At 51.7% G+C, this 68,574-nt stretch overlaps 1 protein-coding gene and 1 pseudogene across 1 annotated transcript; one reads left to right on the top strand and one right to left on the bottom strand.

Annotated features, from left to right (window-relative positions):
* The first annotated feature begins 8,545 nt into the window (after positions 1 to 8,545).
* LOC119958014 (G-protein coupled receptor 4-like) lies at positions 8,546 to 52,830 on the top strand. The gene is made up of 2 exons (XM_038786273.1): positions 8,546 to 8,629; positions 51,268 to 52,830. The coding sequence occupies exon 2, from the start codon at positions 51,546 to 51,548 to the stop codon at positions 52,605 to 52,607; it is 1,062 nt and encodes a 353-aa protein (XP_038642201.1). The 5' UTR covers positions 8,546 to 8,629; positions 51,268 to 51,545; the 3' UTR covers positions 52,608 to 52,830.
* Positions 15,022 to 15,107, bottom strand: LOC119958027 (annotated as a pseudogene).
* Positions 52,831 to 68,574: the final 15,744 nt, after the last annotated feature.

Here is a 68,574-nt window from a genome sequence, read left to right as displayed (position 1 = left end):
CCGGGAGCGGGGTCGATCCGGGGAGCGGGGTCGATCCCGGGAGCGGGGTCGATCCCGGGAGCGGGGTCGATCCGGGGAGCGGGGTCGATCCCGGGAGCGGGTTCGATCCGGGGAGCGGGGTCGATCCGGGGAGCGGGGTCGATCCCGGGAGGGGGGTCGATCCCAGGAGCGGGGTCGATCCCGGGAGCGGGGTCGATCCGGGGAGCGGGGTCGATCCCGGGAGCGGGATCTCCCATCTTTTATCGGCCACACTGTGCCACGGCGAGCTGACTTTCAGGCGCGGCAATTGGATGGCAGCCCACACGTCACAGCTGTTTTTGGGATCTTGCAGTGCACCGGTTGGCTGCCACCCTTTTCCTGCATTGCAACAGCGAATACAAGCTGATCCAGAATCTACCTGGCTCTGCCTGAAAAGCTCGGCATCCACTGCCTTTTGAGAAAGGGAGCCACTGCTCTCTGAGAGAAAACGGATTCTCCTCAACCCTGCCCGAAATGGGCGACCCATTATTGTTAAACAGGACTACCCTCAGTTCTAGATTCTCCCACAAGAGGAAACATCTTCTCCAGATGTCTCCAGAAACATCCTCTCCTGTCCCCTCAGGATCGGAAAGGTTTCGATCAAGCCGTCTCTTACTGTTCCAAACTCCAGCAGATCCAAGCCAAACCTTTCCTCATAAGAGGGCCCGCCCATTCCAGGTATGAGTCTGGTAAATCTTCTCTGGACTTCTTCCAACATATTTACATCCTTCCTTAAATAAGGAGACCGAGGGCAGCACGGTGGCACAGTGGGTTAGTCCTGCTGCCTCACGGTGCCGAGGTCCCAGGTTCGATCCCGGCTCTGGGTCACTGTCCATGTGGCGTTTACACATTCTCCCCGTGTTTGCATTGGTCTCGCTCCCACAACCCAAAGATGTACAGGCTAGGTGGATTGGCCACGCTAAATTGCTGCTTAATTGGAAAAAATGAATTGGGTACTCTAAATTTTAAAAAAAAATAAGGAGACCGATAGAGTGCACAATGCTCCAGATGTGGTCACACCCATCCCTGGTACCACTGGAATCTTAACCTCCCTACTTGATGCACTATCGATTACCACAAAGACGAGAGTAGTGGAATAATCGAGGCTTTATTGAGCAAAGATGTTGTAGCTGGAACCAGAATGGCTGCAGCTCGGTAAGCGCACACATTTATACTCCGTCTACTGGGCGGAGCCAGCAGGCAGGGATTTACCCATGTATCTCTACTATACGGGCCTTACCGTAATACATGTACTACTACTTAGTGGTGACTACCACACTACTTTTGTAGACAAGTTTTATTTTTCAAAACAAATTCTTCTATTTTTTTAATGGTACTTCCTGAATGTGAAGGTTGGACGGTTGAACTCACCGTGATCTTGTGGGAAGCCCCCTAACAGGCCATTTAATCTGCGCTAAATCCGTTCCGGCAAGTTTGTGGGCTGCCCTGTGGTGTTCAATCGATTGCCTGCGCAGCAGTTCCAGTGCAAGGTGCCCGGGGAACATTCTCAACTTTGCAGGAGCCTACCCTGAGAATTTTCCCCAGCTTCCGACATTTAAATGATAAATAACAAACCCCGCGAGGGTTTTGGATGTCTCCAAACTGACCAAGCAGCTCAACGTGATTGGAGACCTCCGTAAAAACAAAAAATTAACATCTGGGCAGCACGGTAGCATGGTGGTTAGCATAAATGCTTCACAGCTCCAGGGTCCCAGGTTCGATTCCCGGCTGGGTCACTGTCTGTGTGGAGTCTGCACGTCCTCCCCGTGTGTGCGTGGGTTTCCTCCGGGTGCTCCGGTTTCCCTCCCACAGTCCAAAGATGTGCGGGTTAGGTAGATTGGCCATGCTAAATTGCCCGTAGTGTCCTAAAAAAAAAGTACGGTTAAGGGGGGTTGGGTTACGGGTATAGGGTGGATCCGTGGGTTTGAGTAGGGTGATCATGGCTCGGCACAACATCGAGGGCCGAAGGGCCTGTTCTGTGCTGTACTGTTCTATGTTCTATGTTCTAACAGGTACTTTTGGTAACTGAGGGTGCGAGCGGTAGTGGAACAGGGATTTATTTTAAATGGCAGAAGCTCTCCACAATTCAGTCCCCATTGGGACAACTCACAACTGCGGGCCCTTCTGGGGCCGGTCTTGTTGTGTTATGCTTCTTCATGTAGCATAAGCTGCTTCCTTGATGTATGCTCTGACAAAGGAAGGTTCAGACTTGGAGATAGGTTTAACACATTTATTGAACAGTTAACAATTCTCCTACTTGAGTTCGACTCTCCTGCTAATCTTACTGTAGAAACTCAATCTAACTAACCAGTCTGCTCTAAGCCATGCGATGGGTGTGATGCTTCTGATCTGCCCCTGTCCTTCTCTCTGAGTGACGCCTGTGGAAAGAGACAGAGCATGTGTGCCCTGTCCTTTTATATGGGTTGCCCCCTTATGGTAGTGTCACCTCTGGGTGTCTTGACTGCCCATTGGTCGTGTCCTATTCTGTGTTCATTAGCTGTATGTCTGCATGTCATGATGTCTCTGGTGCTCCCTCTAGTGTTTACTTAGTGTATTTACATTAACCCCCTGTGTATTTACAGTGATGCATATCACCGCAGGCCCGCACAGCGAGCTCCAGCTGGGTAGGCCTCTGCCCCCTATCCCGGAAGCTCGTACTTCGCGAGTTCCCACGGGGAGATCCACACTGGTTTCCCCGTGGTCCGCATTGGGGGTTATGACAGGGGCGACAGTTTTTGTCACAGGTTAGCAAAGATGGATTCCAAGTTCCCCAAAGGATTTGACAATTTCTTTGATCCCTGGAAGTTTGTGACTGAACAGGCGACCCAAACGCGATCTAACAGAGACGGCAACTACTTCTAGAGAAATGCCCAGTGTTTATTCATTTAGCTTTGCAATAGTTATCAAAATTGAGCTCCAGCTTCAGTAAAGAGAGAAGCCAAATGTTGTGGTTAGTCACACAGTGGCATTTTACTCCTCGCTGGTATCATTCATGTTCAGAAGCTGGGGTCTGTTTAGCTCACATCGGCTAAATCGCTGGCTTTTAAAGCAGGCCAGGTTCGATTCCTGTACCAGCCTCCCCGGACAGGCGCCGGAATGTGGCGACTAGGGGGCTTTTCACAGCAACTTAATTGAAGCCTACTCGTGACAATAAGCGATTTTTATTTTCATTTCATTACTCACCAGTTGTGCAATCAGAGAACGGCTGCTGTGCAGAAGGAGGCCATTCGGCCCCTTGGAGTCCGTGCTGGTTCACAGTTTAACGTGTCCCACATTGACCCTCGGCCATTCCCTGTTGTCCGGCACGTTTACTGAACCCCCCCCCCCCCCACAAATTCAGCTGTTCATTAAATCTCCTCTTGAATCTGCCTCCCCTTCAGACTGTCCATCCCAGGGAACTGGGTTGTAAAAACAAAGTATCTCCTCGGAGCGAAGGAGGCCATTGGATCCTTTATCTCCCTGCCAGCACTTTGCAGGAGGAACTTCCTTCTATTATTCTTTCACGGGATGTGGGCGTCGCTGGCTAGGCCAGTTATTGCCCATCCCTAAATGCCCCTCGTAAAAGTGGTGGGGAGCCGCCTTCTTGAACCGCCACAGTCCCTGTACCAATCCCACAATCCCCCCCCCCCCCCCCCCCCCCCCCCCCCCACTGTTTCTCATGGAGTTTTACAGCACAGAGAGAGGCCCATCGGGTCGGCCATCAAACCCCTAAATATTCTAATCCCATTTCCCAGCATTTGGTCCGTAGCCTTGTGCGCTGGGGCGTTTCCAAAGCGCTTCTTAAATGTTGTGAGGGTTGCCGACTCCACCACCCTCTCAGGCAGCGAGTTCCACACTCTCACCTCATCTGAAAAAGCTTTTCCTCAAAGCCCTCTCCCGCCCCTTACCTTCAATCCATGCCCACAGGTTATTGACCCCTTGACTAAGGGGACAAATTCCTTCCTATATACCGTATCTGCGTCCCTCATACTTCTTTCATCTCAATCAGGTTCCCCCCCGCCCCCCCCCCCCCCCTCCCCCCCCCCCCCCCCCTCAGCCTTCCCTGCTCCAAGGAAAACAACCCCAGCCTCTCTCCAGCCCAGGCAACATCCTGGCGAACCTCCTTTGCCATTTCTCCCGTAGGATGGCACAGTGGGTTAGCACTGCTGCCTCACAGCGCCAGGGACCCGGGTTCGATTCCGGCCTCGGGTCACTGTCTGTGCGGCGTCTGCACGCTCTCCCCGTGTCTGCGTGGGAGGCTGCGTGGGTTTCCTCCGGGCGCTCCGGTTTCCTCCCACAGTCCAAAGATGTGCGGGTTTGGTGGGGTTACGGGGACGGGGAGGGGGAGCGGGCTCAGGTAGGGTGCTCTTTCAGACTCGCAAAGGGCGGCCCCCTCCCCCCCCCCGCCCCCTCTGCCCCTGAAGACAGTGACTCCGTGTGCATTGTGGCCACTCTCTGCTTGGCTGGCCAAAGCCAATGTCTAAACGGGCTGATCGAGCTACGGAGGCATCGCAGCCGAGCAGTCACCCCGCCCTCAGTCGCACGTCCGCCTCTTAATCAGTGGTCATGGGACAGTGGCTGGGAGCTGCATGCCCAGTTGTCTCTTTTCTCCTCATCCCACAGCCGGCCTTTGCTCTGTTATTCTGTGATCCTCTGGCATCGCTGGCAAAGCTGGCAGGCGGTGGTGACGGGCTGCCTTCTCGAACCACAGCAGTCCGGGTGGGTGAAGAAGCTGACGCCGCGCCGTCAGGGAGGCAGTTCCAACCTTTGACTCCGTGACGAGCAAAGGTCAGGGCGTTTTGGGGCCCAGATCGGGATGGTGTGTGAATCTGAAGTGGACCCAGAGGTCGGCAGGGGCAGAATTTAATGCCCCTCCACCCAAAAGTGTGTTTGATAGTGGTGGTAATTTAATTGGGCGGGTTGATAACCCCTGGAGATCCCACCCCCTCGCGGCCTCTGTCCTGATTAAGTTAGGGAGCCAGTCCATGAGCCAACTGAGGCCTACTTAAGGGCCTCGTCCTGCCAGCGTTGTATTCAACCTGCAGTGGCCAACCCCCCCCCCCCCTTGGTGGCGCTATCGAACAATGCACAGACGCTGGCCTCTGATTGGGAGATCTCGGGGGGGGGGGGGGAATTGCACCATGTGGGTCCTTGACCTGAGTGAAGGGCGGCCACTGACTGCCCGAGAGACACATTACTCAACGGGTTTTCTGACAATGAGGAGATGTAGGTATCGCTGGCCCTTCACTCGATGGTCGAGACCCCTGTCACCTCCATTACACTCTGCCCAATGTTCCCATGTACCTGGTGCGCTTGTTCTTGTTCTTGTTCCTGTAGACGGAATAGCTCCGTGCAGATCGGGAATTTAATTCCGATCTGAATGATCTGTTGAGCTGCTCGCAGAAAAATACTTTTCACTGTACCTCGGTACACGTGACAAGAAACAAATCCAATCCAATCCAATTTTGATATTTATTCGCTAGATTTACCGAGCAAAGGCCACCCACAGATTTGAACAGTACTTTAAGTACTGCTCCTGATTGTAACAGGGGCAGAGAGCCAGGTCTAACAGGACTTGGAAAGATGGTTTTATAATGTTGAGCGTTTAATGCAGACAGCCATACTGTGTATTTGGGATACTGCAGCTTTTTGATCGTTCAAGAGCAGAATATGGTCTGAAGAATCTTCACACAGACCAAAATTAATATTAAACTTATCTCGTGTCACCATTAATCCTAATCTTGTTTTGTGGCTGATATTTTCCCTATTTTTTGATCTGTGAAGTGACTTGTATAGTCTTAAAAACTGGATCAATTTTCCAGTTTTGATACTGTTCGATACAGAGTAAAGCTCCCTCTACACTGTCCCCATAAAACACTCTCAGGACAGGTACAGCACGGGGTTAGATACAGAGTAAAGCTCCCTCTACACTGTCCCCATCAAACACTCCCAGGACAGGGACAGCACGGGGTTAGATACAGAGTAAAGCTCCCTCTACCCTGTCCCCATAAAACACTCCCAGGACAGGTACAGCACGGGGTTAGATACAGAGTAAAGCTCCCTCTACACTGTCCCCATAAAACACTCCCAGGACAGGTACAGCACGGGGTTAGATACAGAGTAAAGCTCCCTCTACACTGTCCCCATAAAACACTCCCAGGACAGGTACAGCACGGGGTTAGATACAGAGTAAAGCTCCCTCTACACTGTCCCCATCAAACACCCCCAGGACAGGGACAGCACAGGGTTAGATACAGAGTAAAACTCCCTCTACACTGTCCCCATAAAACACTCCCAGGACAGGTACAGCACGGGGTTAGATACAGAGTAAAGCTCCCTCTACACTGTCCCCATCAAACACCCCCAGGACAGGTACAGCACAGGGTTAGATACAGAGTAAAACTCCCTCTACACTGTCCCCAGCAAACACTCCCAGGACAGGTACAGCACGGGGTTAGATACAGAGTAAAGCTCCCTCTACACTGTCCCCATCAAACACTCCCAGGACAGGTACAGCACGGGGTTAGATACAGAGTAAAGCTCCCTCTATACTGTCCCCATCAAACACCCCCAGGACAGGGACAGCACGGGGTTAGATACAGAGTAAAGCTCCCTCTACACTGTCCCCATCAAACACTCCCAGGACAGGTACAGCACGGGGTTAGATACAGAGTAAAGCTCCCTCTACACTGTCCCCATCAAACACTCCCAGGACAGGTACAGCACGGGGTTAGATACAGAGTAAAGCTCCCTCTACACTGTCCCCATCAAACACTCCCAGGACAGGTACAGCACGGGGTTAGATACAGAGTAAAGCTCCCTCTATACTGTCCCCATCAAACACCCCCAGGACAGGGACAGCACGGGGTTAGATACAGAGTAAAGCTCCCTCTACACTGTCCCCATCAAACACTCCCAGGACAGGTACAGCACTGGTTAGATACAGAGTAACGCTCCCTCTACACTGTCCCCATCAAACATTCCCAGGACAGGTACAGCACGGGGTTAGATACAGAGTAAAGCTCCCTCTACACTGTCCCCATCAAACACTCCCAGGACAGGTACAGCACGGGGTTAGATACAGAGTAAAGCTCCCTCTACACTGTCCCCATCAAACACTCCCAGGACAGACACAGAGGAAAGCTCCCACTACACTGTCGCCATCAAACACTCCCAGGACAGGTACAGCACGGTGTTAGATACAGAGTAAAGCTCCCTCTACACTGTCCCCATCAAACACTCCCAGGACAGGTACAGCACGGGGTTAGATACAGAGTAAAGCTCCCTCTACACTGTCCCCATCAAACACTCCCAGGACAGGTACAGCACGGGGTTAGATACAGAGTAAAGCTCCCTCTACACTGTCCCCATCAAACACTCCCAGGACAGGTACAGCACGGGGTTAGATAGAGTAAAGCTCCCTCTACACTGTCCCCATCAAACACTCCCAGGACAGGTACAGCACGGGGTTAGATACAGAGTAAAGCTCCCTCTACACTGTACCATCCAATAATGCTAACTGAGTAGCCCCAGGTGTGACGATGATGACATTGCTTCAACCTCTTGAACTAATTTTAGTTAGAATACGCCTTACACACACACACACACACAGACACAGGGAACCGTGTTTATCTGGTGTGTATTTACTGAACAAACCTCTACCACACAAGTCAGCAACCAAGCAAATACAGCACTTTGACGATCATTTAGGTACTCGCTGTTTTCTCCTTCACATTTCACGGAGATTCAGTTAAAGTTTATACGTGAGCACTGTGTTAGATTAAGTATTGGGATCACTGGGCCAACGAGGGTTACTGTTTCCCAGTGTAATGCCTTGCCAACCATTTCTGGACTAGATTCTTGATGTCTGCTCTGCGTGGGTTTTTCTTCCAGTTAGTTTTGCCTTTCTTTGAACCCTAAATGGTGGATGATTTTGTCAAAAATAAATAAATAAATAGGCTCAATCGATTGAAAGCAGTAAGACCTGGGGCAGAGCCAACTCTCCCTCTGTGTTCCCGCATGGCAGCAGAATCCGAGTGCCAAATACCCACCTTTCAAAATGTTCTCTCTAGTCCCGACGGGTCAAAGGTCATCGAGCGGCCAGTGGCAATGTTTGAAAGATACCCTGACAGGCTACTCGAAGAAGACTGGCTTTGACCTCAACACTGCTCTGGACCGCCCCGCAACGCAACCTCTCATTGACCGCACACTGACCCAACCTGACAAATGTTTTCTTTTTTCTTTGTCAGCGTTATTTATCCTTTTCAACTTCGCGCCGACCTCTCCATCCTCTCTCTCTCTCTCTCTCTCTTTCTCTATCTCCTTCTCTCTCTCTCTTTCGTTGGCTATCTCCCTCTTCCTGCTTCAGGATCGCATGCCAGGGGTCTGCCCCGCCCTTGAGGGATCACCAGTGTAATGTTGAGGGCGGGTTGAGATTGGATACAGGTCTCTGGGCATCATGCCCACGTCTCGCACTCCCTATTCAGCCAGAGCTTCAGTATGACGGCCCACCGATATCCCCAACATCGCAACAACAGATGATCTGGTCTTTGCCACATTGTTGTTTTCTACATTACAACAGTGATTACACTGCAAAAATGTACTTCATTTGGATGACCAGAGGTTGTAAAAGGTATGCAAGGTGTTTTTTTTAGCCCTAGTTTCACTGTGCATCTGTACAGAGTGACTGTTTATTCAGCAGGGTGAGGATCACTCACTGTGTAACTGTACAGAGTCACTGTTTATTCAGCAGGGTGAGGGTCACTCACTGTGTAACTGTACAGAGTCACTGTTTATTCAGCAGGGTGAGGATCACTCACTGTGTAACTGTACAGAGTCACTGTTTATTCAGCAGGGTGAGGATCACTCACTGTGTAACTGTACAGAGTCACTGTTTATTCAGGGTGCGGATCACTCACTGTGTAACTGTACAGAGTGAGTGTTTATTCAGCAGGGTGATGATCACTCACTGTGTAACTGTACAGAGTGACTGTTTATTCAGGGTGAGGATCACTCACTGTGTAACTGTACAGAGTGACTGTTTATTCAGCAGGGTGAGGATCACACTGTATCACTGTACAGGAGATCTGTTTTTGAGCAGGGTGAGGATCACTCACTGTGTAACTGTACAGAGTGACTGTTTATTCAGCAGGGTGAGGATCACTCACTGTGTAACTGTACAGAGTGGCTGTTTATTCAGCAGGGTGAGGATCACTCACTGTGTAACTGTACAGAGTCACTGTTTATTCAGCAGGGTGAGGATCACTCACTGTGTAACTGTACAGAGTCACTGTTTATTCAGCAGGGTGAGGATCACTCACTGTGTAACGGTACAGAGTCAGTGTTTATTCAGCAGGGTGAGGATCACTCACTGTGTAACTGTACAGAGTCACTGTTTATTCAGCAGGGTGAGGATCACACTGTATCACTGTACAGGAGATCTGTTTATTCAGCAGGGTGAGGATCACTTACTGTGTAACTGTACAGAGTGACTGTTTATTCAGCAGGGTGAGGATCACTCACTGTGTAACTGTACAGAGTGACTGTTTATTCAGCAGGGTGAGGATCACTCACTGTAACTGTACAGAGTCTCTGTTTATTCAGCAGGGTGAGAATCACTCACTGTAACTGTACAGAGTCACTGTTTATTCAGCAGGGTGAGGATCACTCACTGTGTAACTATACAGAGTCACTGTTTATTCAGCAGGGTGAGGATCACTCACTGTGTAACTGTACAGAGTGACTGTTTATTCAGCAGGGTGAGGATCATTCCCTATGTAACTGTACAGAGTGACTGTTTATTCAGCAGTGCGAGGATCACTCACTGTGTAACTGTACAGAGTCACTTTATTCAGCAGGGTGAGGATCACTCACTGTGTAACTGTACAGAGTCACTGTTTATTCAGGGTGAGGATCACTCACTGTGTAACTGTACAGAGTGACTGTTTATTCAGCAGGGTGAGGATCACTCACTGTGTAACTGTACAGAGTGACTGTTTATTCAGCAGGGTGAGGATCACTCACTGTGTAACTGGACAGAGTCACTGTTTATTCAGCAGGGTGAGGATCACTCACTGTGTAACTGGACAGAGTCACTGTTTATTCAGCAGGGTGAGGATCACTCACTGTGTAACGGTACAGAGTCACTGTTTATTCAGCAGGGTATGTGTTAACATAATTGTCATTCAAAAAGAAGCTGAATATTTTATCTTGCATCCTTTTTGTCTAACTATTAATATACTTTGCTGCTCCTGACTGGGCAGCACCTCAGAACAATAGCCTGCAGCGCCCAGGAGAGCCATCAAACCGTCAGTTTCCAGTGATTTGCGTGAACTTTGCCCGAGTGCAGAAAAAGGGTGATCACGATCGTCAATGGGAGAGGATGAAACAGTGTTAGCAATGTGGCCGAATGCCACTTTATTGTCTTGAGACTGGAATCAAAGTCAGGTCCTGAGGCACTCTGAGAATAGCAGAACTGTACCGTCAGCAAGCAATTGTCTGATCGTTGCCGCAGCGACACATTAAGACGATCTTTGCCGGCATTGCGGCTACCCCACGCCCCCTCCCCCAAAGCCAAAGGAAATTCACCAAACGGATGAAGACATTGTGCACCCCCTCACCATCCCGACGGCCATTCTGACTGGAGCACCCACCAGCCATAAAGTGCAATTTATCATGTCCACTCCACCTAACCTGCACCTCTTTGGACTGTGGGAGGAAACCGGAGCACCCGGAGGAAACCCCACGCAGACACGGGGAGAACGTGCAGACTCCGCACAGACAGTGACCCAAGCCGGGAATCGAAGCTGGGAGGACCCTGGAGCTGCGAAGCAATTGTGCTAACCACTATGCTACCGTGCCGACCTAGGCCCACACCCCCACCCTATCTCCGTGACCCTGCGCATTGATCCACACAGTCACTCAGGGCCAAAATCGAACCCAGGTGCCTGGCGCTGTGAGGCAGCAGTGCTAACCACCGTTAATCAACAGCTCATAACACTGATGATCTGGTCGTTATTGCATTGCGGGATAGCAATCACACATGATTAGAGATGGCGATGAGAGAAATAGGTGATTATTGGGTTTATAACCAGCACCCCTGGAGACCCCCCCCCCCCCCCCTCCCCTTCCCCATCTCTGTCCCAGGAACCTCTTCTGACAAACTGACCCTCGGTTCTCACAGTTTAAATGGCTGCAGCTGCACATTCTACGTGTTTCAAACTGATTCGATCCCGTTCTCTGGCATTCTTTGGAAGCACGGATGCAGAAAATTCCTATTCTGTTTAATAAAATATTTTATATGAAGTTTCCAGGCAACACAGTCCATCCTGTGTTGACGTCTCCAGAGGATGATTGGAAGGAATTTGTTTGGCCTCCCAGAAATGCTGGCAGCCTTGGGAACTTCCCAGATAAATCTTTTCCTTCTCCGTCCATATTTTAGTTTGCATTCATATAGCGCCTTTCACCCCCCCCCCCCCCCCCCGGGCATGGGCCCAAGGTACGTCTTACCCAAAGCGTGGGAGCCGGCAGTGTTGTGGTAATGTCACTGGACTGGTCAGCCCAAGGCCCAGGCCCTGCGGGGGAGGGGACTTGGATTCAAATTTCACCACCTGGTAGAATTTATATTCAGTGAATAAAAGCCGGGATTGAAAGCTGGTCTCAGTAACAGTGACCGTGACAACGATCATCGATTGTCATAAAAACCCACCTGGGTCACTAATGCCCCCTCTGGGGAAGGAAATCTGCCGTCCTTACCCGGTCCGGCCTACACGTGACTCCAGACCCCACAGCGATGGGGTTGACCTTTACTGAAGAATGGTACAGGATTTTCCGCTAATTCTTCATCTGTGGATCCACTTAATGTCTCCATCCTTGCATTCTTTGCTGCTGACGTCCCGCACTGTTCAGCCCAACCTGGCAAGCGCATGCAACTTAAAATGTCTCTTTGAGAAAATGCAATAGGAGTCGCAGTAGCGTGCAGTTCTACAAGAATCAGAGAATCTACAGTGCAGAAGGAGGCCACTCAGCCCATCGAGTCTGCACCGGCCCCCACAGAGAGCACCCCACTCAAGCAGCATCCCCCCCCCCCCCCACCCCGTCCCCACAACCCAGCAACCCCACCCAACCTTTTGGACACTAAGGGCAATTTAGCGTGGCCAATCCACCTAACCTGCTCATGTTTGGACTGTGGGAGGAAACTTGAACACCCGGAGGAGACCCACGCAGACACGGGGAGAACATGCAGACTCCGCACAGTCACCGGAGGCCGGGATCGAACCCCGGGACCCTGGCGCTGTGAGGCAGCAGTGCTAACCACTGCCCCACCGTGCTGCCAGCGTGCCTGACCAGAACTCCACTCCAGGGCCGGCTCAAGGCACCGGCAACTCGGGCAGTCGCCCGGGGCGCCATGTGCTCGGGGGCGCCAGAGACTCGGGTCCCGCGCATGCGCAGTTGGGCCGGTGCCAACCAGCGCATGCGCGGTGGCCGCCCGCCCCCAGGGCGGCCCCCCGGCTCGGTCCGCCCCCCCCCCGGTCCCCTCGGTTCCGCCCCCCTCGGGTCCGCCCCTCCCCTCGCCCCCCATCAATGTTCCATTGCACTTTTAAACCTTTCCTCAACTGGGGCTGGAACAGATTCGTGGGGTGTAATTGGGGATTAGAGGGAATGGGCATGGCACAACACAGGAGCAGGAGGCCATTCAGCCCCTCGGGTCTAGCGTTGGATTCAGTTACCTTATTTGTTTTATTCTTTCATGGGAATGGGTGTTGCTGGGCATTTGTTGCCCATCCCTAATTGCCCCTTGAACTGAGTGTCTCGCTCGGCCATTTCAGAGGGCTGCTGTGGGGTCTGGCGCCACATGTAGGCCAGACCGAGGGAGGACGGCAGATTTCCCTTCCCTAAAGGAGGGCATTAGTGATCCAGGTGGCTTTTTACACGAACCATTCCAGATTTTAATTGAATTCAAATTCCAGCATCTGCCAGGGTGGGATTTGAACCCATTACCCTGGCTCTCTGGATTACTAGTCCAGTGACAATACCACTATGCCACCGCCTCCCCATGATCTGCATCTCAACTCCATTTGCCCACCTTTCATTCAGAGCTCCTCATTTCTTCACCAACAAAACATCCTGTCAATCCCGACCTTGAGAACGATCAGCCCCAACACCCCATCACCAACACCCCCAACACCGACAATGTTGTTTTTTTTGGGAAGCGATTTCCACATTCCCAACGTGTGAAGAACTGCTCCATGATTCACTCCTGGACGGCCTTGCTCTCCTTTTAAGATGGACGCCCTTCTGGTTGCACTGCCAGAAGAAGCAGTTTTGATGTGTCAGTTCAATAAACCCTTGTCATCGTTTTGGACACGGTCGCGCTCGGTCCCCTAAGTTCGAGGAACGCAGGTCAGGTTTGTGAAAGCCATCGTCATTTAGCATTTTAATAGAAACAGGAGGCTTCCATTCAGCCCCTTTGCGTCTGTCCAGCTGTACAATGAGATCCTGCGACCTACTTGCGGTAGTATGACTAGGGGTATTACGGTACATGGAAGTGAGCTGCTATTGGTGCAGAGGACTCGCTGCCCATTGGCCCGGGTAAGTCATGCGCCTCTCAGCCAATTGCTGAGAGGTAGGTAGCTCCGCCTACGAGGCGGGTTATAAGAACCCGTGCTTCCCGGCAGTCGGCCTTTCTTCTGTACGTCTGCTGCCGGGCACACACCTTGTGCATTAAAGCCTATCATTCGGATCTCACCTACGTTTCGTGTCCATTGATTGTGCATCACTACTCCTAGCGAATTATTCCTTCACACCCTTGGGTAACAAAGCATCTATCAATCACGGTTTTAAAATTAACAATTGAAGGGAGTTCTAAACTCCTACTGTGTGCAGAAGTGTCTCCTAATCTCAATCCAGAAAAGTCTGGAACTATATTCTAGACACTGCCCAGCCAGGTCAAATAGTTTCTCTCAACCTATCAGCTCTGTTCGCATTAATAACTTGCAAACTTCATTCAAATCACCCCTTAACCTTGTTAACCTTAAATGTATAAAAAAAGGAAATTCAAAACAAGCCACTGCTGACCAAAGGTGCTTGGCCGAAAATTAACCTTTCCTCATGACCTCACCAAGACGTCAACCAAAGAGGAACCTTCACTCTGGCAGTTAAGAATCTCAGTGCGAGAGCCAGAAACGAAGGCCCCAGGTTAATTGGGTGCATTGACCCTTTGCAGGAAACACATGAACAGAGCTGACTCGAGTTGGGCTGGGCCCCAGGACGTAACCCAAGGACTGGGACAAATCAAGCCAGCCAAATGGCGATGATGGTGATGGATATTTTGCGAATGACAGCAATGGGCTATTAACCCCATCACCTTGTGCTCGAGAGAGAGAGAGAGAGAGAGAGAGAGAGAGCAAGCAGGGCGGCGGCCCATCCACGGCTGCCGTGGTGATGGTGAGAGCGACCATAGTTCACAGAATTTACAGTGCAGAAGGAGGCCATTCGGCCCATCGAGTCTGCACCGGCTCTTGGAAAGAGCACCCTACCCAAGGTCCACACCTCCACCCTATCCCCATAACCCAGTAACCCTACCCAACACTAAAGGGCAATTTTGGACACTAAGGGCAATTTAGCGCGGCCAATCCACCTAACCTGCACATCTTTGGACTGTGGGAGGAAACCGGAGCACCCGGAGGAAACCCACGCACACACGGGGAGGACGTGCAGACTCTGCACGGACAGTGACCCAAGCCGGGAATCGAACCTTGGACCCTAGAGCTGTGAAGCGATTGTGCTATCCACAATGCTACCGTGCTGCCCACAAAATTGTGAGCTGAACCAGCCCACAGGGGCTAGTTCAGCTCACAAGGCTAAATCGCTGGCTTATAAAGCAGACCAAGCAGGCCAGCAGCACGGTTCGATTCCCGTACCAGCCTCCCCGGACAGGCGCCGGAATATGGCGACTAGGGGCTTTTCACAGTAACTTCATTGAAGCCTACTCGTGACAATAAGCGATTTTCATTTTTCATTTTCAAAATAATTCTTCACGAATTTGCGTGTCATCCTTGCTAATCTTCTCTGTATCGTTCCAATTTTAGTACATGTGCTGCCGTGAGCCCCCAGCGGTGTACCGACGGGCTAGAGAATTTGAAAATGAATCTCCTGAGCACCCACAGGCGAGAAAAACTCTAGCTGCGTTTTTTTTTTCCTTCAGCGGTTGATGGCATTTTTGAACGTTTAAGGCGTAGCAGAGTGAGGTGACGCATTTCGGCAGGAAGGATAGGAGAGGCAATGTTGACTAAATGGCGCAGTTCGAGTGGGAAGAATCTTGTGCCCTCCCCCCTGACAGGTTTGGTGGTGGTGGGGGGGGGCATCTATTTGAACGGGAGGCTGGTAGGTAGGGTCCCAGCGGAAGAATGAATGAAAGATTGATCAAGTTCCGCTACGCAGCAAACACTGCAGACCGGGAAAAGGCGTAAAAAGAGACGGGCACAAGAATCAGAGCGGAGATGGGAAGACGAGGGGCGCTGAAGCTCGCGAACACGCGGCTGCCCCCCCCCCCGCGCCCACATCACGTCCTCCAATGTGGGTTGTCAACCTCTTCCGTCCTCTTGGCTCAGGGTTTGTTCGTCACCAGGCCGAGTTCCACCGGGGCCCAGCCCATGTCCCAAACACCAACCCTGCCCTCTTCCCGCTGTAACATCCAGCCATTTCCCAGATGTCTCACCCACCCTTCCTGCCCCTCTTCCCAGCTGTTTATCGGATCACTTCCTGCCTTCTGTTCTCAACGTGACCTTCACGGTTCCAAAGACTTTGCCTCTTTCCAATCTCTCCTTCCTTCCGTTCAGGTTGAACTGGCCTTCCTGTAGGCCTGAAATTTTTTCCAGCGCTTTGCGAGGGTGAAGGATTGCGATTTAATGAGAAATATTTTTCAAATATGGCAAAGTTACTGAGAATTGAGTGGACGAGGCCCGGCAGGCAAGGCTTACTCTCAAACACCGGAGGGAAAACACAAGCAGAGAACTGCATTTATGTACCGCCTGTCACAACCCCAGAGCTCACCAAAGCTAAGTTATCACCTTTGCAGTGTAGTCACTGGCAGTATGAGGCTATGACCCCTGGTTCTAGATTCCCCCCCCCCAGTCAGAGGAAACATCCCCGTATCAAGTCTGTCTGGCCCCGTCAGAATTTCCTCTCTGCGTGGTGAGTGACTTGGAGGGGAACCTCCAGGTGGTGGGGCTCCCAGGTGTCTGCTGCCCTTGTCCATTTAGATGGCAGAAGTCCCTGCTTTGGAAAGTGCTGCTCAAGGAGCCTTGGTGAGTTGCTGCAGTGCGTCTTGTAGATGGTACACACGGCTGCCACTGTGTGTCGGTGGTGGAGGGAGTGGATGTTTGTGGAAGGGGGCGCCAATCAAGCAGGGCTGCTTTGTCCTGGATGGTGTCGAGCTTCTTGAGTGTTGTTGGAGCTGCGCTCACCCAGGCAAGTGGAGCGTCCATCACACTCCTGACTTGTGCCTTGTAGATGATGGACAGAGGGGGGGGGGGGGGGGGGGGGGGGGGGGGGGTTCAGGAGGTGAGTTACTCTCCGCAGGATTCCCAGCCTCTGACCTGCTCTGGTAGCCACAGTGTTTATATGGCTGGGTCCAATTCAGTTTCCGATCAATGATAACTTCCAGGATATTGGTGCCATGGTGTGGTCATTCACTGAACCATAAGCCAATCAGGCAGTGGCAGCGCGGGGCTCTCCTGCCAACAGGCAGACCACCTCCCCTACCTCACCAAGATTCTGCCCCGAGAGTGGGACTCAAACCCAGAGCTTGTGGCTCAGAGACAGGAACACAACCCACCCCCACCACAAGGCCTCAAACTCTGGTCTTTCCAGAGCGACTCCTCCCTTAGACCCACTGTCCCGCTGTATACGCCCCGCCTTATGGAGTTCCCTCCCGAAAACCCCTCCGCCTCCCCACTCCTCTCCTGTAAGACCCTCCATGACACACAGCCCTTGGATCAGGTTTTATGTTAACCTCCCCACTGGCCCTTCCCCGGCTCTCCTCTGACACACGCTGTGGGACGTGCGTCTCCATCAAAGATGCTCTTAGAAATGCCGGCCATTATCTATCAGAGACAATTTAATCGACGCAATCTTGGCTCTCCCTCTCTTTAAACGGGATTCTGTTGAGAGGTGACCCACTCTAATGGGGGACCATTGCAAGACTTTTTATCAAGATCAGGATTCTGATGATCTGCCTCCCTCTTTTTAAAAAGAAAGGCTCGCGTTTAAATAACACTTTTCTTCACCGCCAGATGTCTCAATGCGCTTTACTGCCGATTAAATCCTCTTTTGATAGGAAGGGAGACAGCAGTTAGTTTGTGCTGAGTAAACTCCCACACAGAAGCAATGTAATAATGGCCCAGTTAATCTGCTCTTTATGATGTTGATTGAGGGATAAATATTGGCCAGCGCAAAGGGGATAAAGTTTCACTGCTTCACTTCGGAATCGTGGCCGTGAATCTTTTATGTCCACTGCAGCAGGGAGATGGGGGTCTCAAATTAATGTCTCATAGAGACAGCACCTTGGACAGTGCAGTGTTCCCTCAGTATGTGCTGGAGTGTAATGAATGTTCCCTCAGTATGTGCTGGAGTGTAATGAATGTTCCCTCAGTATGTACTGGAGTGTAATGAATGCTCCCTCGGTTTTGTGCTGGAATGTAATGAATGCTCCCTCGGTTTTGTGCTGGAGTGTAATGAATGCTCCCTCAGTACTGTGCTGGAGTGTAATGAATGCTCCCTCCGTATTGTACTTGAGTGTAATGAATGCTCCCTCAGTACTGCGCTGGAGTGTAATGAATGCTCCCTCAGTACTGCACTGGAGTGTAATGAATGCTCCCTCGGTATTGTGCTGGAGTGTAATGAATGCTCCCTCAATATGTGCTGGAGTGTAATGAATGCTCTCTCAGTACTGTGCTGGAGTGTAATGAATGCTCCCTCAGTACTGCACTGGAGTGTAATGAATGCTCCCTCAATATGTGCTGGAGTGTAATGAATGCTCTCTCAGTACTGTGCTGGAGTGTAATGAATGCTCTCTCAGTACTGTGCTGGAGTGTAATGAATGCTCCCTCAGTACTGTGCTGGAGTGTAATGAATGCTCCCTCAGTACTGTGCTGGAGTGTAATGAATGCTCCCTCAGTACTGCACTGGAATGTAATGAATGCTCCCTCAGTACTGCACCGGAGTGTAATGAATGCTCCCTCAGTACTGCACTGGAGTGTAATGAATGCTCTCTCAGTACTGTGCTGGAGTGTAATGAATGCGCTCTCAGTATGTGCTGGAGTGTAATGAATGCTCCCTCAGTATGTGCTGGAGTGTAATGAATGCGCTCTCAGTATGTGCTGGAGTGTAATGAATGCTCCCTCAGTACTGCACTGGAGTGTAATGAATGCTCCCTCAGTATGTGCTGGAGTGTAATGAATGCGCTCTCAGTATGTGCTGGAGTGTAATGAATGCTCCCTCAGTACTGTGCTGGAGTGTAATGAATGCTCCCTCGGTATTGTGCTGGAGTGTAATGAATGCTCCCTCCGTATAGTACTGGAGTGTAATGAATGCTCCCTCCGTATAGTACTGGAGTGTAATGAATGCTCCCTTGGTACTGTGCTGGAGTGTAATGAATGCTCCCTCAGTACTGTGCTGGAGTGTAATGAATGCTCCCTCGGTACTGTGCTGGAGTGTAATGAATGCTCCCTCAGTACTGTGCTGGAGTGTAATGAATGCTCCCTCAGTACTGCACTGGAGTGTAATGAATGCTCCCTCAGTACTGTGCTGGAGTGTAATGAATGCTCCCTCAGTACTGTGCTGGAGTGTAATGAATGCTCCCTCGGTACTGTACTGGAGTGTAATGAATGCTCCCTCAGTACTGCGCTGGAGTGTAATGAATGCTCCCTCGGTATTGTGCTGGAGTGTAATGAATGCTCCCTCCGTATAGTACTGGAGTGTAATGAATGCTCCCTCAGTACTGTGCTGGAGTGTAATGAATGCTCCCTCAGTACTGTGCTGGAGTGTAATGAATGCTCCCTCAGTACTGTGCTGGAGTGTAATGAATACTCCCTCAGTACTGTGCTGGAGTGTAATGAATGCTCCCTCCATATTGTACTGGGGTGTAATGAATGCTCCCTCAGTACTGTGCTGGAGTGTAATGAATGCTCCCTCAGTACTGTGCTGGAGTGTAATGAATGCTCTCTCAGTACTGCGCTGGAGTGTAATGAATGCTCCCTCAGTACTGTGCTGGAGTGTAATGAATGCTCTCTCAGTACTGTGCTGGAGTGTAATGAATGCTCTCTCAGTACTGTGCTGGAGTGTAATGAATGCTCCCTCAGTACTGTGCTGGAGTGTAATGAATGCTCCCTCAGTACTGTGCTGGAGTGTAATGAATGCTCCCTCAATATGTGCTGGAGTGTAATGAATGCTCTCTCAGTACTGTGCTGGAGTGTAATGAATGCTCTCTCAGTACTGTGCTGGAGTGTAATGAATGCTCCCTCAGTACTGTGCTGGAGTGTAATGAATGCTCCCTCAGTACTGCACTGGAATGTAATGAATGCTCCCTCAGTACTGCACTGGAGTGTAATGAATGCTCCCTCGGTATTGTACTGGAGTGTAATGAATGCTCCCTCAGTACTGTGCTGGAGTGTAATGAATGCTCCCTCAGTACTGCACTGGAGTGTAATGAATGCTCCCTCAGTACTGTGCTGGAGTGTAATGAATGCTCCCTCAGTATTGCACTGGAGTGTAATGAATGCTCCCTTGGTACTGTGCTGGAGTGTAATGAATGCTCCCTCAGTACTGTGCTGGAGTGTAATGAATGCTCCCTCAGTACTGCACTGGAGTGTAATGAATGCTCCCTCAGTACTGTGCTGGAGTGTAATGAATGCTCCCTCAGTACTGCACTGGAGTGTAATGAATGCTCCCTTGGTACTGTGCTGGAGTGTAATGAATGCTCCCTCAGTACTGCACTGGAGTGTAATGAATGCTCCCTCAGTACTGTGCTGGAGTGTAATGAATGCTCCCTCAGTACTGTGCTGGAGTGTAATGAATGCTCCCTTGGTACTGTGCTGGAGTGTAATGAATGCTCCCTCAGTACTGTGCTGGAGTGTAATGAATGCTCCCTCAGTACTGTGCTGGAGTGTAATGAATGCTCCCTCAGTATGTGCTGGAGTGTAATGAATGCTCCCTCAGTACTGCACTGGAGTGTAATGAATGCTCCCTCAGTATGTGCTGGAGTGTAATGAATGCTCCCTCAGTACTGTACTGGAGTGTAATGAATGCTCCCTCAGTACTGCACTGGAGTGTAATGAATGCTCCCTCAGTACTGTGCTGGAGTGTAATGAATGCTCCCTCAGTACTGCACTGGAGTGTAATGAATGCTCCCTTGGTACTGTGCTGGAGTGTAATGAATGCTCCCTCAGTACTGTGCTGGAGTGTAATGAATGCTCCCTCAGTACTGTGCTGGAGTGTAATGAATGCTCTCTCAGTACTGTGCTGGAGTGTAATGAATGCTCCCTCAGTACTGTGCTGGAGTGTAATGAATGCTCCCTCAGTACTGTGCTGGAGTGTAATGAATGCTCTCTCAGTACTGTGCTGGAGTGTAATGAATGCTCCCTCAGTACTGCACTGGAGTGTAATGAATGCTCTCTCAGTACTGTGCTGGAGTGTAATGAATGCTCCCTCAGTACTGCACTGGAGTGTAATGAATGCTCTCTCAGTACTGTGCTGGAGTGTAATGAATGCTCCCTCAGTACTGTGCTGGAGTGTAATGAATGCTCCCTCAGTACTGCACTGGAGTGTAATGAATGCTCTCTCAGTACTGTGCTGGAGTGTAATGAATGCTCCCTCAGTACTGCACTGGAGTGTAATGAATGCTCTCTCAGTACTGCACTGGAGTGTAATGAATGCTCCCTCAGTACTGCACTGGAGTGTCGGCCTTGCTTTTTCTGCTCAAGCCCTGTGACCATGTGGGTCAACAGCGAGAGTGTCACCAACTGAGCAACGGCTGATACACATACCGATTTCAAAGAGATTCTGGTAGCCAGACTTCCCTCTGGAAAAGGAATCGAATAGCGAGATCCCTCTACAGCAGGGATTCTGACGTCAGGCTCACTATAATAGGGATTGCGATTGGGAAGCTCCCTGCTTCCTGCTGTGGGATTGTACAGCTGGAAAGTTCGAGATGAGCTGTCATCAGCTCCAGGTGCCCGTATTTTAGTTTTGAGTGCATCGGGTTCCCTCATTGGTCCTTATCTTTTCCTGCAACAGTGTTCCAAAACAAAAAGCTGATCTGACCGAGATTATCAGAGGTCACGATCGAGTGTGCCAGAGAGGACAGAACCCTGTGCAGGCAAAATGTGGGACGGATGAACTGGTGGTGCTTTGACTTGAGAAATCCCTCACACGCCTCCACACGCAACCCGCCCAGGCTGGCCAGCAACATTGTGCCGTGATTGTCCTGATCCTCAAACCCATCAACCTTCAGCTGAGGTGCCCAAGGGGGCAACAATCAAATGATAATGGCAGGCTTACAGCACAGACCGAGGCTGCTCAGCCCCCTTTGTCCATGCTAGCCCTCCCCTCCCCAATAGCGCAACTCAGCTAATGCCACTTCTCGACCTCCAACCCCCCCCCCCCCCATCACCCTGTGGCTAATAATAATAATAATCTTTAGTGCCACATGTGGGCGGCACGGTAGCACAGTAGTTAGCACTGTTGCTTCACAGCGGCAGGGTCCCAGGTTCGATTCCCGGCATGGGTCACTGTGCAGAGTCTGCACATTCTCCCCGTGCCTGCCTGGGTTTCCTCCGGGTGCCCCGGTTTCCTCCCACAAGTCCCGAAAGACGTGCTTGTTAGGTGAATTGGACATTCTGAATTCTCCCTCCGTGTACTCGAACAGGCGCCGGAATGTGGCGACGAGGGGATTTTCACAGTAACTTCACTGCAGTGTTAACGTCAGCCTACTTGTGATAATAAAGATTATAAAAAAACAGTAGGCTTACATTAACACTGCAATGGAGTTACTGTGAAAAGCCCCTAGTCGCCACACTCCGGCGCCTGTTCGGGTACACAGAGGGAGAATTCAGAATGTCCAATTCACCTAACAAGCACGTCTTTCGGGACTTGTGGGAGGAAACCGGAGCACCCGGAGGAAACCCACGCAGACACGGGGAGAACATGCAGACCCCGCACAGACAGTGACCGAAGCCAGGAATCGAACCTGGGACCTTGGAGCTGTGAAGCAACAGTGCTAACCACTGTGCTGCCCATGCTGTGGATTCTACTCATCTGAAAAAGATGGTCCACTTCCCTTTTTGAAAGCTCCGATTGATTCTGTCCCCCCCCCCCCCCCCCCCCCCCCCCCCCCCCAGCCCGGTCCACATCCCAGTGCATTCCTGAGGGGAGGCAGTGGCTCAGTTGGTTTGTCACAGGACCGGTAATCCTGCCACCCAAGGTTAACGCTCTGGGGAACACGGGTTCGAATCCCACCCCAAACAGGCGGTGAAATTTGAAGTCAATTTTTTTTTTAAAGTCTGAAATTAAAAGTCTAATTATGTTTATTAAAAACCCATCTGGTTCACTAATGTCCCCTTTAGGGAAGGAAATCTGCCGTCCTTACCCGGTCTGGCCTACACGTGACTCCAGATCCCACAGCGATTGGGCCGACTCTTAACTGCCCCACTCTGAAATGGCCAATCACGACACTCAGTTCTAGGGCAATTAGGGATGGGCAACAAATGCTGGGCCCAGCCCAGCGAAGCCCACATCCTGTGATTCATTTTTTAAAAACAACTTTATGCGTAAACAGGTTTTTCCCTTTGTCGCCTCTGGTTCTTTGCCAATCATCTTGTAACATAGAATCCTTACAGTGCAGAAGGAGGCCATTCAGCCCATCGAGTCTGCACCTCTCAAAGAGCACCCTACCTAGGCCCATACCCCTACCCTATACCCGTAACCCAGTAACCCCACCTAACCTTTTGGACTCTAAGGGCAATTTATCATGGCCAATCCACCTAACCTGCACATCCATGGACCGTGGGAGGAAACTGGAGCACCTGGAGGAAACCCACACAGTCATGGGGAGAACGTGCAGCCTCCGCACAGTCAGTGACCCAATGCTGGACTTGAACCCAAGTCTGTGAGGCAGCAGTGCTAACCACTGTGCCACCGTGCCGCCATTATCTGGGTGCACAACGTGGAACTTTCCTCGATAACCTTTTCTTTGGATCAGGAATATTTACTCGGGATGCGTTTCTCAGGAAATGAACATCCCTTTTTTTAAAAACGCCTTCACCTCCCGTGTCTGGACCGCTCATGACTTTGAGCAACCCCGTTGAAATCTCCACTCGACCATTCTTCACACAATTGTCTCCAAGGGTGATGAACTGTCGCTATGACGATAGGTTGGGGAAGTTGGAACTGTTTTACTCGGAGAAAAGGAAGCCGAGAGGAGACTCGATGGAGATATTCAAGAACCTGAGGCCTCTGGACAGGGTGAATAGTCAGAAACCGTTCCCGCTCAAAACAAGAACTAAGGGGCTCAGATTCAAAATAAGGGGCCAAAGGAGTAGAGATGACGTGAGGGAAAATGTTTTTTTTCACCCAGAGGATGGTTGGAGTCTTGAACGAACTTCCTGAGAACGGCAGAGGAGGTTCTAGGTATACGAAGGGGAATTGGATTGTCATCTGAAAAGAGTGGCCATACGAGGTTACGGGGATAAGGCAGGAGGAGTGGGAGTGGGTAGAATTCTCTGTCAGAGACCCAGTGCAGGCTGGATGGGCCAAATGGCCTCCTTCTGCCCTGCAAAGATTCCGTGGCCTTCTCCTCTCTGAGGGGGACAGACCCAGCTTCACAAATCCACATAACTGAAGTGTCTCATCCCTGGAAATCTTTTTCTCCACCCTCTCCAATACCTCAACATCCACCCCAACCGTCTCAGAGCCTTATGGCCGTTGCCGTGGTGACAAATCGTCCACCAACCTGGGGTGAAGACGGTTAGAAGGGGATTTTCTTTTGCCCCGCGACTCATTCTGAGTAAATATTCTTGACCAGAGGAAAGTTCCAGAATATCCACCCAGCCCCGGCCCCACGACTCTGGGCACAAAATGGCCTCCAGGGCCCTAGCAACACGGAAGCCGTTAGTTACCAAGACCACAACACCTTGCACTCGTAGATGATACCGTTAACCAAGAGAAGCATTTTAGAAGGCTTCACCAGTCCAGCAACAGAATCAGCCCTGCACCAAATAAGGAGATGTTAGGACATTGGTCAAAGACATGGATTTTAAGGCGATCTTTTTTTTTAAAAGAGAGGAGCAGAGAGATTGAGGGAGAAAATTCCAGAACTTGGGCCTTGGAAGGCGAGGCCACCATTGGTGATTGGAGGTGAGGGTTGGAGCCCAGGAATAGAGGAACGCAGAGATTCCGGAGGGTTGTAGGGATTCAAGGTTAGAGAAATAGAGAGAGGGGGAGGGGGGGGGGGGGGGGGTTGGGGAGGGGGGGGGGGGGTGGCATGGGTGAGGCCATGGAGAGGGTTAAGGATGAGAATCGCGACGCTGACACGGGTGAACCTGGGGATTTGGTGTGCGTGAGGACGCAGCCAGCAGTGTTTCAGACCAGTTAAGTTAACTGCGGGATTAGAGAATTGGAGAGGAGCCAGAAGAGCATTTTAAGAGGTTTGGAGCTGACAGAGACATGGATGTGGGTTTCAGTAGCAGAGATACTTAGTCAGCTTTGGAGGTTGATCGATATAATAGAAGTGTAATCTCCTCCCCCATAGAGATCTCTACGTTTCCCCCTTATCCTGCTTTCTTCCCTTAATCACTCCTCCCACCAATCGTTTTTGGCCACCCCTTCAGCCAGAAACGCTGGGACTTTCTCTCCTCAACCTCTTTGCCTCTCCACGCTTCTCGTGAAGAAACCGCTTTAAAAAAAACACACACAAGGCAGCACGGTGGCACAGTGGTTAGCATTGCTGCCTACGGCGCTGAGGACCCGGGTTCGAATCCCGGCCCTGGATCACTGTCCGTGTGGAGTTTGCACATTCGTCCCGTGCCTGTGTGGGTTTCACCCCCACAACCCAAAGATGTGCAGGGTATGTGGATTGGCTATGCTAAATTGCCCCTTAATTGGAAAAAATAATTGGGTACTCTAAATTTTTTTTTTTTGAAACCACACCCTTTTTGACCAATCTTCTGACTTCTCCTGTGGCTCAGCATTGACTTATGTGTCCCTGGAGTGGGAATTCTGTGCAACGGGAATGATTAGGAAGGGGTTTCTTTGTTGGAATTCTGTAGAATGAGAATTGAATGGTAAGAGGTTTAATTTGTTGGAATTTTGTTCAATGGGAATGAATGGGAAGGGGTTTAATTTGTTGGAATTCTGTACAATGGGAATGAATGGGAAGGGGTTTAATTTGTTGGAATTTTGTTCAATGGGAATGAATGGGAAGGGGTTTAATTTGTTGGAATTCTGTACAATGAGAATTAAATGGGAAGGGGTTTAATTTGTTGGAATTTTGTTCAATGGGAATGAATGGGAAGGGGTTTAATTTGTGGAATTCTATACAAATAGAAATGAGTGGGAAGGGGTTTAATTTGTTGGAATTCTGGACAAGTGGAAGTGAATGGGAAGGGGTTTAATTTGTTGGAATTCTGTACAAGTGGAAGTGAATGGGAAGGGGTTTAATTTGTTGGAATTCTGTACAAGTGGAAGTGAATGGGAAGGGGTTTAATTTGTTGGAATTTTGTTCAATGGGAATGAGTGGGAAGAGGTTTAATTTGTAGAATTCCGTACAAATAGAAGTGAGTGGGAAGGGGTTTTATGAAAACTCAGGAGGCCACAAGAAGGTAAGTTAAACAATATTTAATTAGTCAACAGAAAGTAAAGGCCTCAATGCAGCTGACAGGCAAACGTCCGAGTCGGGACTGCAGGATGTGTCGGTCCCATTCTGAGCCATTGTAAAGGGTACATTTCCGAGGCCTGGCTGGGCAGGCCCCTGCCGACTAGTGGGGGGGGGGGGGGGGGGGGGGGGGGGCTCAGAGTGTACGAGTGCCGTGGGGAGATCTATCGACGTGTCCCTGAGTGTCTCATGAGGGTTATTATAGGTTTAATTTGTATGAATTCTGTGCAATGGGAATAAATAGGAAGGGATGTGGCCTTTTGAAACTTTGTACTGGAATGAGTTTGTATTTCCCTCGGCCAACTGTGTTGGTCTCATCTGTTTTGCTCTGAACTCAGCCGCAGCTATTCTGTTGCCAAGACAGTAATGGGATCGTTTTCGATATTTAATCTATCTTCCTGCTTGAAATAGAGACAGTTTTCCCTCCGGATCTGTCTGGTGTGGTTAGCTGAGAGCTCTAAGTGGACAGTTGCAATACTCTGAGCAGTGCCAAGTGTTTCAACACCTCTTGCGTAGCGTTTGGAGCCACCCTGAACCTCTAGCTCATGCTACTGGCTTTACCTGGATCACAGGATGGAACCATAGAATGCTTAGTCGTAGAATGGCCGACGCTGGGCGGCACGGTGGCACAGTGGTTAGCACTGCGGTCTCACGCCGCCCAGGTCCCAGGTTCGATCCCGGCCCTTGGGTCACTGTCCGTGTGGAGTTTGCACATTCTCCCCGTGTTTGCGGGGGCTTCGCCCCCCCCCCCCCCCCCCCTCCCCCCCACAACCCAAAAGATGTGCAGGTTAGGTGGATTGGCCAGGCTAAATTGCCCCTTAATTGGAAAAACAAAGAATTGGATACTCTAAATTTATTTTTAAAAAAGATCCAGGTTACTCTGAGGGATCCATTGATGGATTGACTACTGGACATGCCACCGAGGGTTATTTAAGAGATTTCCTCTCAAGGGTATTAGAGTGGATTAGCTATTACAAATGTAATTTACCTTATAAAGGTGCACTGACCAATAGGAGTGTCATTCAGAGATTGGTAGATTAACTAAGATGGGTGTTCCTTAATTTGAGAACTGGGAGCAGGCGTGGGTAATAAGGTCCTTTGCCAACCACCAAAACAAAATGGCTGCTGTTAGAAACAATTCCGCAATTGGGCAGCACCTGCTGGACAATCCTGAGTGCGGCAATGGCTACACTAACAATTAATTTAAGATAATCGGCCGAGCTCGTGGTCTATTTATGCCTGCTCGAAGGAACATACATTGATACACTGGGACCCATCCTCTGCAAACAAAAGGAATATGTTCAAGTCGTGTGCTTTTCTTAAATTACCTGGGAACTCAGGGAGCCTGTGGCTGCTTTCTTCATGGCAACATCGCGACCAATCAGAATGGAACTGCCAAGCGATTGGCTCCCTTTCCATCTGTGGTACAAATTGTCGTGATCATTTGAAATTTGGTATTCTCATGTTTGTAAGACAAAACATGTCTTACATGTTACATGAGGGGTGGGCGGGGGGCGGGGGGGGGGGGGCGCTGAGATTCCCAGCCCTTCCCGCCAGAGGGATTTTTCAGGAAGATCCCGGACCGAGATTTCATAGACGTGACGGACTGGCATGTATAAAATGAATGGCCACATGGGGTGGGCAGTCGAGCAATTCAGAGGAAGGGCTTGACCTCAAATTCCTCTGAATATCTGACTTGAAGGATGGGTGGGGCGGGGAGGGGGCCGGGAACGGAAATGCCGAGGGATGTAATAGTCCTCGCCTGTTGCCCGCTCGGTGTTGCAAAACTCATAACAACACCAACAAAATCAATCTTCCATCAGGTACAGTGACCAGCTGTTTTCAAAGACTGCCATTCAAAACAGTGGGCCTTGTGAACTAGATTCTGAGTTAAGTGTCTGCAAGGGAACACTAGGTTTTTAACCTCAAGTATTCTTGGCAATGTTGCCGAATCAAATATGCCCTTCAGTTCCCCGTTTCTATGTCTATTAATGAGAAGAGAGAGAGAGGCAGCACGGTAGCATAGTGGTCAGCACGGTTGTTCCACAGCTCCAGGGTCCCAGGTTCGATTCCCGGCTTGGGTCACTGTCTGTGTGGAGTTTGCACGTTCTCCTCGTGTGTGCGTGGGTTTCCTCCGGGTGCTCCGGTCTCCTCCCACAGTCCAAAGATGTGCAGGTTAGGTGGATTGGCCATGCTAAATTGCCCGTAGTGCCCTAAAAAGTAAGGTTAAAGGGGGGGTTGTTGGGTTACGGGTATAGGGCGGATACGTGGGTTTGAGTAGGGTGATCATTGCTCGGCACAACATCGAGGGCCGAAGGGCCTGTTCTGTGCTGTACTGTTCTATGTTATTAAAGGTAAGGGTGGAGGCGTGGGCTTAAGTAGGGTTCTCTTGCCAGGGGCTGGTGCAGACTCGATGGACCGAATGGACTCCTTCGACACTGTAAATTCTATGATTCTATCGTTACCAATTCCTCACAGACATCACAAAGTTAAAATATATTCTTTTGATATATTATTAGGAATGCGGTGCCTAGAAGGTTATAGGACTGTGCTGCCCAAGAAGCACATCCGATACCGAACAATTGGGTCCTTTGGCAGCACGGTGGCGCAGTGGGTTAGCACTGCTGTCTCACGGCGGCGAGGTCCCAGGTTCGATCCCGGCCCCGGGTCACTGTCCGTGTGGAGTTTGCACATTCTCCCCGTGTCTGTGTGGGTCTCACCCCCCACAACCCAAAGATGTGGGGCCTCACGGTAGCATGGTGGTTAGCATCAATGCTTCACAGCTCCAGGGTCCCAGGTTCGATTCCCGGCTGGGTCACTGTCTGTGTGGAGTCTGCACGTCCTCCCCGTGTGTGCGTGGGTTTCCTCCGGGTGCTCCGGTTTCCTCCCACAGTCCAAAGATGTGCGGGTTAGGTGGATTGGCCATGCTAAATTGCCCGTAGTGTAAGGTTAATGGGGGGATTGTTTGGATGTGGGTTTAAGTAGGGTGATCATTGCTCGGCACAACGTCGAGGGCCGAAGGGCCTGTTCTGTGCTGTACTGTTCTATTCTATGTGCAGGGTAGGTGGATTGGCCACGCTAAATTGCCCCTGAATTGGGAAAAACAAAGTATAAGGTACTCTAAATTTATTTTTTCAAATGAACAATCGGGTCCAAAGAATCAATAATGCACAAAAGTGCGGTACCACCAAAGCTTCCCTCTCCCCAACCTGCCTCCGTTCCCAAGTGGGGAATCTGGAACCCGGGCACACATCCGGGGAAGGGGGCGGCCATTTTGGATGGAGGTGAGGAGCAATATCCACTCAGAGGCTGGTGAATCTTCAGAATTCTCTACCCCAGGGTGTAGACGCTCGGTGTGTGTATTCAAGGCTCTGGGGCGATAGCTTTTTGGATGCTAAGGGAACTGAGGGAAATGGGGATAGCATGGGAAGGTGGAACTGAAATAGATGATCAGCCCAGGCTGGATTAAGGCGGGGCTGAGGGAGAAGATCCGGCCGAATGAAGGTGGAATTGAGGTAGTAAATTAGCCACAGGCTCGATTAAGATAGATGATCAGCCACGGTCTGATTAGCGGTACAGATTCGAAGGGCTGAATGGCCTACTCCTGCTCCTAGTTTGTATGCTCATATAAGCCTTCAGTCCCTCCCCAAATAGTCCCACACCCAACAACGTACATTCTACGTAATATCTTTAACATCTGGGCAGCACAGTAGTACAGTGGTTAGCACCGTTGCTTCACAGCGCCAGGGTCCCAGGTTCGATTCCAGGCTTGGGTCACTGTCTGTGTGGAGTCTACACGTTCTCCCCGTGTCTGCGTGGGTTTCCTCCGGGTGCTCCGGTTTCCTCCCACAAGTCCAAAAAGATGTGCTTGTTAGGTGGATCTGAATTCTCCCTCCGTGTACCCGAACAGGTGCCGGATTGTGGTGACTAGGGGCTTTTCACAGGAACTTCATTGCAGTGTTAATGTAAGCCTACTTGTGACAATAAAGATTATTATTATTGTCAAACATCCCAATTACCCAAATCAACCCCTCCACAACATACATCGGCGTATGACATACATAGATACATAGAAGGTAGGAGCAGGAGGAGGCCTTATGGCCCTTCGAGCCTGCTCCGCCATTCATCACGATCATGGCTGATCATCCAACTCAATATCCTAATCCTGCTTTCTCCCCATAGCCTTTGATCCCATTCTCCCAAGTACTATATCCAGCCGTATCTTGACAATATTCAATGTTTTAGCATCAACTACTTCCTGTGGTAATGAATTCCACAGGCTCGCCACTCTCTGGGTGAAGAAATGTCTCCTTATCTCTGCCCGAAATGGTTTACCCAGAATCCTCAGACTGTGACCCCTGGTTCTGGAGACACCCATCATTGGTAACATCTTCCCTGCATCTACCCTGTCCAGTCCCGTTAAAATTTTTAAACATTTCTATGAGATCCCCCCTCATTCTTCTGAACATCTTTTGGTCCCCACCTCCACAGAAAGGTCGTCCCGCCCACTGGCTGCTAAGCGCGCTGTGGATTCTATCAACTTGAATGTCAGCCGCGATTAACGCTTGAACTATTGGTTCGCTGCGTCGATCCACACATCCGGGGGGGGGACCGGTTGGCTCTGATTGCCCGCATTTGGCGCGTGTGCAAATAATAATTTTAAATGCACCACTCCAGCGCATGATCTTACTCATCCACGTTTTCAACTTGTCTCCAAACGGAATCCAATTTGTAATGTTTCCCCATTAGGAATACCAAAGGGTTGCGTTGCAAGTGAATCGTGTTGGGTCAATCGATCGTTTCATAATTCATTTTAATGTCGCTTCCATTCCGGTCGAAAGAAATTTGTCCCCTTTTTTTTTGGTCAAACTGATGACTGTCGATCGCTGTTAGTCGTCATGAGTGTCTCCTATCTGTCAGAAGTCAGAACAAGGTAGCTGAGTTAACAGAAGCTCAAGCTCACCGGCGCACACTGGAATGAGTCAGTCCAACTATCAGCTCTGTCCGCCTGAGCGGTCACGCTTACTGGAACTGAAGAGGTGTCACATTAAAATGATTTTTCCGCTCAACCAGATTTCCTGTGAGTTTGTCTCCAGCCCCTGTTTAATTCCTAAAGCAAACAGGAGTTGACAGAGAGCCAGATAAATGGATGTTAAAGGTTATTGATAATTATTCCAGGTGTTTAATAACCGGAGTGGACTCCGATGGCTGGCCTTTCGCAAGAAGCAGGCAGGTAAAAATAATTTGAATGCGGCTGAAAGGAGAGACAGCCCGCTGAAGTTTTTCACCTCTCACTCATCAGGACAAACACCAGTCGCGGGATTTTCCCAGCCCCCTCCCCCCCTCTCCCCCACCGCCTCTTTCACCGCGGCAGAGGTGGGCAGCCATTGGCCGGCGGCCAGATCCCTTGGAAAGCAGCGAACCGCGGGCGCAGCGAGGCCGATAGAAGCCGGGGGAGCTTTTCAGTGTGAATCCCGCCCATTGTGGGCGGGTTCACATTTTGGCCAACCTGCATTTTAGAGCGAGACGGCTAGTCTCGCTGTAATATGCAGTTGCCCCAAGTACCCGAGCATTGGGATTGATCCCTTTTTCCCTCAGAGACCTCGGGCGAGCGCCATTCAGTACTGGTCTCTGTTTGTGTGCTGCATAGAACCCTTGGCCGAGTCCATCAGGAAGGATCCGGCTATAAGAGGAGTGACGATCCCAGGCAGCGGAGGCGTGCAAGTCAAGCCCTCCCTGTACACGGACGACGTCGCCGTCTTCTGCTCGGTTCCCGCGTCTGTACGCAGGCTCTTGGACACCTGCGACCAGTTTGAACTGGCGTCAGGAGCCAAGGTAAACCGCGGCAAGAGCGAGGCCATGTTCTTTGGGAACTGGGCCGACCGGTACTTTGTCCCCTTCACTGTCAGGTCAGTTTACCTGAAGGTGCTGGGGATATGGTTCGGAGATGCTGGGGCGTGTACCAAAAACTGGGAGGAGCGCATTGCCAAGGTAAGACAGAAACTGGGCTTGTGGGAGCAACGCTCCCTCTCCATTGCGAGCAAAACCCTAGTCATCAGATGTGAGGTACTCTCGGTGTTACTGCACGTAGCGCAGGTCTGGCCCATTACCCGACCCTACGCCGTGGCAGTCACCCGGGCCATCTTCAAATTCATTTGGAGATCCAAGATGGACCGTGTCCGAAGGGACACCATGTACAAACCTCTGGATAAAGGAGGGAGGAACGTACCCAACGTCTCCCTCATCCTGATGGCCACCTTTGTGTGCAGCTGCATCAGGCTGTGTGTGGACCCCCGGGTATGCAAACACCAAGTGTCACTACGTACTGAGGTTCTATCCCCGGTGATACGAAGGATGGGCCTGGCCTCATTGTCGCGGAACGCTCCAAGTAGTTGGACCGTGCCGTACCACCTGTCCCTCGTGGAAAAAGGTTTGAAGAAAAACACCTTTGACCACAAGGCAATGAAGCAGTGGTCAGCACGCAATGTCCTCGAGGCCCTCAGGGAAAAGGAGACTGTGGAGGACATTGGATGGTTCCCTGAGCCGACTGTCAGAGCCATCTGGCAGAACGCCTCATCACCAGAACTTACAAACAAGCACCAAGACCCAGCTTGGCTGGTGGTGAGAAGGGCCCTCCCTGTCAGATTCTTCATGCACACCCGAAGGCTCAGCGCCGTCGCACGCTGCCCTCGGAGTGGCTGTGGGGGAAATGAGACGGTCACCCACCTCCTTGTGGAATGTGCCTTTGCAAAGAAGGTCTGGAGTGAGATGCAGTGGTATTTGTCAAGGTTCATCCCGAGCAGCTCTGTGACACAGGACTCTGTGGTCTACGGACTGTTTCCAGGGACACACACCGAGACAAACATCAACTGCTGCTGGAAGGTCATCAACTCGGTGAAAGACGCTCTTTGGCCTGCCCGAAACTTGCTGACCTTCCAGTGCAAAGAACTGTCCTCGACCGAGTGTTGCAGACTGGCACATTCCAAGGTCCAGGACTACGTGCTGAGGGACGCACTCAAGCTTGGGGCAGCTGCCGCCAAGGCGCAATAGGGAAAGGCCACAGTGTAAGGTCTGACCAGCAAATGTACACCGAGGGGTGGGTAACTGTGTAAAGTCCCTCGGTCTGGGTCATCAACGCTCCAATGTATAAAAGAAACATGACAATGTAAATATTTAAGAAAGAATTGTAACGTAAAGAGGGATTTGTGTGTAATGTAATCCCAATTGAATGGAAGAAAGCCAAGTGAATGTGTAAATCTGATGGAAATGTACAGTCAAGACAACTTGAAATGTTCTGTAATGTTTATTAGAGATTTTATGAATAAGGTATATTTTTTGAAAAAAAGAAAAACTGGGGCAAAATTCTGCGACCCCCAGCAGGGTCGGAGAATCGCCTGGGGCCGCCGAAAATCCCACCCCCGCCATGGCAGAGATTCTCCGCCACCCGGGAATTGGCAGGGGCGGGAATCACGCGATGGGAGGCCTCTCCCGCCGCCGAGGTTTGAACCACCTCTGGTGGCGGCGGGATCGGCGGCGCGTGCGGCCCCCGGGGTCCTGGGGGGGGGGGGGGGGGGCACGGGGCGATCGGACCCCGGGGGATACCCCCCACGGTGGCCAGGCCCGCGATCGGGGTCCGCCGATCGGAGGGCAGGCCAGTGCCTTGGGGGCACTCTTTCTCTTCCACCGCCGCCACGGCCTCCACCATGGCGGAAGTGGAAGAGAATCCCCCAGCGCGCATGCGCCGGTGGTGATGTCAACAGCAGCTGCCGCGAAGGCCTTTCGGCCAGCCCCGGCGCCGGGCCTGAAAGGCCGCTGGTGCTGCTTTTGGCGTCAGTCAATGTGGTGCCAACCGCTCCGGAGCAGGCCTAGCCCCCAAAGGTGCGGAGAATTCCGCACCTTTGGGGAGGCCCGACGCCGGAGTGGTTGGCGCCACTCCGCTACGCCGGGACCCCCCGTCCCGCCGGGTAGGGGAGAATCCCGCCCCTGGTCTCTGCAAGGTAGGGCCAGACAGAATGGTACACGTGAGGGTCTCCCAGGGGATCAGAGGCTCCCAGAAGCATGCCCTCCAGGCAGGATGGTGCCCTGGCACTGCTGATGGCACCTGGGCATCCTGGCACTATCAAAGTGCCCAAGTGGCACTAGCTGCGGCACTGCCAGGCTACCAGGTTGCTATTGCCAAGGTGCTACACTGGCATTTTTCATGCAGCAGCGATCAGCCCAGGGGTGCCCTGTGTGGATGTTAGGGAGGTTGCGGGGGGGGGGGGGGGGGGGGGGGGGGGGCGCGGTGGGGGGGGGGGGGGGGGGCGGTGGGGGGGGGGGGGGACCCCTCATAATGAGTTGTTGTTTGGGGGGGAAGGGTTGGTTGTCGTGTCAGGGGCACCAGAGATGGGGATGCCATTTTTAAACAGCGTCCCGACCTCTCGCTCCACTAAGGAGTTCCGGCGAATGGAACTCCTCACTGTATAAAATGGGGCGATGTGTGGCCTTGGCCACGAGCTCCTCGCTAAGGCCCCCAATCTAACCGGGGGCACATTAAATAGCGGGGTGTTTCGCTAAATGCGCTCGCTAAGGAATTTTGATCCCATTTAGTTAACTCGTGCCCCAAATTTCAAATTCTCCGGATGGCGCGATAAATAAGTATTGGGTTTAATGGCATTGATCACTGTAAACAATCTGGCTATTTGACTAGGAGAGGGAGTTAACCCTCACTGATCTACACCAACTTGAAAGGACCTGACTGTACAACAATATAAATGGTCCTCTTCTGAGGAAAGGTTGGGGTTGTACCCACTGGAGTTCAGAAGAGGAAGAGGCGACTTGATCGAAACACAAGGGGGGCGAATACCCCGGCTGTTGGAATTCCCTGTCCCTGTTGGCAGCGGGTTTCCCAGCGGTGTGGGAGTGCCTCCGCTGGGAAATCCCACTGACCAGCAGCGGGAGTAGAGAATCTCGCCACCAGGGAGCGTCGCGCCCCCGGGAACCATACGGCTGGGGGACTGGAGAACGCATCCCAAGATTGTGACGGGGTCTGGACAGGGTGGATGTGGAGAGAGGTTGTTTCCCCCTGTGGGAGAATCTCGAACTCGGGGTCACTGTTTACAAATAAGGGGGTCGCCCATTTAAACAGAGGTGAGGGGAAATGTTTTCTCTCAAAGGGCCACGAGTCTCTGGAGCTCTCTTCCTGAAAATCTTATTTGTAAACAGAGGCTGTTTAGCACCGGGCTAAATCGCTGGCTTTGAAAGCACCACAAGGCAGGCCAGCAGCACGGTTCAATTCCCGTACCAGCCTCCCCGAACAGGCGCCGGAATGTGGCGGCTAGGGGCTTTTCACAGTAACTTCATTGAATCCTACTCGTGACAATGTGATTTTCATTTCATTTCATTTCATTTCAAAAGGAGGTGGGATCAGAGTCTCGAGGGGCTGAATGGCCTCCCCCCCCCCCCCCCCCCCTCCTTGCTCCTCGCTCGCCCTATACTCCTGGTGTTCAGCATCAAACTCTCCCCCCAGTACCCGACACTCGAGCCCACCTAAGAGAAAGTTGTATTCAGACACATCCGGCAGAGGAATGGTCAGAGAATCGTAAATCCGGAGCCTTGGAGGTGACGTTCCTTTTTTAAAAGGAGTTTCATTAGCCATACTGGAGTCTTGAATTGCGATATTCCCAGAAATGGGATTGCATTGGGGGGGGGGGGGGGGGGGGGGTCAAGGTCCAATCTTCGCTTCCCCCACCAGCAACTTCACAGTTTAACAGCACTCCCGGTCCCCCGTCACATTTGAAACAGTGTTGGGCCCTTTGATAAAGTAGGGAGCGTTAGCTCTGGAACGTTGATTGGAGAATCCCATCTCTCAGCACGCTGCTTCTACACTGAGAGAAGCTATCAGTGCCACCTGCAGTTATGTGCGAGACTGCAGCGATCTGCGATCCTTAAACAGCCGTGTCCCACCTTCCCGGAACCCTTCCTAAATTGTCATTAGAGGGTCTTTAGGACAGTGACCAGGGCTGTCGAAGGACATTCGCTTGATGAAAAATTGCATGCCACCCTTTTTGTTTCTGATGGGAGAATTCTCAAATGCATTTACACATTACCATGTTCCGAGGGATCTATGTCCAGGGTCAGGCTGCAGGTGAGAACCTAGTGGACAATTCAGTGAGAGGTTTGTTGGGGAATGGGGGTTGATAATAATAATCTTTATTATTGTCACAAGTAGGCTTACATTAACACTGCAATGAAGTTACTGCGAAAAGCCCCTAGTCGCCACAATCCGGCGCCTGTTCGGGTACACGGAGGGAGAATTCAGAATGTCCAATTCACCTAACAAGCACGTCTTTCGGGACTTGTGGGAGGAAACCGGAACGTCCGGAGGAAACCCGCCCAGACACGGGGAGAACAGGGGCAGCACGGTGGCGCAGTGGGTCAGCCCTGCTGCCTCACGGCGCCGAGGTCCCAGGTTCGATCCCGGCTCTGGGTCACTGTCCGTGTGGAGTTTGCACATTCTCCCCGTGTCTGCGTGGGTTTCGCAACCAGAGCCCAAAGATGTGCAGGGTAGGTGGATTGGCCTCGATAAATTGCCGCCTAATTGGAAATAAAAGAATTGGATAATCGAAATTTTTGTAAGTCCAACAATGAGCAGGAAACCCTTGTCATTTGTTGGAAAAACCCATCTGCCGTCCTTACCCGGTCTGGCCTACATGTGACTCCAGACCCACAGCAAAGTGGTTACCACAATTGCCTCACAGCGCCAGGGTCCCATCTTGGGGGTCATGAAAATCGGCCCATAAATTGAAGCTTTTCCTTTTCCCCCCCGTTCAAACATGTCTCTGACTGATGCAGAGCAGCGGCATGCGCATGGGCGGCATGGTAGCACAGTGGTTAGCACTGTTGTTTCACAGCGCCAGGGTTTATTAAATATTAATAATAATAATTACATTACTGTAATGTAGGAAAATCACGATGTGGAGATGCCGGCGTTGGACTGGGGTGGGCACAGTAAGAAGCCTTACAACACCAGGTCAAAGTCCGACAGGTTTGTTTTGAATCACTAGCTTTCGGAGCGCAGCTCCTTCAACCTGGCTTTGGAAGACTTCTTACTGTCGGAAAGTTTGCTGACAATTTGTACACAGCAAGATCCCACATGGTTCGTCAGAGGTCCAGTTTCCAGTGACGTTTGGCTAGTGGCTGAAAGTTGGTCCAGGATCTTTTGAGATCCAGCTGCTGGGCCCGGCTGACGAATTAGCCAGGGATTAGAATGTGAAAGGACAAATCTGGGACAAGTTAGGTGTACTTCTGTGCAATCAAAAGGGGCCGAGGGCTCACGCTTTGAGTCAATCATCTCATCGGAGGAGTGGCATTTCGGGCAGTGCAGCACTCCCCCAGTCACGGTATCACAGCGGTTAGCACTGCTGCCTCAACTCCAGGGCCCCGGGTTCAATTCCGGCCTCGGGTGACTGTCTGTGTGGAGTTTGCACGTTGTCCCCGTGTCTGCGTGGGTTTCCTCCGGGTGCTCCGGTTTCCCCCCCCCCACAGTCCAAAGATGGGTGGATTGGCCGTGCTAAATCGCCCAAAGGTCAGACGGGGTTATGGGGATGAACGGGTGGGGTGGGGGATTACGGGGACTAGGGCAGGGGATTGGGACAAGGTGGGAGGCTCTTTCAGAGGGTCGGTGCAGACTCAATGGGCCGAATGGCCTCCTTCTGCTCTGCAGGGATACCATGATTCCTGCTCTGGTGTGTCTGCTCAGATTTTGTCCATAGAATCCTCGAGCGAGACCCTAACCCCAGGGAATGCCACCTGCTGAGCGGATAATATGCGAGCATTGTCGACAAAGGCAGGAATTATTTTCAGTATAGACGTGCCAAAGTGCTTAACAACCAACCTTTGAAATGCTGTGGTGCAAGGCACGGCTGGGATCACATCTGGATTAACGTGTACAGTATTGGTCACTTTATTTCAGGAAGGATGTCGATGTGTTGGGAGCAGATCAGAGGCGGTTGGCCAGACTCATACCAGAAACTTAGGGCAGCACGGTAGCATGGTGGTTAGCATAAATGCTTCACAGCTCCAGGGTCCCAGGTTCGATTCCCGGCTGGGTCACTGTCTGTGCGGAGTCTGCACGTCCTCCCCGTATGTGCGTGGGTTTCCTCCGGGTGCTCCGGTTTCCTCCCACAGTCCAAAGATGTGCGGGTTAGGTGGATTGGCCATGCTAAATTGCCCGTAGTGTCCTAAAAAAAAAAGTAAGGTTAAGGGGTGGGGGGTTGTTGGGTTACGGGTATAGGGTGGATACGTGGATTTGAGTAGGGTGATCATGGCTCGGCACAACATCGAGGGCCGAAGGGCCTGTTCTGTGCTGTACTGTTCTATGTTCTATGTTCTATGAATGGGCGGGTTATCTTTGAGGGGAGGTTGGACAGGCTGGACACTTATCTGCTGGAGTTTAGAAGAGTGAGAGGCGACTTGATTGAAGCATAAAAGTTCCCCAGAGGGTCTGGACACGGTGGATGTGGAGAGAATCTCGGGGTGCACTGCTTAAAAATAAGGGGCCGCCCATTTGAAACGGAGATGAGGTTTCCACTCAAGGGATTGTGGGTCTCTGGAACAATCAGCCGTGATCTCATTAAATGAGGAAGCAGGTTCGAGGGGCTGAACGGACTCTTCATGCCCCTCGTTCATCTGTTCGGATGAAACATGGCAGCCAGTCTGCGCAGAGCAAGATCCCAATAAACAGCTCAGCGTTTTTAAAGAATAAATTCAAGAGATTTCCCTCCCTAACTCTCTCTGCCTCTCTTTCGTCCTTTAAGGCACTTCTTAAAACCTACCTCCTTGGATCAAGCTTTCGATCACCTCGGCTTCTGAGCCTCGGTGTCATATTTTCTTTCGAGGTGGTCCTGTGAGCCACCTCGAGACGTTTTATCATGGGGACGTCGCTATATAAATGCAATTTGTTGTTGTTGGTGTGGGTACCGCTGCTAGGCCTGCGTTTATTGAACATTCTTAATTGCGCTCGAGAAGGTGGTGGGCAGCCGCCTCGAATATACCCGAATGGCTAGCTGGCCACGGGACACGGGTTCGAATCCCACCCCGGCGGCTGGTGGAATTTAAATTCAATTAATGAAATCTGGAATTGAAATCTGGTTTTAGTGACGGCGACCGTGACAACGATCATCGATTTGCCGTAAAAACCCCATCTGCTTCACTAATGTCCCCTTTAGGGAAGGAAATCTGCCGTCCTTACCCAGTCTGGCCGACATGTGACTCCAGACCCACACAGCGATGTGGTTGACTGGGCGGCACGGTAGCACAGTGGTTAGCACAGTTTCTTCACAGCTCCAGGGTCCCAGGTTCAATTCCCAACATGGGTCACTGTCTGTGCGGAGTCTGCACGCTCTCCCCGTGTCTGCGTGGGTTTCCTCCGGGTGCTCCGGTTTCCTCCTACAGTCCAAAGATGTGCAGGTTAGGTGGATTGGCCGTGCTAAATTGCCCCTTCGTGTCCAAAAAGGATAGGTGGGGGTTACTGGGTTATCGGGATAGGGTGGAAATGTGGGCTTGGGTAGGTTGCTCTTTCCAAGGGCTGGTTCAGACTCGATGGGCCGAATGGCCTCCTTCTGCACTGTAAATTCTATGATTCTATGACTCCTAACTGCTTCTCTGAGATGGCCGAGCGAGACGCTCCGGTTGAGGGGCAATTAGGGATGGGCAACAAATGTTGACCATGCCCAGCGATGCCTGCGACCCGTGGAATAATTGCATAATGATGTTGGTTCTTCATAGGTCTTCAAACTATGCTATCAGTAAGTCTTTATTTATTTTAAATAAATTTAAAGTACCCAATTCTATTTTTCCAATTAAGGGGCAATTTAGCGTGGCCAATCCACCTAGCCTGCACATCTTTGGGTTGTGGGGGCGAGACCCACGTAGACACGGGTAGAATGTGCAAACTCCACACGGACAGTGGCCCGGGGCCGGGATTGAACCCAGGTCCCCGGCGCCATGAGGCGGCAGTGCTAACCACTGCGCCACCGTGCCGCCCTTAGTATGTCTTTGTTAAACATTTCTAACTATATGGTTTATGGTGTTCGGGCCGGAAAGTGGAGCTGAGCCCACAAAAGATCAGCCATGATCTCATTGAATGGCGGAGCAGGCTCGAGGGGCCAGATGGCCTACTCCTGCTCCTGCTCCTAGTTCTTATGATCTTATATATAATGTAGGCCTCAGGCACAGAGCTAATGGCCGGTAGGGTGGCACAGTGGTTAGCACTGCTGCCTCACAACGCCAGGGACCCGGGTTCAATTAGGGCTTTGGGTTAACTGTCTGTGTGGATTTGCACTTTCTCCCCATGTCTGCATGGGTTTCCTCCGGGCGCTCCGGTTTCCTCCCACAGTCCAAAGACGTGCAGGTTAGGTGGATTGGCCATGATAAATTGGCCCTTAGTGCCCAAAGATTAGACCGGATACAGGGTTATGGGGAAAGGGTGGGCGAGTGGGCCTAGGTAGGGGGCTCTTTCAGAGGATCGATGGGCCAAACGGCCTCCTTCTGTACTGTAGGGATTCTGTGGAAATCGCCACGACTTGATCTGAACATGTCTCTAACCAACACCACGTGAACTCTGGGTCATGTGCCTTCTCACAGTGGGCGGTACTGTACTCATCCCACGTTAGCCTTGTACGGGCCACACCCCGACACCACAACAATTTTTAAAAGTATGGAATGAACTGGTGGGTGGGAATTGCCGGAAACATGTAGTAGCTGGTGGCAGCCAACCACCACACAAACTCCAAAGACCAACGTTGCCAAGGCAGCGCAAAAACAAGAATAAAAGCAGAAAGTGCCGGAGAAACGCAGAGAGGGAAACAGGGAGCAAGGGGATGGATTCGCCCTCCCCCAGCCGCATGTTCCCCGACGCCGTGACGTTCGCCGGCGACGGGATTCCATCTTCCCGCCGCTTGTCAATCTAGCCGCCCCACGCCGCCGGGAAACCCCCGGGCGGGGCTGCACTGCCGGGCGGGGAAAGTGAATCCCTACGACCGGAAAATTCCGGCCCGGGATTTTCCAGTAGGCCCCCCCCCTCCGCCCATGGCGGGCTTTCCAGCATCGGAGGGGGCGGCTCACCAGCAGAGGCCGGAGGGAGCGGGTAGTCACCGGGGGGGGGGGGGGGGGGGGGGGGGGGGGGGCGGGGGGGGGAGGGGCCTCACATTCGGCAGGACCGTAAAATCCAGCTGGTGGGAAGAGCAGGAAAATCCCGGCCAGAGTTAATGTTTGAAGGAGGTTTGGCTGTCTTCCGGGAACGTGAACTCTGATTCTCTTGCTGCCGGCCCGGTTGAATTTCCCCAGCGATTTTCTGCTTCTGTTTCCCTCGATCCTCCGCCGCCTTTAGCTTCTACTTCAGAGGATTAACAATTTTTTGTCCTGCGGGTGAGGCGGATTGGCCACTTGGTGTGCCTCTTGGTGTCCAGGGGCGTGGAGGTTAGGTTCCGGGGATAGGGCGGGGTAGAGTGGGTGGATGGGGGTGGGAGGGGCGGACCTGGACAGAGTGCTCTTTCGAAGGGCCGGCACAGACACGCTGGGCTGAATGGCCTCTCCCTGCGCTGTCGCGGTCCCCCGACAACCCCAGAATGGAACGAGCTGCCATGGGGAATAGTCACAGCCCCTGCTCCCCTTGACATTCCCCAAGACCCATCTTCAGATTATTCCCATTTGAAAGCTTTCATCGGCAGGCCACGCCCGGTTACGCCAGCTCCCCAGGGAAATGTCGGCAGGGTAGGGACATCAGGCGGTGATGCCAACACCACGACAACAGAGGCAGGAGAGAATGGGGGAAGAGCAGGGCAGAGTCACTGACGATGGATGGCCTCTTGGAGCCGAGCAGGCGAACATAATTCAAAAGTTATGTCCACATCCTTTATTCACCACTCCCACTGATCGTTTCCACTCTATTTTTGGATAAGCTGCACATTTGTGATTCACGTTTCCCAATCTGTCCAGTCATTGTTTCAGGCGGATTATAATACAACAGACACTTGCTCAGTCAGTTCCTCTGACGGTGCATCTTCCAGTAATGCTATTTGGAATGTGCGGGATGGGGTGAGGTGCGTGTGGGGGGGGGGGGGGGGGGGGGAGAGCTTGTTCATTGCTCCCAGGCTGTTGGAAGCTACGGTGACAACGGCACAACCAATAAGAGCTCGCTGACCCTGACGGGAGGGGGCCATCTTGCAGAGATGTCCCTAACGGGGAGCGAAAACCCAGAAGAAGTCCAGGGCAGCGGATCCCGTCTTCATGTGGAAGAATCAGAGGGATCTAGGTGTACAGGTCCACAGGTCACTGAAAGGGGCAACACAGGTGGAGAAGGTAGTGAAGAAGGCATACGGCATGCTTGCCTTCATTGGCCGGGGCTTTGAGTATAAGGATTGGCAAGTCATGTTGCAGCTGTATAGAACCTTAGTTAGGCCACATTTGGAGTATAGTGTTCAATTCTGGTCGCCACTACCAGAAGGATGTGGAGGCTTTAGAGAGGGTGCAGAAGAGATTTACCAGCATGTTGCCCGGTATGGAGGGCATTAGCTATGAGGAGAGGTTGAATAAACTTGGTTTGTTCTCACTGGAACGACGGAGGTTGAGGGGCGACCTGATAGAGGTCGACAAAATTATGAGGGGCATAGACAGAGTGGATAGTCAGAGACTTTTCCCCAGGGTAGAGGGGTCAATTACTAGGGGGCTTAGGTTTAAGGTGCGAGGGGCAAGGTTTAGAGGAGATGTACGAGGCAAGTTTTTTACACAGAGGGTAGTGGGTGCCTGGAACTCACTGCCGGAGGAGGCGATGGAAGCAGGGACGATAGTGACGTTTAAGGGGCATCTTGACAAATACATGAATAGGATGGGAATAGATGGATACAGACCCCAGAAGTGTAGAAGATATTATTTTAGACGGGCAGCATGGTCGGCACGGGCTTGGAGGGCCGAAGGGCCTGTTCCTGTGCTGTACTTTTCTTTGTTCATTGTTCTTTGTTGAGCAGGCTGGGCCCATGCGCATCGGAGTTTGCAAGACCGAGAGGCGACTTTGTTGAAATGTGTAAGATTCTGAGGGGGCGGGATGAGGTGGATGCCGAGAGTGTGGGTGGGATTTTCCGGTTAATCCCACCCCCTCCCCCCCCCCCCCCCCCCCTCCACGCCGTCAGCGGGATTTTCCATTGAAGCCATCCCATTGCTGTCGGGAAAGCCATGGGCGGATGTACGCTGCCGGTGGGAACAGAGGTCTCCAGCCGATATTTCCCCTCATGGAAGAATCTCGAACTCGGGATTTCAGATACAAATGAGGAGGAATTTCTTCTCCCACCTCTTAGCACCTTTGCTCCCAATGACGGTTCTCACAGATCTGAATCTGTAAAAGTCCTCAGCGAATGAGAGACTCTGGTTTCTCTAGCACAGCGGCGCAGTGGTTAGCACTGCTGCCTCACAGCGCCAGGGACCCGGGTTCGATTCCCGGCTCGGGTCACTGTCTGTGCGGAGTCTGCACGTTCTCCCCGTGTCTGCGTGGGTTTCCTCCGGGTGCTCCGGTTTCCTCCCACAGTCCAAAGATCATAGAATCTCTACAGTGCAGAAGGAGGCCATTCGGCCCATCAAGTCTGCACCAACCTTCCGAAAGACCGTACCGAGGCCCAATCCCCCGCCCTGTCCCCGTCACCCCACCTAATCTTTGGACGCTAAGGGGCGATTTAGCACGGCCAATCCACCTAACCCGCATATCTTTTCAGAAGGTGCAAGATGTGCAGGTTAGGTGGATTGGCCAGCTTAAATTACCCTTCACTGTCTACAGATGTGCAGGATAGATGGGACAGGGATAGGGAGGGGGAGCGGGCTTTGATCGGGTCTTTCAGAGGGTCAATGCAGACTCAATGGGCCAAATGGCCTCCTTCTGAACTACAGGGTTCCACGTGCTCTATGGACAACCTCCGGATACTTTGAAGTGCTTTTCAGCCAATGAGGTACTTTTGAAGTGTCATCACTGTTGTAAAGGAAACACACACAGCGCAAGATTGGGGCAACACGGTAGCACAGTGGGTAGCACTGCTGCTTCACAGCTCCAGGGTCCCGGGTTCGATTCCCAGCTTGGGGTCACTGTCTGTGTGGAGTCTGTACATTCTCACTGTGTCTACGTGGGTTTCCTCCGGGTGCTCCGGTTTCCTCCCACAAGTCCCAAAAGACATGCTGTTAGGTGAATTGGACATTCTGAATTCTCCCTCCGTGTACCCGAACAGGTGCCGGAATGTGGCGACTAGGGGCTTTTCACAGTAACTTCATTGCGATGTTAATGTCAGCCTACTTGTGGCAATAAAGATGAATATTATCCCAAAAACAGCAAGGCGATCGCGACCAGGTAATCCGTTTTATGATGCCTACATGTGACTCCGGGTTGACCAAGGAATGGGCGAGCGAGACCCTCAAGTGTGAGGGGCAATTAGGGATGGGAAACAATTGCTTGGCCTTGTCCCAATGTCACCCACATTCCCATGGAGCAATAAAGGGGGGAAAATGTATAATAATCTTTATTAGTGTCACCAGTAGGCTGACATTAACACAGCAATGAAGTTACTGTGAAAAGCCCCTAGTCGCCACATTCCGGCGCCTGTTTGGGTACACGGAGGGAGAATTCAGAATGCCCAATTCACCTAACAAGCACGTCTTTCGGGACTTGTGGGAGGAAACCGGAGCACCCGGAGGAAACCCACGCAGACACGGGGGAGAACGTGCAGACTCCGCACAGGCAGTGACCCAAACCGGGAATCGAACCCGGGACTCTGGCGCTGTGATTCAACAGCGCCATCCACCATTAACTACCGTGATTCGAGAGTTAGAGTACTGGGGAGAAAATGGCCTTTCTACGCCGATGACTGTTCACTCTGAGGAGGGTCTGACTGCCGAGGAGAATATACCCACGAGGGAATCTGCATTTGGCGCAATTTCTTTCAGTGGCTTGCCAAAGCATGATAATATTCTGCGGCCAGAGCAAACAAACTTGTGGGAATTGGGGAATGTTCTTGCCTTGAAAACAAGTAGTTACATGGTCACTGACAAAATGATGGGCATAATTTTCTAGCTCCTGGACCCTGCGGTTGACCCCTGCCACTCCCTCGCACCCACAAAAAAAGCTTGCATTTATCTAGAGCCTGTCATGACCACCAGACGTCACAAGGCGCCTTACAGCCAATGAATTCTAGTCGCAGTGCGGCACAGGGCACAGGAGGATCCCACAAACAGCAATGCAACAGTAACCAGCTGATTCGTGGCTTGCGAGGTTGATGGAGGAAGTTAATATTGGGCAGGAATGTCTCCCGCCACGCTCATTTCCCTCACGCTGTGCAAGCGTTTCATCCGGACGACAGCGCTCCCAACACTGCGGCGCTCCCTCGGGTACTGCGTCGGAGTGCCTCACTTGATTTTCTTTTTGCGTGCTCGAATACTGAGATGGGGAGTCTTCTGATTCACCCAGTCAGCAGAAAGAGGAGGGAGGGCGTTCAACCAAAGGGGCTGTTATCGGAAAAGGGAGAGCGTGCAGCGTTAGGGGGAGAAGGTGGGAGGACGGCGTCAAGGCAATTGCTCATTCAGAAAGAGGCGGAGACCAGATGGGCCGAGCGGCCTCGTTCCACACACTAACAATCCTGTGGAGAAACTTTGTGGATTAGATTCATCAGATCTGGGCTTGGATGGAAACCTTAGACGGGCAGAATCTGGTGCGAGTCGATCTAAATCGTTTCTCGTTCACAGAATTTACAGTGCAGAAGGAGGCCATTCGGTCCATCGAGTCTGCACTGGTTCTTGGAAAGAGCACCCTACCCAAGGTCAACACCTCCACCTTATCCCCATAACCCAGTAACCCCACCCAACACTAAGGGCAATTTATCACGGCCAATCCACCTAACCTGCACATCTTTGGACTGTGGGAGGAAACCGGAGCGCCCGGAGGAAACCCACGCAGAGACGGGGGAGAACGTGCAGGCTCCGCACAGACAGTGACCCAAGCCGGGAATCGAACCTAGGACCCTGGAGCTGTGCAGCAATTGTGCTAACCACTGTGCTACCGGGCTGCCCAACAGAGATACCAAAACAGTTCAAGAGGATTAAGGTCCAACATGCCACCGTTGGCAAAATAGATGATTGAAAAGATTTCATTTGTACCTGGACAGATTCTGGGCGCTGTTAGATATGGGGTTGAATTCTGCGACCCTGTCACAGAAGGGGTGGGGCTGGAAAATGCGGCGAGCTTTTCAAAAGCCCATTGACCTCCCTCCCGCCTGTGGGAAATGTCGCCCAAAGGACAATTTGACGTGCCCGTGATTACGTTTGGGCCTATTCCTGATTCCGGGAGCGCCGCCATTGAAGCCAGAGGCAAATAAAAACCCACGGCGACACCGGCAGCACCTTGTACAACCAAACCATGGCTGGCTGTACCGACCGGGAAGGATTATGGGCGGACGGCGGCGCACCCCCCCACCCGTGGGTTACCCGACGGCGGGCGGTGGGACCAATGGGAAACCCCATTGAGAGCGGCGGGACTAGAGAGTCCTGCCGCCAGTGAACGGCGAGCCGCCTCCTGCCACCGAGAGATCCGCGGCTAGGATGCCGGAGAATCCAGCCCCATTTAGGCAAAGGTTATGGTGGGGGGTCAGATACAGCTCTTTAAAATTACGAGGGGGTTTGATAAGCATTGGCATCGAGGGCAGGATTCCACTCCTACATTACAACGTTGACTGCACCTCAAAAAGTACCACGTTGGCTGTAAAGCACTTAGGGGGCAGCAGGGTAGCATGGTGGTTAGCATAAATGCTTCACAGCTCCAGGGTCCCAGGTTCGATTCCCGGCTGGGTCACTGTCTGTGTGGAGTCTGCACGTCCTCCCCCTGTGTGCGTGGGTTTCCTCCGGGTGCTCCGGTTTCCTCCCACAGTCCAAAGATGTGCGGGTTAGGTGGATTGGCCATGCTAAATTGCCCGTAGTGTCCTAATAAAAAGTAAGGTTAAGGGGGGGGGGTTGTTCGGTTATGTGGGTTTGAGTAGGGTGATCATGGCTCGGCACAACATTGAGGGCCGAAGGGCCTGTTCTGTGCTGTACTGTTCTATGTTCTATGTAACATTCATTGGCCGCTATATAAATGCAAATCTATCTCATGGTGGGAAGGCCACAATTTGAGGCGGCAAATGCAGTTGATAATTCCACCGGCCAGAGAGTGGTGCTTTTGTGGAACTGGCTACCCTGGGGGAGTGGTGGAGGCAAATCTTTTTTTTTTGTTTATTCTTCCACAGGATTTGGTTCTCCCTGGGCCGGGCCCAGCATTTGTTGCCCATCCTTAATTGCCCCTTGAACTGAGTGTCTCGCTTGGGGCCCATTTCAGAGGGGCAGTGAAGAGTCAACCCCATCGCTATATGGGTCTGGAGTCACATGTAGGCCAGACCGGGTAAGGACGGCAGATTTCCTTCCCGAAAGCGATGGGTTTTTACGACGAACAACAACGGGTTTCGTGGCCATCATTAGCCTTTTCATTCCAGATTTTTTTTTTTTAGTGAATTGAAATTTCACAGTCTGCCCTGGTGGGATTTGAACCTGGGATTCCGGAGCATTCCCCTGAGTCTGTGGATTGCGCATGAGGGAGAAAGGTGAGGGTGGGATGATCTTATTGAATGGCGGAGCAGGCTGGAGGGGCCGAGTGGCCTACTCCTGTTCCTGGCTCGCATGTTCGAAGGGGTAGCATGCAGTATAAACAGCAACGCAGACCTGTTCCTGTGCTATGTAATGCTCTGTGCCCGAACCCAATAACCACTGGCCTCGAGAGAGCCAGAACGTGTACAGTCACATTTACCGTTACCTCTGTGGCCTCTGGGAGGGGAGCAGGGCCCTACAGATTGGTGGACCCCCCATAGCGACCGACGCCGTCCCCTTTTCATGGCGATGATCCCACAGGAGCGCCCTGGAGTTTAGGTGGGTGCAGAGACAGCTTTGAGACACCAGCGGAACATCGGAGTGGGCAAACCGGATCGGCAACATTCAACGGGGGAATATGCAGGCACGCAATCCACACACGGACACGGGCAATTAGGCGTCCGGAATGCGGAACCTGCTCAAACGTTGCACAGGACCCTGGGCTCTGTTGCAAAGTTCACAATGGAGGTAGTCTCTACCAGGATGGGGGCCGGTGTGGAGTCAACAGTGACTTAAATGTTTAGTCAACATAGGGGCTGCTTAACAATCAGTTGTCAGCCAACACGAAGCCCGCAAACTCCACTCAACATCTCTGGCGTTAGTTGTCAGTTTGGGCGCGGTGGGGGCTGTGCTTTTGTGTTCTCTGCGTCATTCTCTCAGGGCCCCGGGAGGTCATCCAAGTTAGAGCTTCCCGTCTGGGGGATTAGCCAGCCCAGATCGCCCAGTCGGCACATCAGGGCCAAAATCCAGGACCTCATGCACGGGAGGCCTCCTTTCCCGGAGCTGTGAGTCCCTGTCGGAACTCAGTCACACCAGGAATCACTATCACCTTCGCCTCCAGGGTGATCGTTTGTCGAAGCGTAAATCCAGCCACTTGGAACCATAAATTTCCTGCAGCCAAAAGGAGGCCCTTCGGCCCCTCGAGACTGTAACGAACCTCCGAAAGAGCACCCTATCCAGGCCCACTCCCGCCCACCCCGTAACCCTATAACCCCACCTACCCTGCACATCTTTGGACCGCGAGAGGAAACCGGAGCACCCGGAGGAAACCCACGCAGACGCGGGGAGAACGTGCAGACTCCGCACAGACAGTGACCCGAGGCCGGGAATCGAACCCGGGTCCCTGGCGTTGTGAGGCAGCAGTGCTAACCACCGTGCCGCCCCAGAAACCACATGGGTTTAATTTCCATTATGTTTGGAACCTCAATCTAGACCCCGCTAGTCCACGCCTCGAGTGAAGATTAGCCTCCAGCGTCCAAAGCCATTCGGGCCCTCTGCCGGGAAACCTTTCCTTGCTTCGAGCAACCGGAACTCCAACCTGAACACTCTGCTTTTTAAAAATTTCTTCTTACGATGTGAGCATTCGTTGCCCGTCCCTAATTGCCCGTAGGAAGGTGGTGGATGAGATGGCACCTTGAACCATTGCAATTCCCGCGCTGCTGTGGGGTCTGGGGTCACGTGCGCCAGACTGCCTCAGGACTTGGGGCAGATTTTCTAGCAATGCACCTTTGACCTGACTGGACGACCCTCCCCACAGCGTCCTCATTTTGCCATTGTTTCAATAGCTGTCACGTTCTCCCCGTGTCTGCGTGGGTTTCCTCTGGGTGCTTCGGTTTCCTCCCACAGTCCAACGATGCGCGGGATAGGTGGATTGGCCAGGCGGAATTACCCCCATGTGTCAAAAGGTTAGGTGGGGTTACGGGGACAGGTCGGGGGAGGGGGGGCTGGGCCTAGGTGGGGTGCTCCAGTGGCGGGTCGGTGACGACTCGATGGGCCGAATGGCCTCCTTCTGTACTGTAGGGATTCAATGATTCTATGAGATTAGCATTTGTGCCACCTTCATTAACTAGTATCATCAGAGTGTTTACAGAAAAGGGCCACTCGGCCCATCGTGTCTGTGCTGGCTGAGAGATGAGCCACCCAAACTAATTCCACTTTCCAGCACTTGATCCTTAGCCCTGCACTTGCAATGCATTCCCAGGCACCAGCTGCAGAGAGTCCTCACTGATAAGCGACACTTTAAGAGAAGCACGGTTCCCCACAGGAATCAATGTTAAAGCCAGAGATAGGTTCCCGAGGTCTTGGGGTCAAATGGATGCCACTGAAGATATGCCAGTGTCAAACCACAAAAACGCCAGGTGCAAGTATCATCAATTACTTTCTTGTTTCAAATAGATGCTGGTACAGGTATTTATGCGGTTTCAGTTCCTCGCACTCCCTTGCATCAAAGGCATTTGAGCCAAGGATCCGCAGAGCGGGTGGGAGCGGAGGCTGAAGATCCAACATGATCTTATTGAAGGACGGAACAGCCTCGAGGGATTGGATTTGGATTTGGGTTTATTTGTACAGAGGTACAGTGAAAAGTTCTTCGTTCAGTCCGGACAGATCATTCCATACATGAGACAAACATAGGACATATGATGAACACACTATGCAAATACATAGACGCAGGCATTGGGTGAAGCATACGGAGTGTGGTACTACTCTGTGGAGAAAACGTGCAGAGAGATTAGATCAGTCCATAAGAGGGCCGTTTAGGAGTCTGGTAACGGCAGGAAAGAGGTTGTTTTTTAATCTGTTCGTGCGTGTTCTCAGACTTTTCAATCTCCTGCCCGATTGGAAGAGGTTGGAAGAGTGAGTAAGCCGGGTGGGAGGGGTCTTTGATCATGCATCCCGCTTTCCCCAGGCAGCGGGAGGTGTAGATTGAGTTGATGGATCGGAATCCCTGTGTCCATTTCATACATTCTTCTGCTTGGGCAAATGGTTTTGTAAAAAATCAGTCAAAGAAATTCCCTTGCGTGGTCAGCAAGGTGGCGCAGTGGTTAGCACTGCTGCCTCACGGCGCCGAAGTCCCAGGTTCGATTCCGGCTCTGGGTCACTGTCCGTGTGGAGTTTGCACATTCTCCCCGTGTTTGCGTGGGTTTCGCCCCCACAACCCAAAGATGTGCAGGCTAGGTGGATTGGCCACGCTAAATTGCCCCTTAATTGGAAAAAAATGAATTGGGTACTCCAAATTTTTTTTTTAATTTAAAAAAAGAAATTCCCTTGCATAAATACTATCCTCTGAGATGTGAAAAGTCTGGGTCTCGGGTGATGTCTTGATCAGGTTTGTCTGCCCACCACAGTTGAATAGCTTGAGGATGCACGCTCCCGAGTTCCAAATGTGAAGAATGGGATATTCATGGTATCATAGAATCCCCACAATGCAGAAGGAGGCCATTTGGCCCATCAAGTCTACGCTGACCCTGTGAAAGAGCGTCCTACTTGGGTCCACTCCCCCACCCTAACCCCGTAATCCTGTAACCCCATCTAACCTTTGGACACTAAGGGGCAATTTAGCACGGCCAATCCACCTAACCTGCACACCTTTGGACTGTGGGAGGAAACCGGAGCACCCGGAGGAAACCCACGCAGACACGGGGGAGAACGTGCAGACTCCGCACAGACATTGACCCGAGCCGGGAATCAAACCTGGGACCCTGGAGCTGCCAGGCAGCAGTGCTAACCCCTGTGCCGCCCACATTGAGGGAGGAATTTGCTTTGCATATGGAACCATTCACCAGCAGGAGAGCAGAATGGTGCAGGCCCATTAACTGTTGTACAGTGACCCGATGTATCGTAGCGACTATTGCTAAAATAAGTAATTCCGTTTTGTTTTTCAGGCACTGGTCGACAGGGCACCCATCAGCATCCAACGCCTGTGCCACCTAACTTTCAAATGATTGGGGCGACGCTGGGCACAGTTTGTTAAGATTGTCGTCTCATTGTTGGAATTCGGCCTTTAGCGAAAGCAGTCGCTCACTCGTCAATGGAACATTGTGAATTGGCTGGGTTGGCTGATCTTCACTGTCAGTTACTCGGCTGGTGATGTGTTCCGGGCGATGGGTTTGACCGGGTTACAAAGATTGTGACAGCTCGCCAAGCTTGTGCAGAACCCAAAATGTGCAACACCAGCTATGATAGCTGCGACGTCGATTCCAGACTCGACAGCCTCTTCCCACCAACCCTGTACATCCTCGTCATCGTGATTGGACTGCCGACCAACTGCCTAGCTCTGTGGGCAGCGTACCTGCAGGTCAAGCAGAGGAACGAGCTGGGCGTCTATCTCCTCAACCTGTCCATCTCCGACCTCCTCTACATCGCCACCTTGCCGCCGTGGATTAACTATTTCCTCCACCAGGACAATTGGATTCTGGGCCCGGAATCCTGCAAACTCTTTGGCTTCATCCTCTACACCAACATTTACATCAGCATTGCCTTCCTCAGCTGTATCTCGGTTGACCGCTACCTGGCCGTGGCCCACCCATTGAGGTTCGCCAAGATCCGGCGGGTGAAAACCGCGGTCATCACCAGCGTGGTGGTCTGGACAATCGAGATTGGGGCCAACTGTGCCCCTCTCTTCCACAACGAGCTCTTCGAAGACCGCTTCAACCACACCTTCTGCTTTGAGAAGTACCCCATGGAGAGGTGGGTAGCACAGATGAACCTTTACCGAGTTTTCATCGGGTTCCTGTTCCCCTGGATATTGATGCTCTTCTCCTACCAGGGAATCCTCAAGGCGATCAAAGGGAACCTGTCGACAGAGAAGGGGGAGAAGGCGAAGATCAAGCGCCTGGCGTTGAGCCTCATCATTATCCTCTTGCTGTGCTTTGCGCCGTACCACATCATCCTGCTCCTGCGGAGCGTCATGTACCTGAGCAGACCCTGGGACTGCAGCTTCGAGGAGAACGTCTTCACGGCCTACCATGTCTCACTGGCCCTCACCAGCCTCAACTGCGTGGCTGACCCCATCCTTTACTGTCTGGTCAACGAGGGGGCCCGCAGTGATATGACAAAGGGCCTGGCGCCCCTCCTGAAGTTCTTTGCTGGCTCCAAGTCGACGGACATTGCTCGGTCAGTCACTCTCGACACTCCACTCTCCTCTAAAAAATCCCAATATTTCAACATTGATTTGGTGGTGCTGAGGGAGGACTGCATCCCGATGAAGACTTTGAGCATATAAGGAATGAAGAACTAAAATAAAATCGAAGGGTTACAAGATGTTATAGTATTGCCACCTTCATTAATGTATTTTTTGTAACATTCCTGTGCGCGGTAATGATTTACGTTTTTAAAAAAAAAACCTTATTTAAATCATTTTGAATTCCTTCAGAATCCTTACCGCCAGCCCTCCATTTTCCTTGTTTTCCCAATGTCGGGTTTTCAGCCTCCTTCTCACGAGTGGCTACTTGCACGTCATCTTGTCGTGGGTGAGCGGGAAACGGTCTAATCTTGGCGTCTTGCCAATCTCCCAATAATGTCCCTCATAGTCAATCTCACCTTAACCCCCTCAACTTTGACCCTAATAACGCCCAATTCAGGAGAATTAGCAACCCCCCCCCCCCCCCCCCCCAGTTTGAAAACGCTCTCCCCCCCCCCCCCCCCCTGCGCCTGGACGTACTGTCAAAGTGGAACACGGCCTAAAACACCCACTATCAAATAGTTGGGATTTGGCGTTACTTGTACTGGACTGCATCGCCTGGTCGATAGAATGCTTTAAGCCGCTCGATATAATTTAGCCAAAGTCTTACAACCGGTCGAGGTATTCATTTTATTATTTTAATTCTTGCACAGGATGCAGGGTTACTGGTTAGTCCCACTATTTATTGCCCATCCCTAATTGCCCCTTGAGAAGGTGGTGGGTGAGTCCGCCTTCTTGAGCCGCTGCAGTCCCTGAGGTGTAGGTACACCCACCGTGCTGTTAGGGTGGGGGCTCCAGGATTTTGACCCAGCGACAGTGAAGGAACGGCCGATTATATTTCCAAATTGGGATGGTGAGTGACTTGGAGGGGGAGCCTCCAGGTGGTGGTGTCCCTCATACATTTACCGCCCTTGTCTTTCCAGTTGAATGGTAGATCTGGCTCGAGGGCCGAATGGCCTATTCTTGCACCTATAGCTATCGAGGGATATGGGGACAGTGCGGAAATAATTGGCGTTGAGGTCACAGGGTAGTGTCAAAGGAGACTTGGCGAGTTGCTGCTGCCACTGGGAGTCGGTGGTGGAGGGAGGGAGTGTTGAAGGCGGTGGATGGGGTGCCAATCAAGCGGGGCTGCTTTGTCCTGGATGGTGTCGAGCTTCTTGAGTGTTGGAGCTGCGCTCATCCAGGCAAGTGGAGAGTCCATCACACTCCTGACTTGTGCCTTGTAGATGGTGGACAGGCTTTGGGGAGTCAGGAGGTGAGTTACTCTCCGCAGGATTCCCAGCCTCTGACCTGCTCTGGCAGCCACAGTATTTATATGGCTGGATCCAGTTCAGTTTCTGACCAATGGTAACCCCCAAGATGTAAATAACGGGGGATTCAGTGCCCATACAGTTCACCTGTCCAGGTACATATCAGCGAATACTGAGTGTTGACAGAAATGTGCTTTTTGTCCCACAGTTCTCCCTGAATGGTGGGGAATGGTTCCACCGGGCCGGGGGGGGGGGGGGGGGGGGGGGGGGGTGGGATTGTTGCACCCAACGTCTGTTGGCAGGTTGATTTTCTGGCTAATGTGCGTGAGGAGAGCCTATCACAGCGGAGCTCGATCCGTCCCTCCCCCAACATCCTCACACGACGATCAAGAGGTGATTCTCCCTCTCGTGTCCCCCACCCCCATCCTTTACCCTGGGCATCGAGACCAGTGATGCCAGTTCACCTTCCCAACTGGCATCGGTTCTCCACGAACACAACGCAGGCTGGGCACTGCGCCCTCCCAGGTCTCGGTGCAACGCCATTTCTGGCCCCTTGAGCGTGGCTGCGGTTTTAAAATATTCTTTAACCGGGACATGTCCATCCCTAATTGATAAGGTGGTCGTGAGCCATCCTATTGAGCCTCAGATTTTAATTGCTTTGCCAGTGAAGGCCGTGGCTTCAGCTACCAAAGCCCTTAAGAGATTCGGCTAGGAGTGACCACCACATTCTCCTTCATAGAGATAAAATCTGGTCTTCGCACGCAGGACATGCTGTGTGGCACTACCACCGTGCCAAAAGTGAGAGATTTGAAACAGATCCAGCAGCTCAAAATGGGACTCCCATGAGGGCTGTGGACCATCGTCAGCAGAATTGTACCCAACCTCAATCTGCAACCTGATGGTGCAGCATCTCCCTCAGTCCTCCGTTGCCAGGAGACCAACCCTGCTTCAATGAGCGCAGCAGCAGATGTACCTAAAAAGCAAGGGTTAGGGCAGCACGGTGGCGCAGTGGTTAGCACTGCTGCCTCACGGCGCCGAGGTCCCGGGTTCGATCCCGGCTCCGGGTCACTGTCCGTGTGGAGTTTGCACATTCTCCCCCTGTCTGTGTGGGTTTCGCCCCCACAACCCAAAGATGTGCAGGGTAGGTGGATTGGCTATGCTAAATCCCCTTTAATTAGAAAAAATGAATTGGGTACTCTAAAATTTAAAGTAAATGAAAAGGCAAGAGTTGACCTTTTTTTTAAAAATAAATTAAAGAGTTTCCAATTTTTTTTTCCAATTAAGGGGCAATTTAGCGTGGCCAATCCACCTAACATCTGGGGCTGGTTTAGCACAGGGCTAAATCGCTGGCTTTGAAAGAAGACCAAGGCAGGCCAGCAGCACAGTTCAATTCCCGTACCAGCCTGCCCGAACAGGCGCCGGAATGTGGCGACTAGGGGCTTTTCACTTAATTTGAAGCCTACTTGCTACAATAAGCGATTTTCATTTAATTTTTTTTTCATCTTTGGGTTCGTGGGGGCGAAACCCACGCAAACACGGGGAGAATGTGCAAACTCCACACAGACGGTGACCCGGGGCTGGGATCAAACCCAAGTCTTCAGCGGCAAGAGTTAATCTGGTGAAGCTACAACATATGGCCAAAGAGATGTAGCATGCTGTGGACCAAACTAAGCGATCCCACATTTAATGAAGCAAATCTAGGCTCTGTTCAAACCTCCTCTAGTCAAGAATAGTAGTGGACAATGAAACTACCAGGAGGAGGAGGCTCCATGAATGTCATATTGTATAACATCCCTACAGTGCAGGAAGAGGCCATTTGGCCCATCAAGTCTGCACCAACCCTTCGAAAGAGCACTTTACCCATGTCCACACCCCTATCCACCCAGCACCATCCCTGCAACCCCACCTAACCTACACATCCCTGGATGCTAAGGGGCAATTTAGCATGGCCAATCCATTTAACCTGCACATCTTTGACTGTGGGAGGAAACCAGAGCACCCGGAGGAAACCCACGCAGACAGGGGGAGGACGTGCAGACTCCGCACAGACAGTGTCCCGAGGCTGGAATCAAACCCGGGACCCTGGCGCTGTGAGGCAGCAGTGCTAACCACTGTGCCGTCCCCATCCTCAATGATGGCGGAGCCCAGCACTCCAGGGAAAAAATCTCTAAGTGTTTGAAGGCAGCTGAGGCCGGAGGGGCCGATTGGATGATCCGTCGCCGCCTCTTCCTGTAGCACCCACCATCACGAATGTCAGTCTCCTGCCGGTTTGATCCAAGCTGTTCCTTATTGAGAAACAGTTGAATGCACTCGATAGAGGAAAGACCACAGGCCTGACAATATTCCCGCCAGGGTTGTGACGGCCTGTGCTTCCGACTAAGGCTTCCTCCACCTTGCTGCGCAACCAATGTGTGGCCAGCACGGTAGCACACGTGGCTAGCACTGTGTCTTCACAGCTCCAGGGTCCCAGGTTCGATTCCCCGCTGGGTCACTGTCTGTACGGAGTCTGCACGTTCTCCCCGTGTCTACGTGGGTTTCCTCCGGGTGCTCCGGTTTCCTCCCACAGTCCAAAGACGTGCAGGTTAGGTGGATTGGCCATGATAAATTGCCATTAGTGTCCAGAAAGGTCAGGAGGGGTTATTGGGTTATGGGGACAGGGTGGAAGTGAGGGCTTAAATGGGTTTGTGCAGACTCGATGGGCCGAATGGCCTCCTTCTGCACTGCATGTTCTCTGTATCTATGACTCAAGAGATTGACCTCACGGCTGGGGGAAGGGGTCCTTTAGATGCCTCCCCAGACACCCATTTGCCCCACTCCACTCTTTCGAGCAGTCAACTAAAAATCTAAATGGGATTAAGCGACCCCCTCGAATCAACCACTGGAGTGACAGCCGTGACCACACCAGCGCCTTGCATTTATATAGCACCTTTCATGGAGTAAACCCATACCAAGGTTCTTCACTGGGGGGGCGCTATCATCAACAAAATTTGGGTTTGGGGAGTCTGGGACCGTTTAGGGAGTGGGGGGGTTGGGCAGGGGAGGGGTGGAGGGAGGGGGATAACCTAAAAATGAGATCCAGACGTTCCAGGAGTGTAATTAGGAAACACTGTGACACACCCGTACAAGGAGTGGGAGAAGTTTGGAATTCTGCTCCATAAACGACGGTCGATTGTTGACTTTGAATCTGGGGTTGATCATTTATTGTCGTCCAAAAATATCAATGGACCGGTGTTCCAAAGGCGGGTGTGTGTGTGTGTGGAGTTAGATCACAGCTCAGCCCTGCTCCTCATTGAACGATTGATTGGCTGGCTGAACACGGTGGAGGGGCTGAATGGCCTCCTCCTGCTCCTGGGTTACTAAAATTTACATGAGGAGATATGAAGAAGTGGCCAAAACCCTTCGTTTTATTAGTCTTGTGGAACGTCTGGATGGAGGAGAGAGTCGGAGAGGTTTAGGGAAGGAATTCCGGAACTCTGGACCCCCCAGGCAGCTGAAGGCGTGGTCAAAATCAGGAGCTGTGCAAAAGGCCAACAGAGAGAGAGAGAGTCACCAGCCTCAGATGCAGTAACAATTGGAATAAAATTCATTCAGATAAAAATTGAAATCACAGTCCTATCTAGGAATCTGAAGTTAGTGCAGTGTCGAAATATGAAAATTGGAAATGGGCAAAAATCATCCTCCGAACACCAGGTGTCGCTAGTGCGCTTGGTGAATTGGGAGTAACTAAGGGCTACAAATTGGTCCCCATCTTTTTTGGACGCAGGTGGTCGTGAATCATGAACTGCCCACACCTGTTGAGGAGGAGGTTCCTCGCCTCTTCTATCTGATTGGATCAGAGTGCCGAGTGCATCTCTTACTGTTGTACACCTCCCTGTTCAGCAGGGAGTCAAGCAGCACTGCTAATAGCACGTGGTGCCGGCCTCCTGCTCTTAAAGACAGTCTGTCCTCCTTAGGGGCACTGAATTACAGGAGACTGATTAACAATGTTGCTGCACGTATAGATGAGGAAAATTGAGCAACAGGTCAGAGAGAAGGCGCCTGGGTCACAAATGAGGTACTGGAGGCCTTAATGGTGGAGATGGGCAAGGGGAGAGATGTCATGGCTCCTTGACGATGTCACAGGCCACGATTTCGCTGATCCTGAAGCGGGACAAGAACGCGGAGCTGTGTGGGTCCTACAGGCCGATATCCCTGTTGAATGTGGACGCCAAACTGCTGGCCAAAATTTTGTCCTCCAGGATTGAGGATTGTGTACTGGACGTTATTGGGGAGAACCGGACAGGGTTTGTTAAGGGTAGGCAGTTGGTGGCCAATGTAAGAAGGCTGTTAAATGTGATCATGATGCCCCCGGAAGGTAGGGAGGTGGAGGTAGTGATCGCAATGGATGCAGAAAAGGCTTCTGATCGGGTAGAATGGGATTATCTGTGGGAGGTACTGGGATGTTTCGGATTTGGGTGGGGCTTTATTGATTGGGTCAGGTTGCTGTATCAGGCTCCTGTGGCAAGTGTACGGACGAATAGGACAACATCGGACTATTTTAGGCTACACCGGGAGACGAGACAGGGATGCCCCCTCTCCCCACTGTTGTTCGCGCCGGCTATAGAACCATTGGCAATTGCTCTGAGAGCTTCAAGGGGCTGGAATGGGCTGGTCCGGGGGGGGGGGGGGGGGGGGGGGGGCGAGCCATGATCAGGAAGTGGGTGGTGGGGGAAGGGTCGACATGGGAGCGTATGGAGGCCGCTCTATGCAGAGGACCTGCTTCTGTATGTATCGGACCGTTAGAGGGGATGGAAGAAATCATGAGGATTCGAGGGGAATTTGGCCGGTTTTCGGGGTATAAGCTAAATATGGGGAAAAGTGAGATGTTTGTGGTCCAGGCGAGGGGACAGGAGAGGCGATTGGGGGAGCTGCCGTTTAGATTAGTCGGGGGAAGCTTTAGGTAGCTCGGCATTCAAGTGGTGCGGGAATGGGACCGGCTGCATAAATTAAATCTGGCCCGACTAGTAGACCAAATGAAGGACGATTTTCGGAGATGGGACGCGCTCCCGTTGTCATTAGCTGGGAGGGTGCAGAAGGTGACGATGTCGGTCCTCCCGAGATTCCTGTTCGTGTTTCAATGTCTCCCCATCTTTATTCCGCGGTCCTTTTTTAAATGGGTCAACAAAGTGACCTCTGGCTTTGTATGGGCGGGCAAGACCCCGCGGGTAAGGAAGGTAATGCTTGAGCGGAGTCGGGGAGAGGGCGGGCTGGCGCTGCCAAATTTTAGTAACTATTACTGGGCGGCGAATATAGCCATGATCAGGAAGTGGGTGGTGGGGGAGGGGTCGGCATGGGAGCGTATGGAGGCGGCTTCATGCCAGGGCACCAGTCTGGGGGTGTTGGTAACTGCGCCTCTGCCGTTCCTGCCGGCACGGTACTCCCAGGGTCACTGTTAGGGTTCACCCGGAGGTGGCAACCATTCGTCGACTTCTTCGCGGAAAATTAATCGTCAGCAGACGGCGGGGAGGGGGGTTTAGTTTAGCTTAGAGTAGGGGGTTAATAAAGGTGGGGCCTGTAAGGGAGGGAGACGGCTTTTGCACTATGTTTATAGTTTCATGTACATTGTTTATTGTGTTGTTGTTACAATACCAAAATTACCTCAATAAAATGTTAATTAAAAAAAAATTCAGATACTTCAGCTCACTCTGCCAATGCTGCCAGCTTCACATCTACCTCTCACAGCCTCCAGGTGCCTTCAGCTGTTCAACTCTGGCAGGCGTTTCACCCCCAAGCACGGTGCCACGCAGTCATTGATGTTCTTCCCGCCGCAGAATCCCCTTCCCCGTGCCAGCCTTCCTGTTTCAGCGATTACCCGTCCCCTAACCGGGACTCACTGGGCCTTTTCCCTCTCATTTTCCTCCCCCAAGCTCCCCTCAGAGGGCGGTAACATTTTGTTGGGATGTTATCCCCACCGGGTTCGTGCTGGACACTGAGTTGTCCATCAGCTATTCTCCCTGGGAATCAGCAGAGATGAGGCCTCAACTGCCACCCGCCCACCCAACGGGGTCCAGCGGGCACCGGGATGTGAGAAACGGGCTGGATTCTGCTCTTGGGCCCACCCTCTGACACACCCCCCCCCCCCCCCCCCCCCACTTGCGGGGGCGAGCATGGATAGAGGGTGGAATTTCATTCCTCAACTTAGAAGATTGTAAGGCATCCCGGTCACACACAGATCCCGACTCCCGATGGTGCCCCCCCCCCCCCCCCCCACACCTCCCCCCCTCCTCACCTGGGCCATCGGCCCAAGTAACAGGCCGCCTCCGAGAGCCCTGTCCAATGAGGGACGGCGCGCGGTTTCCGCAAGGAGGGTGGGCCAACCCGAGGCCTCCCGAGGTCGTGGGTGGGCGACTGTCCCACTGGGAGAGGCAGGCACTGCCCAGGTCGGCAGGAGGCCTTGAGGGGGCGCCCCCAGGCGGCGGCACCATCTGAAGCCTTTGCCCTCTGAAAATGACAACAATAATGGTGGCCAGAGCTGGCAAACCGTCGGGGGGGGGAAGGCCTGAGGCTGCAGCTGGGGCCCTCTGGGGGTGGGATTTATCAGGCCTGGGTGGCCGCCTCCAACCATCTGCTGGACTTTGACTACAGCGGGGGTCTATCTGTCATCGGGAAGAACCCAATAGTGCCAGAAATATGACCCCAAGTGGTACTTAATTGCTGTTAATTGGCTGCCTACTCCTGCTGGGCAGGTCGGCCTGATGCCATCTCCAGCGAGATCGCTTGGAGGTGGGAATACTTTCCTGCCCTCCATCTCCCCCCCCCCCCCTGGAGCTCCATCCACCCCCCTCCCCCCTCCAGAGCCCCCCCCCCCCCCCCCCCCCCGGAGCTCCATCCTCCCCCCTCCAGAGCCCCCCTCCCCATCTGCACTCTAAGCTGAGGAACCCTTAACAAGGCCCAAACCCCAGACACGTGCACGGGGCCAGAGCAGGAGGCAGTAGGAGTGACTAGATGGACCAGATTGCCTCTGTCTGCGCCACAATTGATCCTCTGAAGAATTGACTGCTCGCGCCAAGTAGGAGGGGGCGGTCAGAACCCGCAGAGGTGTCACCCAATGTAAGTTGGCACCCTTGGGGGGTGGGAGGGGAGGGGGGGGGAGGCAGAGCAGAGGAAACCCACAGCTTCAAGACAATCTCCCTTTAAGCCGGGCTATGAGGTTGTCGCTCTTGAGTTCAATGATTGACGGAGGAACTGGGAATACCAGACACACAGGTGTGGCGCATGTTACTCTAGAATCTGTCAGAGTAGAAATGATGCCCCAGGGTCTAATACTCCATAAACTGTACCTCCAGGCATTGTTCCTCTGGGAATGTTACTCCAGGGTCTAATACTCCATAAACTGTACCTCCAAGGATTGTTCCTCTGGGAATGTTACTCCAGGGTCTAATACTCCATAAACTGTACCTCCAAGGATTGTCTCACTGTGGCTGTTATTCCAGCCACTGCTTCTGCAGCGACTGTCTGAACCACACCCATTGGCAAAAGTATTGTATCTGATTGGGACCCTTCTTATCTGAGATATTTGTATTTGGTAATGGGCTATACCCAACAAGCTCGGGGTCAGGGGCGGGCTGTTGGGAGGGGGGTGGGGGGTGAATCAGAATTTTTTTTTTTCTTTTTTGGTTGATTTTAAAAATACGATGATTGGAATTTAGAAATTACCAGAAGTCCTGCCCAAGCAAATGGGCGCCGCACCAACTGGATGGGCAAGAGCTCTTATCGTTCGAGATCTGGATTAAGTGCCGACAACCATCTGGGCGGTGTGGTGGCACGGTGGTTAGCACTGCTGCCTCACAGCGCCAGGGACCCGGGTTCAGTTCCGACCTCGGGGTGACTGTCCGTGCGGAGTCTGCACGTTCTCCCCGTGTCTGTGTGGGTTTCCTCCGGTTTCCCCCCACAGTCCAAAGATGTGCAGGTTAGGTGGGGTTAGGGTAAGGCGGGGGGGGGGGGGGGGGGGGGGGTATCGAGGATTGGGCCTAGGTAGGATGGTCCATCGGAGGGTCGGTGCAATCTAGTCCAGCCGATTGGCCACCTTCTGCACTGTGACGATTCTATGATTCTATCGGATCGCGTTCCGCTGCCTTGCAACACTCTCCCTATAGAACACGGCGCAGAAACAATCCATTCAGCCCCCCTTCCCTATACTGCCGTTTACACTCCACGCCAGCCTCCTTTCATCCCTCCTCTTCCTCGCGTCCTATCCGTAGAACCTTCTATTCCTTGCTCCCCCGCTTCCTCATCTGGGCTTCCCTGTGAATACCTCAACCGTTTTCCCCTGTGGTACCGAGTTCCACAATCTCACCACTCCCTGGGTAAAGAGGTTTTTTTTCTCAGAATTCTAAATGGGATTGCTGTGTGTCTATCTTATGTTTATGACCCGTGGTTTTTTTTTCCTTGTTTGTTGCTTTTCTGTCACTGAAGCAAGGGAAGAGACCGTTTTGTAATTAATGCCACCCGATTGGTGTAGGGTTAGTGTGACTGCACCCAATAGGAATGAGGTCCTCCAGCACTGACTAGAACCTTACCTACTGATGTGAAGGACCATTGTCCCATTCTGCTTCCATTTTGTGTTGTACTGTAATGATGGTTTTCTATTGGAGCCAATGAGATTGACTTGAATTCAAGCATTTGGACGCAGTCGATGTTTTGAAAGACTCTCTCGGTTCACAGCAACATTGAAGAGTTTGGTACTAATGTTTGCACTCTGTAAATAAACAGTTTATGATTATTACTGCTCACTGGCATCTCTTGTCCTGTGATGTCCTGCTTAAAAGCAGCCAACATGACGAAGAATGAGAAGAAATAATAATAATCATTCCTCAAATCCGTCTTAATGAGTTCCCCCTTTATTCTGCGACTCCGCCCTCTGCCCCTACCCTCTCCCATGAGTGGAAACATCCCCCCAACATTTACCCTGCCTGACCCCCTGACAATCTGATATGTTTCAGTCATATCGCCTCTCTCCTCAACTCCGAGGTGGACAGACCCAACCCGTTTAATCTTTCCTCGTCTGGCAGCCCCTCCATCCCCGGGGTCATCCCAGTAAACCTCTTCTGTAACTGCCTCCAGTGATAATATTCCATAGAATTTCATAGAATTTACAGTGCAGAAGGAGGCCATTCGGCCCATCGAGTCTAAATTTAAAAAAATTATTATAAAGGTGTGCAAAGGGCACATATTTACGAGATTATAGTGCATGGAGTGATAGGAATCTCACGTGTGTAATGGCCAGCGAAAATAGGCGTGCGGTACATAGAACATAGAACATGTACAGGCACTTCAGCCCTCGATGTTGCGCCGACCTGTAAAACCACTCTAAAGCCCATCTACACTATTCCCTTATCGTCCATATGCCTATCCAATGACCATTTGAATGTGTTTAGTGTTGGCGAGTCCACTACTGTTGCAGGCAGGGCATTCCACGCCTTCACTACTCTCTGAGTAAAGAACCTACCTCTGACATCTGTCCTATATCTATCTCCCCTCAATTTAAAGCTATGTCCCCTCATGCTGGACATCACCATCCGGGGAAAAAGGCTCTCACTGTCCGCCCTATCTAATCCTCTGATCATCTTGTATGCCTCAATTAAGTCACCTCTTAACCTTCTTCTCTCTAATGAAAACAGCCTCAAGTCCCTCAGCCTTCCCTCATAAGATCTTCCCTCCATACCAGGCAACATCCTGGTAAATCTCCTCTGCACCCTTTCCAATGCTTCCACATCCTTCCTATAATGTGGCGACCAGAACTGCACGCAATACTCCAAATGCGGCCGCAGCAGAGTTTTGTACAGCTGCAACATGACCTCATGGCTCCGAAACTCAATCCCTCTACCAATAAAAGCTAACATAGCGTACGCCTTCTTAACAACCCTCTCAACCTGGGTGGCAACGTTCAGGGATCTATGTACATGGACACTGAGATCTCTCTGCTCATCCACACTACCAAGAATCTTACCATTAGCCCAGTACTCTGTCTTTCTGTTACTCCTTCCAAAATAAATCACCTCAGACTTTTCTGCATTAAACGCGGTGGGCCCCGCGCTTGCTAACACTTTCATCGCTTTCCACAGAAAACGTGTTTTGACAGAAAGAACACCAACCTCCTATCCTGTGCATATTTAAAATAGTGGGTGATATGTTCCCTGCCTTTGAGTCCACCGTCACGGGTCAGGGATTCTTTATATTGATGAGCCATCAATTGCACGAGAGACGAGTTGCTATACAAAAGTTAGGCTTTAATAGGCTAGAACTTAGCCCTGCGGTCGACTACAATAAAATGGACGACCGCCGGGTGTTCTGACTATTTGTACCTCGGTATGGAGGCGTGGTTAACTCAGCCTCTCGACCAATCGGAGAGCCGTCACATGACTGGTCTTAACCAATCGGTCGAGAGGCACATGACCGACCAGGGCCAATGATAAGCCGGCGTTCTGCACCAATGGCAGACAGCTATGCAAATCATACCACCACATATATAATACAGTCCAACACTCTACTTTGCTCGATTGAGAAATCCTCAAATAGATTTTCCACCACTGTCTACCTTCACCAGGTCAATATAGACATTGGAATTCGGTCAGCTCCAGGGGCCTCATCAGCAATCTTGTGAATAGGGCTCTTTTTCAAAATTCACTCAGGATGTGTGGATGTCGCTGGGTAGGCCCGAGTTTACTGCCCACCCCTAATTGCCCCTTGAGAAGATGGTGGTGAGCCGCCTTCTTGATCCCACTGCAGTCCGCGTGGTGTAGGTACACCCACAGTGCTGTTAGGGAGGGAGTTCCAGGATTTGGACCCGGCGACAGTGAAGGAACGGCCGATGTATTTCCAAGTCAGGATGGTGAGTGGCTCGGAGGGGAAACCTCCAGGCGGTGGTTCTCCCACCTCCAACACTAGGGTTGCCAACTGTGATTAAATGTATTCCTGGAGTTCTCGTCACATGAACGCCAACGGTTGCTGGGATTCCGGACCGAAACCCCAATATTTTATTTAATTTGTCAGACTGTGAGGAAAGTATACCTTGCTCCAGGAGTGATCCTACGCATAAATAGGGATATGGTACATTAAACAAATGTGATTGCTAACACGGTATTACTAACTGTAATATCATAAAGACAGTACCTTACAATTACCAGTTAAACAATGCTTAACAATACAATAAAACAATAACTCCTAACTCCTATCCTTATCTCCACTCAAACAGCACCCATCTCCGGTCAAAATCCATTTTTAAATACAGTTAGTAGACCCAGGAATACTTGCTTAATGGAGATGTCTTGGATACCTTGCTTTGGGAGAGAGAGATCCTTCAGGAACGAACTTGCAGATTCTTGCCTGTCTCAAACTACTGTTTAACCTGCCAGCCTTTTGAGAAACAGCTCCTGTTCAGTTCATAAGCAAAACTTTAACTCTTTGTTTTGAGAGAAACTGCTGGTCTGTCCACATCCCAATCTAAAACTGAATTTCAAAACTGAAATCTCAATGCCTGACTGCTTCACCCCCTGGCTCCTCCCAATAACTATATCGTCTTACTAAGCTTAACGCAATGTCTCTCATTATCTACTACCCAGGGAACCTTTTTTAGATAAATAAAATTCCATTAGCCCAGCTTTTACAGCGCTTTAATTCCATGGCAATTTTGCTATTAGAGGGGTCAATAACCAGGGAGGCATAGATTTAAGGTAAGCAGTTGAAGGTTAAGGGGGGAGGTGAGGAGAAACCTTTTCACCCAGAGGGTGGTGGGAGTCTGGAACTTGCTGCCCAAAAGGCTGATGGAGTCAGAAACTCTCGGAACATTTAAAAACTATTTAGATATTCACTCACACCACCGTAACCTCCAGGGCTACGGGCCAAGCGCTAGGAAATGGGATTAGTGCAGTCAGATCTTTGTTTTGTTTTTTAAATTTAGAGTACCCAATTAATTTTTAACGATTAAGGGACAATTTAGCATGGCCAATCCACCTAGCCTGCACATCTTTGGGTTGTGGGGGAGAAACCTACGCAGACACGGGGAGAATGTGCAAACTCCACACGGACAGTGACCCAGAGCCGGGATCGAAGCTGGGACCTCGGCGCTGTGAGGCAGCAGTGCCAACCAATGCGCCACCGTGCTGCCCGAGTCAGATCTTTGTTGACCGGCATGGACGAAATAGGCAGAATGGCCTCCTTCTGTGCCATAAACGTCAATGAATCTATGAAAGGAAAGACAAGATGACGATTGATCCAGAGTCCTCGTGGTCTCGCATCGTCTGTATCAAGCATGAGGCCTGTATAGTGAGGATCGCGATTCGGACTATGGCCTCTTTACTCTTCCTTCAGTTGTGTCCACATCAAACCCAACGAGAAACGGGGCTGAGGAACACTAAATTATTTTGCTGGGGGATGTGGTGGGGTGGGGGAAGTGGGCGGTGGGGTGGGGAGGGAGGGCGGTCTCCCTATCCTCTTCCTAGCCAGCAGAGCAAGGAGAGGGCATTTCATCTCGGACAAGAAAGCTGCCTTGACATAGCGACCCTCACAACCTCAAGACGTCCCTAAGACGTGGGAGCAGACGTTCGGCCCATCGAGTCTGCTCCACCCGTTCGACGAGGTCACGGCTGATCTGATGTGATAATCCCCAACTCCACTTTCCCATTGAATACGGCCATCAGGGGGGTCGGAGAAGGGGCTCTATTCGAGATGGAGGCTGATTGTCTTCTTCAAGAGTTAGTAATCGTCAGCAATTGCGAGGGGGCAGATAGGAAGAGGTGGGGGGGGGGGGGTTTACACAAAGAAGTGGTGTATAGGGTGAGTTGGTGGGATGTTTGCTTCTGATGAAAATTGTATAAAGTTGAAAGAGTGTTGTGTATCTAGTAAAATGGAAAATGTCCTGATAAAAATATATATTTTTTAAAACTCCACTTTCCCACTTTATCCTACTAACCCTCGATTATCTGTATCAGCCTTGAACACACTTAACGGCCCAGCCTCTACAGCTCTCTGAGGTAAAGAATTCCACACATTCACTGCCCTCTGAGAGTTTATGGCCAATAAGGTACTGCTTGCTGAGATGATTAACCCAGGCCTTCCCAGGCAGGAGCAGAGGATCTTGTGGCATTATTTTGGACAAGAACTGCGCAGTTCTCCTCAGAGTCCAGTTTATCCTCCAACCCAACATCATTAAAAAAAAATAGATGACGTGGTGCTTATCGCTGCTTGTGTGGGAGCTTGCTGTGCACAGATTGGCTGCCAAATATCCTGCAGTCCATCCGCGACTCCTCCTCCTTCGGGTACCCTGCCCTAAGAGGGCGTTGGCCATCCCTGAATTGGTCCACGACTGTGTTTGGGAAAGTACTGGAGTGGTTTGCCGCTGCCTTCTGTTGATCAGGAAACTCCCCCACTCTTACCGCCTGCCATCATCAGGTGTGTTGGGAAGATGGCCAAAATCCCAGGGTCCTAGCACATCGAGTCTGCACCAAACGAGCATCGTGCCTTACTGCCATTGCCTCTGCCGTTCCCCCGTATTCCTGCGATTCAGCGACCCCGTTGCGCCAGACGCGGACCCGGGAGCAATGGGTGAATCGTTTGCAGGCCCCAACTAAGACTCTGCGGTGGATGCAAAACCTCATGCGAGTCACCCGACTCTCTCCGCCGGGCGCGATCCGGGTCTCGCCCTCGCTGGATGTTTAAGTGAGCGTGATTGGTTATTTAAGTACCCGGACGCCAGATTCACCTGGTTCCCGGGACACACCGGCCGTGCCAACGTCGCCAGGGCCCCGTTTAGCACTGGTCCACACAAGCATGGATCGGGGTAGCTGGAGCTGGGGGATTCTCCCAGGCCATTGGAGAACACCGGGTGGTCTGGGGCAGGGCACGGTGGCACCCTGGCAGTGCCCCGATCGGCGAGAAGCCTTTCGCTCGGCAGACAGGATCCCTTGGCAGGGAGAAGCTCCCAAGGCCAAACACGCCGTTCATCCGACTTTAACTACAGTCCGCAAATCACGCCCCACGTTTCCATTCAAATAATCATCTTGAAGTCAGCAACGCCCCAAGTGGCTGCTCTCCCCTCTGAGAGCTGACTGGTGGTGATTGTTAGAACCCGCAAGGATCTGACAGGATAGGGTTGATTAACTACCCGTGGACCTTGCTGAATGCGAGTTCCCCCAATAAGGAGGCGGGGAACCTTCAACAATACTTGACTTTGCCTGAATAGATTCGGCTGGTCACGCGCCGGCTCGGGAAGACCCAGAAGAGAACTCCTGGCGCTGTAAATAATAGGAGTTGTAAAATAAAGTAAGTATTTTTGTTTCAACAGAGTGTGGACTCTCTGTGGCCGTTACAAAATTGATTTAACCTTAGGGCCACCAGGCCTCAGGCGATGGGCAAGGTCGAGAAGGCGGGGTCTTCGTGGATAACCTCAGCCGGTACGGGAACTGAACTCGCCGCGCTGTTGGCATCGCTCCACATCGCGTCCAGCCAACTGAGCGAACCCGACCCCCAATTCATCACCCAATGGCCCCCTTGAAAGCCTCGGCTGAACCGGCCTCCACCACACGTCCAGGTCGCGCATTCCAAACGCCAACCACTCGCTGTACGAAGAGGTTTTCTCTCACGTCGCATTTGCTTCTTTTGCGAATCACTTTAAATCTCTGCCCCTCTCGATCTGGATCCTTTTCCGAGCAGGAACAGTTTCTCCCCGTCTACTCTGCCCAGCCCCCCTCGTGATTTTGAACAACTCAAATCAAATCTCCTCT

This window comes from Scyliorhinus canicula, chromosome 27 (genome assembly GCF_902713615.1).
Source record: "Scyliorhinus canicula chromosome 27, sScyCan1.1, whole genome shotgun sequence".
In the NCBI taxonomy this organism is placed as follows: domain Eukaryota; kingdom Metazoa; phylum Chordata; class Chondrichthyes; order Carcharhiniformes; family Scyliorhinidae; genus Scyliorhinus; species Scyliorhinus canicula.
Note: the sequence above shows the minus strand (reverse complement) of the source record. Positions and strands in the feature narration are given on the sequence as shown.

Excerpts from the sequence above, each read along its gene's own strand:
- LOC119958014 (XM_038786273.1), top strand. The coding sequence starts at position 51,546 with ATGTGCAACACCAGCTATGATAGCTGCGACGTCGATTCCAGACTCGAC.